The 72,089-nt window shown below is 31.7% G+C and overlaps 3 protein-coding genes and 1 non-coding gene across 13 annotated transcripts; 3 read left to right on the forward strand and 1 right to left on the reverse strand.

Annotated features, from left to right (window-relative positions):
* Nucleotides 1-7,786: 7,786 nt before the first annotated feature.
* Nucleotides 7,787-9,970, reverse strand: LOC107914902 (uncharacterized). Its single transcript, XM_016843952.2, has 5 exons — nt 9,548-9,970; nt 8,651-8,765; nt 8,437-8,526; nt 8,205-8,303; nt 7,787-8,114 (listed from the first exon to the last, which is right to left on the reverse strand). Exons 1-5 carry the CDS (start codon nt 9,613-9,615, stop codon nt 8,013-8,015), a joined length of 474 nt encoding a protein of 157 aa, XP_016699441.2. The 5' UTR covers nt 9,616-9,970; the 3' UTR covers nt 7,787-8,012.
* A 10,956-nt stretch (nt 9,971-20,926) lies between these two features.
* On the forward strand, nt 20,927-21,484 carry LOC107915825 (uncharacterized protein At4g14450, chloroplastic). The gene has a single exon (XM_016845026.2). The coding sequence runs from the start codon at nt 21,021-21,023 to the stop codon at nt 21,348-21,350; it is 330 nt and encodes a 109-aa protein (XP_016700515.2). The 5' UTR covers nt 20,927-21,020; the 3' UTR covers nt 21,351-21,484.
* Nucleotides 21,485-57,256: 35,772 nt separating this feature from the next.
* On the forward strand, nt 57,257-57,362 carry LOC121222837 (small nucleolar RNA R71). Its single transcript, XR_005920207.1, has one exon. It is a non-coding gene; the product is annotated as a small nucleolar RNA R71 (small nucleolar RNA).
* A 3,023-nt stretch (nt 57,363-60,385) lies between these two features.
* On the forward strand, nt 60,386-62,714 carry LOC107914903 (allantoate deiminase). Of its 10 annotated transcripts, none has more exons than XR_001689073.2 (6): nt 60,386-60,704; nt 60,943-60,999; nt 61,077-61,130; nt 61,222-61,316; nt 61,424-61,513; nt 62,461-62,714. XR_001689073.2 is itself a non-coding variant. In XM_041102477.1 (5 exons), exons 1-5 carry the CDS (start codon nt 60,679-60,681, stop codon nt 62,638-62,640), a joined length of 426 nt encoding a protein of 141 aa, XP_040958411.1. In that variant the 5' UTR covers nt 60,388-60,678; the 3' UTR covers nt 62,641-62,714. The 10 variants fall into 10 exon arrangements, 4 of the variants coding, with proteins under 4 accessions (XP_040958411.1, XP_040958412.1, XP_040958413.1 ...); XR_001689072.2 differs by having other exon boundaries at nt 60,389-60,704; nt 61,427-61,513; XR_005919494.1 differs by having other exon boundaries at nt 60,408-60,704; nt 60,962-60,999.
* The last annotated feature ends 9,375 nt before the right edge of the window (nt 62,715-72,089 follow it).

The raw sequence follows: 72,089 nt of genomic DNA on the forward strand, positions 1-72,089 counted from the left end.
ATAATATTTACGAACTCAATCGTTAAATTTGTGGCCCCGAAACCACTATTTCTAACACCACTGGAAAACGGGTTGTTACAAGTTTGGCTAAGATGAAAACAGTTATTTTTAAACTCATATATATAATCTTTATAGATCAATACATCCACTATTTTTAATTGATTAAGATCTCACACCTTGAATGAAAATCTCGATACCATATCTAATCCTCTACACTTCAATGTTACAAATCTAATCAAATCTCACCTTGATTTGACCATGACATAATGGTACCAACACCAAAATACACATATGTTAGTTTCGACCATAGTCCAATAAAATTCTCTTATTAAAACAATTAGGAACTACTTACACTATTGCTCTTTCGAACGAATATTCAAAGATTTCTCTTACACTAAGATAGATCCGAATGATCTAGATTGTCACATTCAATCAAAAAACAATGTATACATATAAATTATATTCGGCTCTTAATAAAGGAAAGAGAGGATTACAATTTGACTAACTAGTCATTACTTACTCTATACCAAGCTACATTGGAAATTACAATTCCATCGGAGAACTTGAGAAAAATGAATGAGGGATGGCTATGGAGAAATCAAAACAAAGTAAAAGTGAATATAAGCAATAATGTCTCAAATTAAAAATTAGATAAAAGAATAATAAAGATTCTGTTTTGATCAAAAAAATGAAGAGATGAGGAAAAAAGAATAAAAACTAGTGGCAACGGAGACAATTCGATGGTGGAGTAATGGTGGAAATGAGAGGGAGAGAGAAAGAACGACGATGTAATGGTGGTGGTTTGATGTTGCAACGGTGGCTAATGGTGGAGATGTGGTGGCAAAATGTGAAAGGTGGTGGCAAAAGTGGAAGATGAGAGAAAAAGATGAGAAGAGAGGAAAATGAAAGAGAAAACAAAAATAATTGTTTTCTTTGGTTACTAGGATGGCAAGGGTAAGTCAAAAGGGGAGAAAAATGGAAGGGAGTGAAACAAGGAGAAGAAAAGGAAATAGGGGAGCATAAGGAGTAAAAAAGGGAGTAAAAAAAGAAAGGGGGAAAGAAAAGGGAGGAAAGAATATCCTAAGAAAGGCAAGTCTTTTTGGGAAGAAAAGGGGTTGACTAAGTGGCTGCCGAAATTAAAAATAAAATGGAAGAATGGGGACTTGAACTTGGGTCACTTCGGTAGTTGTGCTTTTTCTTAATCACTAGGCTAACACACGATCTTATTCAAATACTAGCGATAATTAAATAAAAATGGGGTGTAACAATAATGTTCCTAAAATTATCAAAATAAAGAAGTACATCTCCCACTCTTCAGTTGCCACAATTGTCCTATTTTTAGTCCGCAATGATGGACTCTTATCTCTAAGATCTTTCATCTCCTCGAACCCCTATAGAGAAACACAGACATGATTAGTGGCTCCTAAATCAATGACCCAATGGTTTATTGAATCCTCCATTAAACAAGCTTCTATTATAAAAAATTTCATACCTTTGCCTTTGGTGGCCAGGTATTCCTTCCACTCAAGGACTAATCGATAAATTTTGTCATTTCTCTAATTATCTTCGATTTGATCCAATTTTCAATCTAATTTTGGCATAAATTTCAACATTCAGTAACCCTTTTTCTTTCTTTTGGTTTTGGGGAGAAGAAGATGAACATGTAATGTTTTATTTTTCTTTTATTTTTTTTAGCTTTTATACATAGTTTAGTTTATAATAATTTATAATTAATTTAATTAATATTTATTTAATTAATATTAATCACCATTAACCAATTTGGTGGATAATAGTTGTCCACCACCATCGAACAACCAATTAAAAGTGACCCAATTGCATAATCGATCCTTCAATTAATTAAAAATTCATAGCAATAAACTTTAACCACATCAAACCAAAATTAAATATAATATTATAAATTACTCGTAAATATTTATTAATAATATTAGATCATAGAGAAGTTAGATGGACGGTAAAGGACAATTAAATTGCCATTTGGTATGTTTATTAATAGGGATAAAGTTGTAAATAAGTATTAATAAGATAAAGAATAATAAAAATAAAAATGGTATCATCTTCTCTATGTTCTTCCACCTAAATTTGAAAGGGAAAACACCATTGAAGTGCTTAGAGAGGTTCAACCATAGTTCCTCTTGCATGTGAGTTCTATTTGAGTTTATTCTTAGTAATTTTTATGTTTTTGAGATCGTTGCAACTAGGTCTAGCTAGCTCATACCTTTGTTTTCTAATCTGTTAAAAATTTTAGAAGTTACCATTGATGAATCTTGAATATTCTTGATGATAATTATGTGTTTGAAGCTTTGATTGTGGTATTCGGTTGTTTTGTGAAGTAGTTTTTATTAGATTTTGATTTAAGGATTAAATTGTTAAAATGTTAAAATTTCAAGGTTTGATGGTGAATTTGAGGTATATTTGGGACTATTTAAAGGCCTAGATTATTTGGCAGTAAATTTTTACTTGAGAAAATGGCTAATTTGATTATTTTCGAGTTAGAGGACTAAATTGCAAAATCTATAAAAGTTTAGGGAAAATGTGTAATTAATGAAAAGTTAAGGATCATATACATTGAATGGAATTTGAAATGTGTATTAGATCAATATATTGTATTTAATTATTATATAGATCAAGACTTTAATAAAAAAGACAATAACCAAGGAAAGGGAAAAATATCAAAATAGTCCCTGTGTGTTGACTGGAATTAAATCATAGGTAAGTTCATAGTATTTCAATATGTAAATTAAATTCTTCTTGTAATCTTATATTATCGTTCTTTAGTCAATATGTTTATATATAATTATTGTATTGAATGCACAAACGTGCCCCTGTTTGTACTTCGGTACCTCTAAATGCACATAATTGCCCTTGATTGTACTTTGATACCCCCTGAATGCACATGCGTGCCCCTTTTTGTACTTCAGTACCCCAGAATGCATATACATGCTCCTGATCTTATTATGGTACCTCTAAGAACATTATATCGTCTCATCATTTATATTCTTGAAATTTTAGTAATTAAATAATATGTGAATCATGTCTAACTGTATGTAGATTAAACATTATACTATGTCTTTACTAAGCTATGTAAGCTTATGGGTTTTTATGGATTGTTTTGTAGATAACCGTTGCTGACTTTCTGGAAGGATCTACCAACCAGCTCACACTATCCATCTAAGTTGGCAATTTTTATATCTTTTGGGTAATGGCATGTATATATAGATAAATATATGGTTTTTAAATGTTGATAGAATTAGTTCATGAGTGAGATGTGTGTTTTGCCTAAGGTATGTTTTGTATTGATGAAATAAGAATACATATATAATGCATAGATGAAAACCTTGAAGTGTAGTGGTTGAATGAAGTGGTTATAATCGTAGTGTAATACTTTATTTCTTAATGTCCTATAAAGGAGGTCTTTTGATCATCCTTGAAACTAAATGCTTAGTATATAAGTGGTGCCTTTGAATGGCATATTGGTTAGATGAAATGGGTGGATTTATCTGGTATGTTTAGATGTGTTGGAATAGTGCTTAGCTTTATTGAATGTGTGCATAATTGGAGTGATTGAATATAAGTAGTTTGGTCTTAAAATGGCATAATTTTTGGTCAAATTTGGTGCACACAGCCTAGGACACGGGCTGTCACACGGCCGTGTGACACACACAGCCTGGCGACACGGCCGTGTGTCATTTGTAAATCCCTAGTGTTTTAAGTCAGTGAGTTACACGACCTAGCACACGACCGTGTGTGGCAAGTCACAAAGTTACACGGCTATGTGACCCTACTCAGTGAGTTACACGGGTGAGGACACGGGCAGGGACGCGGCCGTGTGTCTCCTCGTGGTCGTGTGTCCCCTGTTCGATTGTTACACGGCCGTGTGACCCCTGTTTTTACATTTTTTCATTTTTTCTTAAAACCTCTATTCTATTTGAAATTAGTCCTGAATTATTTCTAAACTATTTTTAGGGCCTCGAAGGCCCGATTTAAGGCCCAATTTGCATTTTTTTATAGTTTTTTAATGAGTTCCTTAAATACGATTGAATGACATTAAAGATATATTTTGATATAAATTGTTTGGATTTGCATGGTAATACTCTGTAACCCTAATCTGGTGACAGAGACGGATTAGAGGTGTTACATGATTTATAATGGTTCAGCCCTTATTGCCTACCTCCACTATCTTTGGTTTCCATCACTAAGGATTTCACAATTCACTACTAGAATTGATATCTTTCAATGAGAAGGTGTAACCTTTACAACTCTATCTTTTTCTTAAGCCTTAGATAGAACCTTTCCCCCTAACTTTTATGGCTAAACTAGAACCCTTCTTAGTTTTTATGGCTCAACTAAAACCCACCTAATTTATAAGTGGTGCTATGAAAGAGAGTAAACAAAGGGACCTGTACAAGATGTTTGTTTACAAAAATTAAGCTCTTAAATAAATGAAATGAATAATACTCTATTAGAGGTATGTATATGATGAAGTGAAAAAAATAAAGAATTTGATGTTTTTCTCTTGAATTTGTTGCTTTGATATGTCTCTCTTAAGTCTTGAAGTGTTCTTGATGAGTATTTATAATAAGGAATAACTTTGTGGATATTTATGGTCATTGGGGATGATTTAAAGTCATTGTAAGCATTAATTTCAAGCTAAAAAAGTGTTCATGCAACTCATGTCTCGATACTTATTAAGTAGGTATTGATACTTGGCTAAAAGAGTCGTTCATAGTAGTTGGGAGGCTAAGTCTCAAGACTTATAACCCAAGTCTCAAGACTTGCTTAGTAAATCTCAATACCTTACCCATCTAGAAAGTATCATTAGCTTCTGACTTGCAGGCATAGAAACTTATACCCCAAGTATCGATACTTGGCTACCAAAATGCCTTGAAAATTATTTTAAACACATTAAAACACTTTGATATTGAGGATGAGTTTGGATAGGCAGTGTGTTTACCTGCAGTTAGTGTAAAAACAGCGGTGGCGGTGAGATTAGATACTGTAGCGATACTGTAGCGTGAGACAAAAAGTAAGCTAAACGCACCGCACCGCACCCAATCGCCCATCCAAACCCACCCTGACTCAAAAATATTTGGTAAGGATGATAAAAAAAACATGTTTTTGAGTATTTTAAAAGTTTTGAAAATGTTTGATAAAATTTTCAACCATTTTTTCACCGAATGACTTAGGAAATATAATCTATAAATTTATATTAAATGTTGTTATATCAAAAGCTTAGGATATCAGAATTAACAATAAACTTAAGTGATCATAGGTTTCCTATAAGGGTAATACACAAATGAAGAGGGTATTAGACAAAAGCTTTCCAAATATCGCTTTTGTAATTATATATAATTTCAGTTTCAATCATGATAATTTTTTTGATTTAATTCATGATTTAATATCAAAGTAATTAATAAATGAAAAGCTAAAACTTAATTACATTTTATTGCAACCCACATTATATAAGTTCAAGCAATCCCTTTGTTTGATCATACTAACATTAAACAGTATGTATGTCAAATTATGAACTAATGGATAAATAGATATGAGAAATAGATTGTGAAAATTACTTATTAAAGTAATTGCATTTTCTCATTTTTGGGAAGAGATCTAAAAAATAATTTAATTAATCTGTATTATTTTTATTGGGCGAAGAAATTAAATAATTAAATTCAAAATAAATAATTAAATTAAAAGATCATCATTATTATTTATTTTGGAGTTCAAACAATTTATAATTATAATTTTACATGTATATATTCTAATATGATAAAAGTTGTTTTTATTTTAACAGCATAAGAATCAGATTATGTAAAATACTAATTAATGAAATTTTAATTTTAATGAATTTGAGCCTTTAATTAGTGTTTAAGTTTGATGTTTTTTAGCCAATTCAAGAGAGGAAAGACTGGACCATGAAAACAAAATTGCCATCGCACAAGGAGGCTCATGTGGCCTAGGGTGGCTGACCAAGGAGGCTCATGTGTTAGGGACTTGTGATTTGATTGTCTTGAGACTTTGAAATAAGTCAACTTTTTCATATGCTCTTTCTATAAATATGGAGGTAACTATGGATGACAAAAGGTTCAAACATAATGGGTTTTTGATCTAATCCGATTCAATAGGGTAAAAAGAATTTTCTGAAATTAAATTTCAGAGTGAATTAATTCTTCAACTAGTTGAATTGGATTGGGGTTAGATTTTGAGATAGTTAACAAAATATCCTTATACATAATATTAGTTTAAAATATATGATAATAAAATTTATGTTAATACTTGCTCTAGCATAGTAATACTTAGAAAACAATTAATAGTATCATTAAAAATAATAAAAATAAAAACGATGATATATCAGGCTAGATCGAAGTCGAGCGATTTTTTGTATTAGATTCAAGGTAAATAAATTATATTTAATTTCAGATCTAGATTGAATTTTATTGAAGATATATGAGGTGAAAGTCAGAAGGGTAAAAAAAACCACCCCACCTTTCCCCTTGTCATCTCTAGCGGCAACCTACGCAATTATATGTACTTTTCAGCTTAGAGAAGCTCATTTGAAATTTAGTAAAATATATATTATGTAATTTTATTCCGCGTAAAATAAATTTAAAGTCTTTTTGGGTTTTTTATTTATATTTGATAGAAATTATAATTGTTTGTTCAAATAAAATAAAATTTGAGATCAAAAATTGGGGAATGCCGACTTTAGAGAAGGGAAACTCAAAATCCTTAGTTTTGGAATTTTTTTTCGAGTATCATATGTTTGTGGTTTCGGTTGTGAATTCGAGGGTGAAATTAAGGCTATTGAGACATGGAATGTAGATAAGCCATTAAGGCTTGCTTTCTATTAATTGATTATTGTCCTTTTTTAATAAAATTTACATTTTGACCGAACAAAATAAAATGGTAAGATGAATTTTGTGAGGGAATTAAAACTCCATTCCACTTACTTTCTACACAATGTCAGGTTTACAACTTACAAATTAGAGAATCTCAAGTGTTGTGTGCAAACATCTCTCTTGGGCAAGTCAATTACAACTTCAACAGTCTCCATTCTTCAGCAAAAAATATTTTTCCTGCCTAAACAACTGATCCAAACTATCATTCAAGTCTGGGTTGCATGCCCTCTAGAAAGGCAAAGAATCTCAAGCAAGGCGTGCGAAAGTTGGTTTTTCATATGCCATCCAAAAAGTAAAGGCTGATTGGGTAAAAATATCATGAAAAGCCCTGAATTGAAAGTCAGATTATATTTTGACTCCTATGCTCAACAAATCATTGTATGTTAAATAAATAAAAAAAACAAACTAGTCCATTTGTTAAAAATAAAAACTGAATCCATTTTTACGGTTAAAAACTAGTCTATATACATCAACCAAAGATACATATGAAATGCCACATGTCACTATCTGGTTATTTTATTAGTCTCTAACGTACAAAGATTAATTTGCCTACATTTTTTAGTAAAGGGAATAAAATGAAATCTGACTCATTCAGGGGCTTTCAGAGATTTTACCGGCTGATTGAGGTTGAACCATTTTTAAATCCTCAAAACATCCACTCCAAATACAAATTCATGACTCCAAGTGGAACAACAACATATATAAAGAGATAATAGAGGGATGCAATTATTTGAATTGCAATAAAAAGCAAAGCTTGTGATCCTAACACTGAAATGTAATATAAATCCAACCTATATCTCGTGAATTTTGATCATATCATAAGCAATTTCTAGCTCCATTACTGAATACATAAATGGTTGCATCAAATATTAATATTCCAAACAAGGAAATAGAAGTTTTTGATTTAAACCCCTCAATTTTTTTTTGAACACAATCAAATTGTCATGGAAAATAGAGAAGGGGCAACCGATTCGATAGTACAAATGCTTCAGTTAATAAAGAACAGATAAAAACTAGAAATCGAGAAAGGATCCAATCAGATAGACCTGCAAAGTTTTACTGGAGATTGCCAAAATTTTACTTCTTTGATTACATCTAAGTAGCTTTTTGCTTCGGGGACTTCCTCCTTAGTTGCCTCTTTGGCATCGAGTTCTTCATCCCCACAAAGAAAATTAATGCACCACATTGCGCAACACACTGCAATTGATTAAAAGAGAAAGATCAATGAAGTTCAGACATTGCAATCCCTAGGAACAACACAATAGGTATGTATGCATTTCTAAATACCTGCAAGAAATCACCAAGCAGAACAGAGTATTGGGGTTCATTGGGACGATAGTTGTAGAAGTCATAGAGAAGTGGTGTGCTAACCAACAAGTAGACAAACTATGACAAAAGAAAAAGACAATTAAATGAGACATAAAAGTAGAATCAGAAGAAACTCTTAGCTGCAGTATCAAACTTTCTTTTTAGTCCAAATGTAATTGAAATAATAATCAGAATGAAATGAAATTCTAACCAGGAGTAAGGCTCCAAATCCATGGCCAAATACAAACAGAATAGCACCTAGTCCTTTCAAAACGATGACAGTTGCAACTAATTGTCTAACCTGTGTGAAAAAGTCTCCTTTTAAGAAAACAAAAGTACAACTCGAGCAAACAATACTAACACAAACTTAATATAACAAAATAATAAAGAAATTCATTACAACAAATACAAAATAAATTTCTTACTTCGATATCTGGCAAATTTACATGGAGTTGAGATGATAGATGTTTCTTAGCAAGATCAAGCTTTGGTATCAACTCCTTTGCTGCAGGCCCGCCATCAACCCCAAATTCATTGAACCTGCCAATATGTTGAACATCTACTAAAATATCTTTAGTGTTTAAAACACGGGTGCTAGCCAAGCTCTTTACACAGTCTATCTACTAATACAAATTATAATCGTACGAGAAAAGACTCAGCAACTATATAGCAACGGCAGTTAGACTCAGTACAGGGGCAGTTACTGAAATTACAACATCAAAATCAGAATTGTGACAATGGAATTTCGGCAAAGCATTGAGAAATTCAGGGTTTTGGTTATTGAATCAACTGCTTGCTTAAACAAATGACAAAAATCTATCGCCTCATATCTATTACCACTTCATGATACCCGAATTCATCTTCTTCTCAGAATATGGCATTGCCTACACAAAAATATTGTCCAGGAAGTACTTAAATGATGCTACCTTATCCACTAAAACTAACCATCCAATTCTGTATTTGGAAATATTATGTCTATTCAACAGAAAATAAAGAAAAAAAAAAAAGGTTTTTCATACTATTTCTATATCACGGCAACTAATAACATTTAAACTATTAAGTGTAAACACACTTTTTTTTAAAGAAAAAATCTCACATTGACTCCAAACTCCCCAAATTTAAAATCTTGAAAAGCGACCCAGATCCTCAACCAAATTCATCACTAACAAGAGTTACAAATTAAGGAAAATAATGCAACAGTACCCAAAAACTAACAGACTTGGCACTTTTTTTAAGGAACAGATCTGAATAATAAACATATTTCTTAAACAACCCAACAAATAGAATAAAGAGATCCAAAACAAGAAAGAAAGAGTGATTACATTTGCCAAGCGGAGAGGATGAAAATAGAAGCAAAGAAAACTCGTCCGGCAAATGAAGCAAAACCCATTGGTTTTTCCCCCTTTATCTTCTTACCACTTGGTTCCAAGCAAAAAGACAAATACAGCGAATTTCAGGGTTCTCACACTGTTTCGAGCGAAAAACAGTGTTAAGAGAGCAGATTTCAGGGTTTAGTTTCTCCCAAGAAGAAAGTAAGAAAGGGATTTTTTTTTTCGGGGGGGGGGGTGGAGGGGGGGTTTGGCTTTGTGGTCGGGATCTTGATAGGTCAATTATTCATAAATTACAAAGAAATTAAAAGGAGAAAGTAATAGAATTTAAGGAAGAAATGAATCAAGATCCGACTCTTCACGACACTATTACTATTTTAGTAGTTCCCTACTTTTGGGTTTGATTTTAGCTTTATTACTCTTTTACCATTTATAAAGGCTTAATATCATAGTTATCTTAACCAAACCGGAACCAGCTAGGGTATTGATCTTGAGAAGTACTTTAGATTAGTTGAGTTGTGAACCGATATGATCTGATTAAAGCATATTGAAAATTAACTAAACAGATTTTTTATTTTTTTAGATATATATTTTATATATTTTATGATTTTTTTATAATTTATCTAATTTCATTGAATCGATTAAACCAACGAACTAGTAGCTTGACCGGTTTGACCATTGTTCTAATTTTAAAAACCTTTCTTAATATATCATTTGATATTCAATTTTTTTTTTAATAATAAACAACTGGTGCCATTCAAATTTTAGGTAAAAGATGGTTACAATCTATTTTGATATATATAATACTTCTATTTTTTTTGTTTAATGTGATACTTGTATTTTACAAAAATCATACATTTTGATACTCAAAGATAATGATATTAATATTTTAGTGTTTAATTTATATTTTAAAGCCAATAGCATAACGGAAGAGTGATTAAGCCCTGTGTTGACATCAAATACTAGGGTGCAAACTGTGTGGTTGTTATCCCCTCTCCCCTATTTGTAATTTATACCTAAAAAATACATTTTAAGGTTGATTTAATGAAAATTCATAATTAGTTAATAACAAATAATTTTTATTAAATTAACTTAAAATTTTTTTTAAAAAAAGTCATTAGATTGCATTTAACAAATTAAACACAAAATTAAATAAATCATAATTAACACTAAATTTATTCTATTAATAAATCATGAAAATCAATCCTAATAATATTATCAATTTTCTTTCATCAAATCAATTCTAAAACTTGAATTAAGCACAATTACCATATTTAAAAAAAATAATATCAAACCATATATTAAACACTTTTATTCACTAGAAATAAGAATTTAAAATTCTTATATATTGGCCAAATGAGACTTTGGCAAAGAGTGAAGCTTTCAAATTTTGATATCTCATGTTTGACTAGTAACTTATGTGTAGATTTTAAATTGGATTCAAATATATTCGGGTTATTATTATATTGTGTTCTATAATGTTTGATTCTAATTCAATTGACTCATATCATATCATATAATAAGGCACAAAAATTATATTGCGATAAATGGTGAATCTCTAATATTTTAATTATTTATAAAATTATTTTAAATAATATATTAACTTTCCTATAATTAATATATTATTTAAATAATTAATATTGTAACACCTCTAAAATTAAGTGGTTAGAATTTTAAATTTTATATTAATTAGATCTTAACATTAGTGGTTAAGAGTTCAATAAAATTCCTAGAAGAATCAAGGTTTAAATCCCACCTTTTTCACTTTTCCCTTTTATTTTTTTGTAAATAAGGAACCAAGGTTAATATAGCTTATGTATTATTTGTGGTAAAATATGGCCATAAAATGGGTATTAGTCTAATAGCTAAGCTTTTTCCTTTTCATTCCTTTGATCTTAGGTTCAAGTCACATTGGTTTCCCTTCCTTTTCTTTATTTTTTCCTTAATTTCGGCCAAAAAGGGTTAAGTGCCATACAAACCTTATTCTTTCCAAAGTTCCATTAATAAACCACTTCCTAGCACAACTAGGATTTCTTATTTGATTTCAACCCAAATTGAAACACCCATTCTTCTTATTTATTCTCAATTTTCTTTGAAAGCCCTCTTTTGAAAAATTCTCTCAAAGTTCTTGCTGAAAATTTAGTTTTTGAAACATAACTTTGCAATCAAGTGCCAATCGAATCGTTTATCATCAATCGTTGAATTTTGTGCCATCAATTTCTAAATTTCTATCAAGACCGGTAAGATTTCCCATTCCCAATAGCTAGATCTCAACAATTCTGGAAAATCATAGTTTTTATTAGATATTTCATCTGTTACGAATCTTTTACGATCTTGTCGAAGCCCCTCTCAAATCTTGAAATCCGTAATTAATTCTTGCATTTTGTCAATCAAAAGTCTCATGTTGGTAATCTGGATCATACTTGGACGTGAGAACCACCGTACGAGATCCCGAAAGCCAGGTGTGTGTTCTTTCACGAAAAATCAAGTCAAAATTTGAAACTGCCAAGTCGCACACGACCTACCACGCGAGTGTGTGGCTAGCCCATGTGGATCACATGGCCTCTCACACAGCCATGTCCCTCAGTATTCCCTCGTATCTCCGCTTTGCATACGGCCTCGGGTGTCACACACAGTCCGGTCATACAACCGTGTGGCCCTTGAAACTCAAAAATTATAGTTTTGTCTTAACTTTTATTATTTTATTCAAATTAGTCCATGATTAGGTTTTTAATGGCATTTAGAAAACTAGATTATGCAATTAGGTCCTGGACTAGGAATAGAACAATGAGATATGGATGATTAAATTTATTGATTGGATTACTCTTGATTGATTGCCTAAATAGTGAATAATGTTACATGTATTTTATGAATACTCAATTGAATGATCTGAATGCCTAAATTGTTGACAAAATTGGATGTCTAATTTATTCATAATTGTCATTGATTGATTATGAGATAAACAGTAAACAATATATTGATTGAATGTCTTGGAATGTATTTATATTGCATTAGCACGGGTTAGGTTGATATGATCGGAGGAAGAACCGACTGTTTATCTGTATTTAATCATTCAATGTGTACTCACAGTTATAGCATATTCCAACTGCGACGGTCTCGCTGTGTACCCACAGTTACAGCAACTTCTAACTACGATGTTTTCACTGTGCTCTCACAGTCCTTCTAACAGCTCTTATTTGCGAAATGGTCGTGTTTCCACAGTTATCAACAACTTTTATTTGCAATTACCCGAATCTGAATGTGGTATTAAGTCCACAAAATTGGAGTGATGGTGGAGGGAGTTCTGGGGAACTCCCAATTTTGGAGCACTAGTGGTTGGAGGTAGGACAATTGATTTGTGTATGGCATATTTGACAATTTATGCATACATGACTGAATTTACTTGATGAAACGATTGATCTGATTTATGTGCATATATCTTTCATGAACAATAGGAAAAACTTTGAAATTGATTCAGTTGATTGTCTATATTTGAGAATATTATTATTGCTTGACTAAAGTAGCAACACTATGTAACACCCTATTTTGGCCCGGGTCTAAAAGACCCGCATTACAGACAAGCCCGCATGGCCCAACTAATAAAAACTAAGATTGGCCTATATGGCCCAAATCCAAACAAAACAGTGGCTCAAATCGGACCCTAGCCCAAAGCTCGAGGAGCAGATGGAACCCTAGGGCAGTGCCACAAGCCAAGCTTCGTCCCCGAATCTTCGTGATCTTCACCTGCAAGGAAACCAACAACATATGGAAAGAAAAATCATGTATTTGCGAATCAAAGATATGACCAGATTTTTTCTTTCTTTGATTTACTATTTCGGCTATAAAAAAGCTATAAACACACTGTACCAAGGATCCCGATTTCGAAAATAGAAAAAGGCTTGTACTTTCCCAAAACAGAATAAATGATCAAAAAAGGTTGATACTTGTTTTTTCGTTGTTATATTTATTTTTTTGTATCTTTTTATTTTACATACGTATAAACAAAAATAATAAAAGAGAGGAAAACTACCTTTTTTTGGCTTCTGAAACGCCGTAAGGTATTTCGAGGATCGTCTCCGATGATAGACGACTAGAAACCAAAAAGTTTCTAGGGTTTTTCTAGTGTTTTTTATCGATTCTGGGGATTTTAAGCCCAAATTTGGGCCTAGAGGGGTCGGAAATATTAAAAAGGGAACTTTCCCTTTTTCGGCCACCGCAAACGGCAGCGCCGGTGCTAAAAATCGGTGGCCGGTGCGGTGGTCGGTGACTGGCCGATGACCGGCCGATGGTCGGGGGACTGAGGGGCTGAGAGAGTTTTTTTTTGAAAGATTTGGTTTTTTTTAAATGTTTTGAAATGTAATTTTTGTTTTACTTTTGGCTTAAATAGCCATTTGAAAACGGCGCCGTTTTGAGGGAAGGATCCGTGTGTCGACCCGACCCGGACCCAGGATCCGCGTGTTTCTCATGCGAAGGGGCAAATTGCATTTTTGACCCCTCCGCCTTTTAATGAATTTTCAATTAGGTTTTTTTTGTATTTTTTAAATTTGTTCTTTAATTTATTTTCCATTTCAATTTAATCCTACTGGAATGGCGCCGTTTTAGAGGAGAAGGGAAAATTTCCCTTCCAGCCCCTCTATGTAATTCGCGCGTTCAATTTAGTCTTTTGATTTTTACTATTTGCGGATTTTACCCATTTTTTTAAACTGCAATTCAATTTAGTTTTTTTTTCCATCATTATTTTTTTTATTATCAACTAATAATATTTTTTCCTTATATTACCTTTTAAAAAAAACCTATATATATGTATATTTTTTATGTATACATTTATTTTTTTTGCAACTATTATTTTTCTCATGTTTATATGTATACATGTTTATTTCATTAATTAACTTCGATAATGTAGATATTATTTAATTATATTAAACCTATATATTTTTATGTGTACATGTATACATTTTTTTATTTATTTCGATCATTTGCCTATTGATTTAGGTTTACATATTTTTATTATCTTGCCCATTTATTTGATATTTTGCATATCATTATTGTATTTATTTGATTATATATTTGCATTATTTTTATGCTATCGTAATATTTATTATTGCATTATATATTTAAAGTGGCATAACATTACATTTTTTTACTCAATTTTTTTTTTAAAATCAAACTTTTCAAAATAGAGATAATACTCGTATTTAGGATTTCTCAAGGAAATTGAGCCCTAACGTATTGGGTTCAGATTTTTTTTGAAAATCTAATGATCGAGGATTGCTCTTTAAACCAACTAAAATAAGAACTCATTATTGGGAATTCAACACGTTGTGTCCTAACGTATTGGATGTGATGCATTGATTTCTCGAAATGAAGATTTTTTTTTAAAATAATAAAGGAAATATTCTGAGTTTGCGATTTTAGAGGAATCGTGCCCTAACGTATTGAGTGTGATTTTTTAAATCTTGGATAAATGGATGTTCTTTTAAAGTAAAGGAAATATTCCAAGTTTGGGATTTTAGAGGAATCGTGCCCTAATGTATTGGGTGTGATTTCTTAAATCTTGGATAAGTGGATGTTCTTTTAAAGTTTTATTGCACTAGTATTTTGGCCCAATTCATTTTGGAGGAAATTAGAATGTTGTGCCCAACACATTGGGTGTGGTATTTTTGCTTCTCTAAATTGAGAAGGGTCTTAATACGCAACGTTTCAAGTTTTTTTTAAAAGATTATATTTTTAAAATTTTCGACCTTAAGACACTAATTAATCAACTAGGTACCAAATTTTGGGCGTTACAAGGGTGCTAATCCTTCCTCGTACGTAACTAACTCCCGAACCTGTTTTTTTCTAAAACTCGTAGATCAAAATCATTTTAGGTGATCCAATCACACCTCAATAAAAGATTGGTGGCGACTCCCATTTATTTTATTTTTTAAAGTCAACAACCTAAAGTTTTTGTTTTTTTTCAAAAAAATGGTTTCGACACACTAAATTACCATATTTGAAATTGACTGATAATTATAATTGATTGATTCTTGATAATGACGTATGGTGTTATTTAATGTTTAAAAGTATAACAATATGATTTGGTTTATTGTAAAGGGACTCACATTGAGCTTCCATAGCTCACTCCCCCCTAATTTCCATCTTACAGATAATCCTCAAGCTATGACGCAAACACGACACTTGGGAGGTCTCTGCTTTTGTTCCATCTTTATTTTCGTTAATGTTGTTATTTTTAATTACTTAGGATGTTGAATTATTTTCTGTTTTCTTTTATTATGAACTGTGGTTTGGGATTTAGTTTTAATTTAATTGTTAGATGCATTTCATTTAGTATATGTTATAAAATTTAGGTTATTATTTGTTAATATTTGATTAAATTGAATTGTTTTATTAAATAAAAAGACTTATATTTTAATTCCGCTGCTATTCCTAATAAGTTAAACTAGAATATTTTAAAATCACCTATATAAACTTGAGTTTTAAAAGGAAAATTGATTTTAATAAAGATCGAGCCACTTCGATGGTTAATGTCATCTTCGAAATTAGGGTCTACCGTCTAGGCCGGGTTGGGGAGGTTACAAATATATTAATATAAGATTATTTAAATAATTTTTAAATAATTATTTAGGTTATAGACAAAATAACCAAAACTGCCAAAGTGATCAAAAGATAGTGTGATAGGGCTCCGACAAGATTCCAGCCAATCAAGCTTCTAATGATCTACAAAATAAAGGAAAAACAACTACGTAAGCAACTTATGCTTAGTAAGATCATATAAGAAAAAAAATCGAACTTACTAAATACAAAATGACAAATCATTCAATCATGCTCATTAATTCATTTAGACATTATATTTCCTATTCATCACAGTCCACATAGTTAGTAAATAACATGAAAATATAACATCTATGAAATATAACATATATTATGAAATGAATTCCATACATTTATCCTTCATCACATGATAGATTCTCTTCCTTTTCATTTAATTTACACATATCCATCTTTCCATTTCATATGATCATTAGCAACAATAAGTTTTTATACGTGTCTTTCCATTAACATTTACTTACCCGTTGAACCACTTAGAATAACATCGGATACTCGGGAATGCTCACACAAAGTGTGCCTTTTCATGTAATCGTAACCTTTTCAATAATGCTCAAACGAACTATGAAATGAGCTTTGCTTACATGAGCTATAGGTCGGGATGTTAGCTACACAATGCTATTCGCACGAGCTGTGGAGAATCCGCAACAAATGCAAGACCTCAGCCATTAGTAGGACATCTAGGACCAGCACTCGAAACCATATAATGCGTAATGACATGTCATTTATATCCTAAGCATTCTCAAGGTTCAAACAGGACTATTATACCGTCAAGTATCCAAAACACTGTAATATTACCGAATTAAGTTATATCTAATATAACATTAACTAATGTTCAATCCAAACAATAGTTAATAAGTTATTAACTCATACGAACTTACCTCAATCACCACGGTTGTTACAACAAAGTCAAAAACTAATCCAAGACAATCGCTTTCCCCTGATTCAAGTCAGGTTGATTCTTTTCTTGATCTAAATAATAATTTCATTCAATTAAATAATCCAAATAGCTAAACATCATAAATTCTTGCTTATAACCCATTTAAATGTGAATTTACGAAATTACCCCTAACATTTTAACTTTTGTGAAGTTTAATTCCTAAACCCGAAACTTACAAATTCACCATTTTTAAGTAAAAAACATGCTAGCCAGTTTTCATTAGGTTTACAAATAGCCCAAGTTTCCACCATTTCACAACATTATCAATGAATTTTACTAATTTCTCAAATAAGTCCTTAAACACAAAATCATCAAAAATCACTTAACAATCAAGCTTAATAATCTATCAATTAAATTCAAAACACATTCCAACTCAATCATGGAAAGTCCCTAAACTTTTAACAGTTTTGCAAATTGACCCCTTGGTAAGCTAGATTAAGCTAAAACGAGTTTAAAAACATAAAAATCACTAAAAATGAGGTTCAGTTCAAACACATACCATGCATTAAAGAATTGAATTGGCAGAACCTAGCTCCTCCTATTTTTGATATGGTGTTTCAATTTTGGAAGAAACATAAAGGTTGAAGATTATGGTTTTATTTTTCTTTCTTTTGTTTTAAAGTTATCATTTTCTTAATTACCTAATCAACCTTTTCAAAACATTAAAATTACAACAAAACCAAATCCAAAAACATCTAGTAATTAAAAATATGGTATTATTGCTAACTAAATCCTTTAGTTTATGTTTTCATGATCATTTTCCCTTTTTCTAATAGAAACAAAATTTTGTACCTTTTACGATTTAACCCTTTTTTTTCTAAATTAAGCATTTAGTCATTAAAATTTCTTAACGAAAATTTAATACGACCTTAATATAACCCTATAGACACCAAATAAATAATAAAATACCGACTCACTTGTCGAATTCATGGTCCCGAAACCACTGTTTCCGACACCACTAAAAACAGGCTGTTACAAGAAAGTTTAGTTTAAAACTACTTGTTATTTAGATTAACTAGAGTTTTAGTATACTTGAGAGTTTTATTTAGATGCACTTAGCTAGCTTATATAAAGGCTTCTTTATTGTACACAAGTCAACAATTCATTCAACAACTTCTCTCTTTGAGTTTGTCCAAGTTGTGGATTTAGCTTAGAGCTCTAGACAAATGAAGGGAAAACATGGAATTTGACACAACTCGAAACACAAACAAATCCAAGTCAGATCTTAAAATAAAAAAAAGTAAATAAAATAAATAATTAAGATAAAAAATAACAATTAAATAAATTAAAGATTAGAAACAATGAAACAAGAACAAAACATAATACCAAAGAAATGAAACAAGATAGATGGAAAAGATGAAAAGTGACGTGTAGAAGTCCTAATGATCCTTAGAAACCAAATGGATCCACAACCCCATTCAAACGACTCTAATTTCCCCTCCAAGAAAGAAAAATTGGCAAGAAAAAATTTGAAGATGATTCCCACAATCTGAAAAGATTGTTAAAACTCTTCTAAAAGAAACACAAGAGAAATTTTTGAAAAGAAAAACTCAAAGAGAATTTTATTAACTCAAAGAGAGAAGTTGTTGAATTAATTATTGAATTGTGTATAATGAAGGGGTCTTTATATAGGCTAGTTAAGTACATCTAAATAAAACTGTCAAGTATACTGAAACTCTAGTTAATCTAAATAACAAGTAGTTTTAAATTAAACTTTCTTGTTGACAAACTCCTAAATAAATTTAAAATACTTAAAAATTATCAAAAATTTGGAATAAATATATAATAAAATAATAAAACTTAATAAATAAAATATTGGGTTCAAATATAATAAAAATTAAACCTAAAAATCGGACACAATATAATTTAAACTCGAATTAAAAGCCTGAAACTCATAATTTATGTAATAATCCTGTCCAAAAATTCTGCTCGCGCAGTCTTCACTAAAGCAGTAATAACTTGAACTTCCGAACTCAAAATCGAGTGGTTCAAGGTGTGTTTCAAAACTAAGAGCTAGATCTCTAAACATTATGAAGACGTATTAACCCAAAAATGTCTAGATCTCATTTAAAGGGTCGTCGCAAGTTGAATGATTTTCTAAATTTGAAAATTGATAGCTTCGGTGAATGAAATTTAATAAATTTCACCACATCCATACATGTATTAGTAGGTTCTGAATTTGATGAGAAGAGTGTGACTTTAGCTTGGGAACATCGCATCGCCATTTGAACTTAAGGTTGTAGTTCATTTAATTGGATTCTACTTGTGTTTGAATATGTATACAAAGACATAATTTGGAAATTGTATTATAAATTGAGCTTCGTTTCGGTACTTAGTTTAAAAATGATTATGTACTTAGTTTAAAAATGATTATGACGTGTATTTTTTAGTCAAAATGGGTTTGATATTGTTTTATAAGGTTATGAGATTTGTTGAATGGTAAGAAATTATTTGGATATATTTTAAAGAGTTTTTTAATTGATTTTTAATTCGCTTGTGCTTTTATTCGAGTCCTAAATAACTTTAAAGTACTTTCAAAGCCCTCAAATAGTTTTAAATTTAGTTTTATGGTATAAAAATGTTTGAAGTTCAAAATGTTTAATACCTTCGAGATTTTGTTACGTTTATGTTCCGGTAACACCTCCCACTCATACCATATACTGGGGTAGGTGCGGGATGTTACAAAAACTTTAAGTATTTAAGTTCAATTTTTACCTTATAAAAATTATGTGTGAACTAATTAATTGAGTTTAATTAGTTAGTTTGAGTTGAGTTGATTTATTCAATTTAGTTTTTATAATGATTGATTCTAATTGAAATTATTAGTATAGTTAATTAATTATAAAATTTTTAAAAAAATTATAATACCTTATTTTTAAAAAAAACTAGGGATAATATCACATTTGGTACTTGTACTTTTATAAAATGTCTAATGTGATACTTGTACTTTAAAAATATCTAATATGATACCTGAGCTATCAATGTGTGTTTTATTATTGTACTTGTTCTTTCATAAAAGGTCCAATATTTATTTTATTATGGTACCTTTGAAAATATCCAATGTTTATCAATATATGTTTTATTATGGTACCTGGTGTTAATATCGTTAGTAAATTGCTAAATCAATCAATGAAAATTCAATATCTAAATTTTTTTTTCCAAATCATCAAGTCCATAAAGATAATATAGCATTACGTGAAAAACTAAATAAAAGTTCAATTAAAAATATATATAGTTAATAAAAAATAAATAAAATTAAGCTTACATGAAAATATAATAAAAAATATTATTTAAAAATAAACTAAAAATAGAATTTGAAATGAAAGTTTTTGTTTGGAGAAGATGATCTAAATGGAGAAACGATGTGTTGCTTATATAAGTTATTTAATTTAATTTAATTAATTTTTTGTTTTATTTTATTTTATTTCATAATGTTATATGTCTACGTGGCAAATTTTTTGAGTAATAATAATTCCTATCATTTTTAACACTAAATTCCACATTCAACACTTTATAAAATATAGATAACAAATGTCACATTATAAAAAACTATAATCAGTGGAAACTAGAAAGGGTATGTTAAAGAAAAATCAAACCAATAAAGCAATATTCGGTCAAAAAAAGGAAAAGAAAAACCAACAAATTTCCCAAAGCTTAAAAAAAAAAAAACCAAGGAAGGTCAAGGTCAAAAAAATGAACAAATCTGGTGTGGCTGTAAAAAGCCAAGCTCATATGTTAACTGACAGCTAAGCTAAGCCAACCTTTTCACGTGCGCTAGACAACGGTTCCCCTCCTCCCTATATAAACTCCCTACTCGCAACAGAAACTCTCATCTTTTTTGCTCTTAGAAAACAAAAAAACTAATTTTCTCACTCACATATTAAATAAATCACCAAAACCGTCAGATTTCACCTCTCATCCATGTCGACTACATCGAGGAAAACCTCCGCCATCAACGGCGGTAATCAGCGGCAGCCCAGTCGACTTCAACGGCGTGCACCGGCTTCCTTACAGATTAGTCCAGTTTCTAGCTGGAACGTTGCGATCCCTCTCTTATCACCTCTAGTTCCTTCGCCTCCCTCGATCGATCGGAGGATAGCTGAGAAACGGGAAGATCCATCGCGTCAAGAGCAACTGCGACAAAGCCAGACTAAGGAGCCTGAAAAGCTTGATCCTAAAATGTGGAAGCATCCGGCGGCTCCGTTTTGTTATGAGCCGGCGTCGTTAGTTCCGCCGTTTGTGCCGGTTTAGATGTAAAAGAAAAAAAAAGTAGTTAGATCTAACGGGGTGCGTTGAGCTATTTCTGTTCAACGTACACGTCACTAATTTTCTGTGAAATTACAACAATGTCCATCAATATGTTCATAATTTATTAGTACTTCTAACAATAGAACTGATTTGGGATACAGATTTTACATTTCCCCTTAATTTCATCAATTTCTCTTCCTGTTAGGGGAGTGAGAATAAGAGAAACCAAAAGTTAACCAACGAAATTAACAAGGAATTCGTTTGAAGGAAAAAAAAAAAAACAGAGAATAAATATTGTCGTCGTTTGGGTGCCGATTTGATTTGGGTTTATTATTACGATCCGATCTGGTCATCTTGGGAAAAGAAAAGGCGCCACATATAACAATTAGTATATAGTTGTGTTTGTGGAATGCCGAATCAATCTGTTATTTGTATTATATTAATGTTGGATTGTTTATTCAATAAGGATATGGTTGTGAATTAAAAAAATATTTTCAAAACCTAAGCTTGATATATTTTGATTATTATTTCAATCAATTAAAGATATGCAAGTTTCTTAATTTTACTTGTGATTTAAAAATTTTCAAAACCAATTAAATATGATTTTAATTGAAATAGTAAAATTGTTTTTAATTATACGTGGGTTGTATATTTATTTTTAAATTCATTCAATGAGTGTTAATTTAATTTATAATAAAATTTGATTAATTTCAATAAATTAATTAAAGTAATTAAAATAATATTTTAAAAGTAATAAAATACAAAGTGAGAAGTGGCCATTAGTGAAAAATATAAACATATAAAATTAATTAATTAAATACCTACCATTTTCTTTTTTAAAAAAAAATAAAAAAAATTATTTATTAATAATCAAGCTAATAATGTCTAACAAAAGCCAAAAGAAAATAAATAAATAAATAAATAAATTATTCTTTTTTTAAGGAGGTTTCTAACTTATGAATGTTAACAACATTTATTTAATCTGATAGACATAATATTTTAAAACACTAGTAAGAAAATTCAGAATTGTGCAAGTATATTAAAATCAAATAATAATAAAAGTATCAAAAATCAATTAATAGTAAAAACTAAACATATCAAATAATAAAGAAAACCAAACCTTTTTTAGTGATTGAACAAAACCTATAAAATAATAGGTGATTTTTTTTTACTCAGTCTGGTTAATTGATGTTTAAACTTAGAAGATGTTAGATTTTGTTATGAAGATGGAGTAGGAAAGCTTTTCCTAATAATAGACTAATGATTGTGGAATTAATGCAACAAATTGTTGTTTGTCAAGATAAACTGGGGGATGCATTATGCTGTCAAAAAGTGGAGGAATTTATAAAATAGGTTGAAAAGTTATGGCAAAGAGAAGAGAAGAGAAGTAATGATATCAAAGATTTAGATTGAAGTGGTTAAGGTATGGGGATAAAAATATATTTATATTTTTCATTTGACTACAATTCATAAGAGGCAAGTGAATAAAGTACTGAGTATTAAAGGTGAGAGCTAGAATATTAATTTTAGGGGAGTCAAGTTAAAATTAGAAGTGTTATGTAACAATTGATTTAAACATATAAATAATCAATTCAAAAGAAGCAGTATTCTAACATGACAATCGATTTAAACATATAAAATTATATTAAAAAGAAGCAGCATTCCAACAATTAAGACGAAATAATTATCATTTGACTCAGTTAACCATTTTTTATTCCGTTTTCATAGGAATGCTCATTGCTTCACAAGCTATCATTTGACATAATTTTAAACAAAGTGACCAATGTTTTCTTCCTCCCCTTCACTTTGGCCGAAATTTATTATAACATTATCTAACTATTTTTGTTTCATTTTTACACTTCTAACAAATTAGAAACCGTCTCCTAATCATTTTCCATCAAAAAACATACACATTTCACTTAATTTTATAAGCTTCCAAGTTCCATCAATATCCTTTAATGACAACTTTTAATATACTTGATAAAACAAAAAACTATTGGTACGTATATGTAAAACAAGTTTCAAATATTCAAAATCTATGAAAAGTTTGAAGAAAAACATATCTTATACTTCAAATTTGGAGGAAAAACGATAAATTTTTTTTCTCCTTTTCTTGTTAAGCACCAATATGAAGAAGAAAGATGATAAAAGTCTCTTCATCTTTTCTTTTCTTTTCATATATATATTATTATATTACTTATAAAATATTACTATGTCAAGTAAACTATTAAATAAACATTAATTTATTATTATTTAACAAAAGTATCATTCAAAAGTCGTCATGGGTAATTTAGCTTATTCAAGAAGATTTTCTCATTATTTTTATAAAGAATAAATTTTTTAATATTATTTTTAATCCTATAAAAATATTGGAGGGGCTTACTTATATTTTTGGGAGGGCTATAATATACATACAAAAGAAAAATTGCAAAAATCTTAAACCTTAGGAGGCCTGCTTATGTTTTTGGGAGGGCCATAGTGTAATTTTACAAAGGACTAAATTGAAAAAATTAAACTTTGGGGGGGCCATGGCTCCCCTGGGCCTCAACATGGCTCTGCCACTGGAAAGAAAGATTATGGGCATGTATGAGGATTTCTATAAGAAGTTGTTTATAACTACTTAGTAAAGGGAGTGGGGTTGGATATTGGATGTGGTTCCAGAGTTAGTATCAGATGAGATGAATGGTATTTTTATTGTAGCAGTGAGCAATGAAAAGGGAGCAGTGTTTGAGCTGGGAGCAGAGAAGGCACCTGGGCCAGATGGGTTCAATAGTGTGTTTTAACAACACTATTGGGACATAATTGGTGATACACTTTTTAAAGTTGTAAAGGAATTCTTTGAAAAGGGTGAAATATTGACAAGGTTGAATGAAACTAGAGCTGTCTTGGTGCCTAAGGTAAAGAAGGTTGAAAAGAGTGCATATGGGAGTGATGGTAGATATGATCAATACATATGATAAGGTGGAGTTGAATTTTTAGGAGAAGTGTTAATTATGATGATGGGGTTTGTTGTCAAATGGGTAAGATGGGCATTGGAGTGTATTTCATCAATTTCCTACAAGATAATTGTTAATGAGAAATAGAAAATATACAATTTATCCTTCTAGAGTCTTAGGTAGGGTGTAACATTCCAAAATTTCAGTTTAACACGTGAAACTATTTCAGTAGTAAATATAGTGAAATATTGAAAAAATTAAAAAAAATTGTAAAATAAGAGAATTTTCATGAAGATAAAATGATTTTGGATGTGAGATTTGATGAAAATAATCTTAGAGGCAATAATGTAATGAAATGACTAAACCACAAATTTCAAAAAATTTGAGGACTAAAATGTAAATTCTGCCAAAAGGGGTAAAAATGTAATTTTCATTATCCATGGTTTTATAATAAATGTTACAAGTGAATTATGAGAACTGAGATTGATAATTTCCTATTATTATAAAGAAATTTTACAAATAGAAGAAAATATAGTGAATTTTGAATTATGAGATTGATAATTTCCTATTTTCATGAATAAAGTGAATTGTGAATTATGAATTATGAAATTTCTTTTGCTAACCCAAGGTCGAATTAGGACCAAATTGTAAATTTTAAAAATATTGATTGATCTGCCACAATGAATTGTGGCAAATTAGGTGTTTTTTTAATACTTAAAGAGCTCGTTTTCTAACAAATACGTAGTGTTTTCATTAGTTTTCCATTTTAGTACTTAGATAATAAAATGACCATATTTGAATGTTTTATGATCTTTCGGGCCAATCTTGGCCTAAAGGAAGACTAACACATTAACTAAGTGTGCAAGACATAGGAACAAGCCAATGAGTAAGTGGATTGCCTCTGATGTTGCAACACCAACTCCAAAACCTTCAATGAAGCATACTGCCTTCGATGTTACGACACGTAACTCAAACGAAAGGAGTAGACTGCCTTTAATGTTGCAAGGCCTAAGATAAGCTCTGGCAAGGAAAGGCTTGATATTTAAGAAGTCAAATAAGACTCACTTCCCTTTCTTGAGATCTAACCTAGTGTATAGTTCACATTCACTTCTTTAATCCTATGCCTTTTTTTATATGTTTTTAAGCAATGAGGACATTGCTTCTCTTTAGTAAGGGGGCCATGTTATAATTTCTTTGATATTTTAATTTTCCTATATTTTTTGAAAATTGATTCTTCCGTAGAGGTGTGTTTAAGTGAAAATTTGCTCAAAATAATTATGCTAACTCTGGTATGCATGAAATCTTTTTATTTTAAGCATTTCTATGTTGACTAAGTTATGATAAAAATGCAGATCTTTGTCACAACCCAAATTTGGCGGATCCAAGAGAAAGGCAAATAGGTGTGAAGGTTATCTGCTTTGGCACACTTTGGTAGTTAGTTCGCCAATTTATAATCTTCTAGCAAACTAATGTTTGACGCATAGAGTACCCATCCATAGAAGCTTCTTAGGATTTAATTCTTGTAGTATTCTTCAATTGAAGAAGGAGTACGGCAAGCTAAGAATACGCATCGATAGTTCTTGTTGAGTATAAAACTTCATATATGAGTTATCGCCAATAGGTATAGTATGCTAAGTTTACTTGAACAATATGAAAAATGGATTATATAAAGTGATTGGTTGAGAGTCAACTGAATGGTTTGACTGGTCAAATAGCATCAATATTAGATTTTCTTTTATATTTCTTTCAAGTTTTGTATGACACTAAAGGGACAACTTCTATATGCATTTGACACTTGTCAAGATCAATTAAGAGGTACTCGGGAAATATTTGTTGAGAAGAGAACATCTGGATGGTTTTTTTCTTCCTTCAATATTATCCTTTGGTTATTCTTATTAAACTTAAATGTTCTCTTCTTCTTTATTAAGTTGGAAGCTAAGGATTTGAGTTAATCAGTTGATGTTCCACCTCTTAGTAAGTCTGATAACTTTGCATGTTGAGTTTTTTAATGAGTAAAAAAGTTATGAAGCATAAACTATAACATATGAATAAGAGACCCTGCATGGGGGTCGTCTATAATTGAGATGTTAGCAATCTGTCTATAAATGGGTTTTAATGGTAGTTTCATTGTAACAACCCGTTTTTCAGTGGAATCGAAACAGTGGTTTTGGGACCATAAATCCGAAGAAAAAAATTTATTTTCTTATTATTTTATGCTCTACAGCATGATAGTGCTATCGTATAAAAATTTCGTTAAGAAATTTTACTGTTCAAGTTCAATTTGTTAAAAAGGACTAAATCACTAAAGTGCAAAAGATGAGTTCTATTAGCTAAATGTATTAAATAGCTATAGAACTTTAAAATAGAGGTCCTTATATGATAATTAACCCATAATGATTTAGTGGATGATAATGACTTGGTATTTTGTGTAATTATTAAATGTTTTAAAGGTTAATTTTGGAAATTAGTAAATAAAGGTTAATTAAAATAAAACAAAATTTTATCATCTTCCATTATTATTTTCTTTTCAACCGAATGTTAAAGAACAAGAAGCCATTTTTGAAGCTTCATTCTGCCAATCTTATTCCTTCAAATTAGGTATGCATTTTTGTTCCATTTTTGATGATTTCTATGTTTCCGGGATAGTTGTAGCTTAACCTAGTTAGCCCGGGGACTAATTTGTGAAAATATTAAATTATTTGCATTTTTCCATTAATTAACATGTTAGGGTTTTGAATTTTAATGGTAGAAAATGAATGGTTGTTGTTAGATAAATAATTTTTGTAAAGGAATTTTTGATGAAATTATCAATTAGGGATTAAATTAAAAAATATGATAAATTTTGTGGTAAAATTATGAATTTGTGAAATATATGGGTTGCTATAAATATGTTTATAATTCGGATAGGCTTAGGTAGGGATAAAATTGAATGAATTTCATTTTCCGAGCCTAGAGACTAAATTGCAAAGAATTAAAAGTATAGGGGCAAAATGGTAATTTTTCCAAAAAGTGTGTTGGACTAAGTTGAATATGAATTATATTGAATTGAGTTAAATTCATTTATATAGATTCAGTTAGACCTCGTATGGATTTAGATCGAGACAGATAAAATTTCGGATTAGTCGCATCCGTATTTGTGAACACTCATCGAGGTAAGTTCGTGTAATTAAATTATATAATTATATGCTTTGTTTGAATGGGATGCATGTTATTTGCATTATTATTATATAAGAATACCGATTGCATATTGGACGACATATGACGATTACCGAGCCCCGTTTGAACCATAAGAATTCGTAAGATTCAAATGGCATGTCATTAGGGTTATCGATTTCAGCTCTTATGACCTTACCAATACTCAGCTCATATAAGCTTACCGTTATTTAGCTCGGAGGAGCTTACCGTTATTCAGATTGGAGGAGCTTATCGTTTATAGCTCGTATGAGTATACATGTACATGAATTGATGGATTACAGTTCAGTATACCTCGTGTGTACTACTCGCATATCCAACAATATCCTAAATGCTTCAACGGGCACAGTTCTATTACGAGTTTATATGAGTTCGATACAAACTAGTACATGTATTTACATGAATTATATGGAAATGGTTTGTATATGATATATGGATACATGGTATAGATGTTACATGTATACAGAGTTTGAATAGTTGTTGAGCTCATACATGATTCTTGGTTTTTATATGAATTACATGGCTAACATGGTTGATGAATATGTGATAGGATTTCTGCCAAATTGAGTTGAGATATGCTTTGGTTTACTTACCTTAAATATGACAAAATGGCAAGTTAAATTCTATGTTATACGAACTTACTAAGCTTAAATGCTTACTCTGTGTTATTTTTCGTGTTTTATAGTGATTTGGAAGCTCATTCGAATTGGAAGCTTGTCGGAGCTATATCACACTATCCATTGGCTCTTTTGGTACTTTCAGTTATTCAATTTCGGTTATAATGTCATGTATAGGTTAATTTGGCCAATGTTGGCATATAAGTGTTTTGTTGAGATTAACCACTTATATAGCTTGTGTTTGCTATATTTTGATGTGTATATATATGTGGCCTTATCATATTTGATGTGTGCTTGATATGGTAGAATGATGGAAAGTAAAATGTGGTTTGAATATGCATATAAGATATGTTATATACCTTGGTGTGATTTAGTGCTTTGTTATGGAAATCTTATAGGTATATTGATGTTAGTTAGAATGACATATTTGATACCATTTGGAAATATTGATATGTTTTGGTAAGTAAGTTAAGTGACATGAAATGATGCAAAATGATTTACCTTGTGAATTGGTATTTTGGGTACCATATGGGTGAGCTTGATAACTGACCTACATGATAAGTTTTGGTACAATCATGCATATATGTATTTGGTCACTTAGGTAAATTTGAATACATGGTTGACATGTTTGCATATTGTCATTTGAGGTGCCTAAGGGCATATTGGTTGTATGTGATGATTTACATGTTTAAGGCTTGATTTTGACTTGTTTTGGATGCCTGACATGAGTATATGCAAAATGTTGAGAATAGGTGGATGCCAAATTGGGTGAGAAATGTGGCTTGTAAAATGGCCTATTTTCGTCCACACAGGTAGAGACACGGGCGTGTGTCTCAGCCGTGTGTGACACACGACCAAGTGACACTGCCATGTATCCTCTGTTTCTTTTAAAGTTCGCAATTCAGTATGCTCACATGGCCTAGCACATGGGCATGTAGCTTGTCCATGTGACATAAGTTAGTGAGTTACATAGGCACGGACACGGGCTGGGACACAACCGTGTGTCCCTATTTCGAATGCCCACACAGCGTAAGACACGAGCGTGTCTCTTGGCTATGTGACCCCTGCAGCTTTGAAAATTTTAAATGTTTCTGAAATATTTTATGAGTTTCCAATTTAGTCCAAATTTGTTTCTAAAGTGCATTTTGGGCCTCGAAGGCTCGTATTAAGAACAACGTGCATGATTATGATTTGTTTTTGACATGAATGCTATATGTTATGAAATGTTTGAATTTTTCTATCCATTTAAATTGTAAACTTTAGTAATACTCTGTAACCCTATTTCAGCGATAGATTCGACTTAGGGGTGTTACATTTATTGGTATCAAAGTCAGGTTTAGTCAATTCTCGGATTAAACGTAGCGTATACGAGTCTAGCGATACATGCCATTATATAACCTATGATAGTGTGATATCTCCTGACAGTTTTAAAACATGTTTTTATATAGCCATAATATCCAACTGAGCTGATTCCGATAAAGTAGTGAGTAATGCTCAAGCCTCCATTCACGAAGTAGCTTCGAGTGGTACAAGGCCCATATTTGAGGGCTGAGGAAAATAGGTTAAGAAAGCCTTCTTCTAGATGATGAATGAGTGGTTCACCGAGTTCGTACAGATGAACTCGGCTGCTCGACAACCTCCACCCTCCTGTTCCCCAATCAGTTCCCGTTATTCCTTATGGTATGGAACCAATTCGAGTTAGTAAGCCTCTTATTGATAATATTCCTAAGTACGGGGCTAAAGAATTCTAAGCTACTGCTGAAGATGATCTTGAGAGAGCTGAATTCTGGTTAGAGAATACCATCAAGGTTTTTAACGAGTTATTTTGTTCACCAACTGAATGTGTGAAGTGTGTAGTATCTTACTAGTGGTGGAATAAATTGACTTCTGTAGTGTCGAGAGAGAGGATCACTTAGGATTTCTTTCAAGTTGAATTTCGAAAGAAATACATCAGTCAGAGGTTTCGCGATTAAAAACATAAAGAATTTTTGGAGCTCAAGCAGGGCCGTATGTCAGTGTTTGAATATGAACAAGAATTTGTTTGATTAAGTAAATATGCTCGAGAGTGCATTCCGACCGAGACTGCAATGTGTAGACGGTTTGAAGATGGATTAAATGAAGATATAAAGCTATTAGTCAGGATCCTTGAGTTGAAAGAATTTGTTATACTGGTTGATCGGGCACATAAAGCCGAAGAGCTGAGTAAAGAGAAAAGAAACGCTGAATTTGAAGCTAGAGATTTGAGAAAGATATTGACGAGAATGTCATATCAGTCATCATCGAAGAATCTAAAGAACATCAGTACTGTTCTACTGATCTTTGGGACATTCTAATAGAGATAGAGATGCGAGACGCTCCAGTCCTAAACCCCAGGCTACATTTATAGCGAGTGTGGGGTAGTGTTAGAAACATTAGACCTAAGTGAAAGCACTATAACAGGTTACATTATGGTGAGTGTCGAACGAAGAGCAGATAGTGCTTCAGATGTGGTTCTTTTGACCACTATCTTAGAGATTGCCTAGAGAAATTCGAGAAAGAGAAAGCTTAGACCACGAGCCGAGCAATGCTATTGCGAGAGGTAGACCACCTCGTAATCCTAGAAATGTGAGTGGTATCCGTGGTGTTACGAAAGACTCTGTTGAGAGATTTGAGGCATGAGCACCAACTAGGGCTTATGCTATTCGTACACGCAAAGATGCCTCTGCGCCAGATGTTATTACCGGTACTTTATCTCTTTATGATACTGATGTAACTACTTTGATTCATTTGGGATCGACCCATTCATATGTGTGTATGAATTTAGTGTCTAGTAAGAATTTACCTATTGAGTCAACTGAATTTGTGGTTAAAGTATCGAACCCTCTAAGCCAGTATGTGCTAGTTGATAAGGTTTGCAAGAACTGTCCGTTGATGACTCGGGGTTACAGTTTTTCAGCTGATTTGATTTTATTACCGTTCGATGAATTTGATATGATTTTGGGCATGGATTGGCTAACTCTGCATGATGCTATGGTAAATTGTAGGTGAAAGCTTATTGTATTAAAATGTCAGAACGATGAGACATTTCGTATTGAATCAGATAATCCGAGTGGGTTGCCTATTGTTATATCGGCTATGTCAGTGTAGAAATATGTAAGAAAACGTTGCAATGCTTACCTTGCATATGTATTGGATACTAAAGTGTCTGAATCGAAGCTTGAATTAGTGCTAGTGTTTTGCGAATATTCTGATGTGTTTCCAGAGGAGTTACCTGGATTACCGCCAATCAGAGAAGTCGAATTTGCTGTAGAACTTGTACCAGGAACAACACCGATATCGATAGCACCTTACAGAGTGGCTCCTACAGAGTTAAAAGAGTTGAAAGGACAATTACAAGAGTTTACTGATAGGGGTTTTGTTCGACCTATTTTTTCACCTTGGGGTGCACCAATTCTGTTTGTTAAGAAAAAGAAAGGATCGATGAGATTATGCTTTGACTACCGTCAGCTCAACAAAGTTACAATCAAGAACAAATATCCGCTACCTCGAATTGACGATTTGTTTGACTAGTTCAAAGGTGCCACAGTGTTCTCGAAGATTGATCTTCGTTCTGGTTATTATCAGCTACGAGTGAAAGATTCAGATGTGCCAAAAACTGCATTTTGAACTAGGTACGGACACTATGAATTTCTTGTGATGTCGTGTGGTTTAACTAATGCACCTGCAGCATTGATGGATTTGATGAACAGAATCTTCAGACTGTATTTAGATAAATTTGTTATGGTATTTATTGATGATATTCTGATATATTCCCGAGACGAGTCTGAGCATGCCGAGAACTTGAGAATTGTGTTACAAACTTTGCGAGATAAACAACTGTTTGCTAAATTAAGAAAATGTGAGTTTTGGCTCCGAGAAGTTGCTTTTCTGGGGCACATAGTATCGGTTGAAGGCATCAGAGTTGATCCAAGTAAAATTTCAGCGGTTGTTGACTATAAACCACCGAGAAACGTATCTGAAGTTAAAATTTCAGAGGTTGTTGACTAGAAACCACCAAGCATATGTCAAAATTACGAATACGTAATCAATTCATTTGTCATTTATTTGACTAGCAAATTAATTTTAAAATTCATAACATTCCATTACTTAAGATATGCCATAAAACACTCCTTTAATATAAACTAGCACCATAGTCGAATTTTCAGTATGCTATTTATTCCCCTTTTTTCGAATCAAATAGCAAAATATTACAAATATGTATATATTTGAATACTATAATCATGCATCAACTTACCAACACGAGTTAATTCATGAGCCACTCATGACATCATTTCATGCCAAATATACCACACGCATATGTTATGAAACTTTATTTTCTCTCATGAGCTTACCATGACCAGTAATGCACCAATATAAGCATCATTCCTATTTCAACATTTATCGATTATAATCAGACATTTAACCAATTATACACTATTCATTCATATACTTTATTGTTCTCCTCCTCCTTTCCATCCCACATCCTTTATGTATATAACATGCTTAAATAGCAATATACATAATTTCACTATTCACTTATATTTAAATTCAAAGCTGTCTAATCAAGTTATAGTCACTAAATTATTTTTATCCGGAGCTACAAAGCTCCAAATTAAGTTCTGTTAATTTTCACCAAAGCTAGACTCACATATATCCTGACCATAAAATTTTCAGAATTTTTGGCTTATCCAATTAGTACAGTTTATTCTTTAAAGTCACCCCTATTTCACTGCTCAACATCTCTAACCTCTCTTCACTAAAAATGAATTATCTTATTGTACAGAATTCAGATGATATTTCCGTTTATTTCCTTTAAAAATAGACTCATTAAGGATTCTAATAATATAAATTATACCTCATAATTATTTTTTTACAATTTTTCAATTATTTTCCAAACTCAGAACAGGGGATTCCAAAATCAATCCGACCCTGCCTGACTAAAATTCAAATATCTCAAAATATATAAATCTTTTGCTTGCTCTGTTTCTTTTATGTGAAAATAGACTCATTAGTATATCATTTCATATCTTATTAACTCTCTAATTCAATTTCTACCATTTTTGGTGATTTTTCAAAGTCACACTATTGTTACTGTCCAAAACTATTTTGTTGCTAATTTTACTTTTTCATAATTTCACTTTTTCACGTTCAATCATTATTCAATTCAATTCCACACATATATTCATCATTCAATCACACTTAATCGTTACATGATCTCATGTATTTTCACTTAGTCAATTTCCCGAAGAACACTTCGGAATAATAACAGATACACGATGGATTCTGCACACAGCAACCACCCTTTGTAATCAATGATATCCGGTGGGATCAGCACATAGCAACCACCTTATAATTAATGATATCGATTCACATAGTAGCCTGCACATAGTACCACACATGTGCCCATCACTATCCAATACACGTAGTAGCCTGCACATAGTACTAAACACGTGATCGAAGCAATTCGATACGCATAGTAGCCTTTGTAATAATAACACTTCGGAATAATAACAGATACACGGTGGATTCCGCACACAGCAACCACCCTTTGTAATCAATGATATCCGGTGGGATCAGCACATAGCAACCACCTTATAATTAATGATATCGATTCACATAGTAGCCTGCACATAGTACTACACATGTGCCCATCACTATCCAATACACGTAGTAGCCTGCACATAGTACTAAACATGTGATCGAAGCAATTCGATACGCATAGTAGCCTGCACATAGTACTACATATGCGACCTACCATTCTGGTACACGTAGTAGCCTGCACATAGTACTACACACGTGACCATCATTTTCACTTTCACATAGTGGCCTACACACAGTCCATGCCACAATGTGATCATTTCTGTCACTTCATTCGTATCCTTTTTTATTCTGAATGTTCAATCGGGAAATTTCTCACTTTTTCTCATTTTTTTCTTTTTCACTAATCAAAGTCAATTCCTTGTCTTTCTTGACTTATAATAACAAATTTAACTTATTTAACACTCACATTATTCAATCCAGTCCAAAAATCATATTTTGGTAAAATTACATTTTTGCCCCTAAAGTTTCACAAAATTACAATTTTGCCCCTAGGCTCGGAAATTAAACTTTATTCCTTTTTCTTATGTTTTATGACATGCTAAACATTTTTTCCTTCTATGGAAACATCAAATTCTCACTCTAACACTTACTTATGAACATTAGGTATTTTTACCCATTATGCTGTTTCACTTGTTTTCACTGAAAATCACTTAGCAAAAATCATTTAACATAATTCTAAGCTTCATATTATATCATAAAAATATCAAAATAAACAAATTTCACCTATGGGTATTTTTCCAAATATAAACCCTAGGTTAAATTATTGCTAAAAATAGCTAAAACAAGTTACCGGGACTAAAAACGTAAAGAACATTAAAAACGAGGCTTAGAATCACTTACCATGGAGCTTGGAAGCTTGAAAACCCTAACTATGGCTTCTCCCCTTGCTAAATTCGGCCTTAGCTTGAAGATGGACAAAATTTTGGCTATTTTGGCCTTTTTTAATTATTTTAATTACTAAATGACCAAAATGCCCCCAACTTAAAAATATCCTATTTCACTTATCTCATGTCCATTTTTGTCCAACAAGTTAACTAATGGTCTAATTTCCATTTAAGGAACTCTAATTTAAAATTTCATAACAATTGGACACTTTTAACTGTAGAACTCAACTTTTGCACTTTTTACAATTTAGTCCTTTTTACTAAATTGAGTACCCAAACGTCGAAATTTTTGAACTAAATTTTCACAAAATCATTTCATGAAACGTAGACCATAAAAATATAATAAAAATAAATTTTTTCCTCGTCGAATTTGTGGTCCCAAAACCACTATTCCGACTAGCCCAAAATTTAGGCTGTTGCAAGTTTAAAGTATCTGATGTCGTAGAAAGATTTGAATCTGAGACAGTGTAGGTGGCTCGAACTGTTGAAAGATTATGAGTTAGTTATTAATTATCATTCAGGAAAAGTAAACATAGTTGCGGATGCTTTGAGTAGAAAGTCTTTGTTTGCTTTGCGAGCGATGAATACACGATTGACATTGTCTGATGATGGCTCGGTCTTAGCTGAGTTAAAAGCTAAACCGATGTTTCTACAGCAGATCTGTGAAGCTCAAAAATGTGATAATGAGTTGCAAGCTAAACGAGTACAGTGTGAGTCAACGTCTGAGTAAGATTTTTGGATAGGGTCTGATGATTGTTTGTTATTCAGAGATAGAGTTTGTGTACCGAAGAATCCAGAGCTTATACAGAAAAACTTATATGAAGCTCATAGTGGTAGCTTGTCTGTTCATCCTGGGAGCAATAAAATGTACAATGATTTGAGACAGATGTACTGGTGGCCAGGAATGAAATGCGAGATTTTTGATTGGTGGCCAAGAATGAAATGCGAGATTTCTGACTTTGTATCCAAATATTTGATATGCGAGCAAGTTAAAGTTGAACATCAGGTACCTTCAGGACTGTTATAGCCAGTGATAATATCGGAGTGGAAATAGGATAGAGTTACTATGGATTTTGTATCGGGGTTACCCCTATCTCTGAAAAAGAAAGATGTTATTTGGGTTATTGTTGATCATTTGACAAAGTCTGCACATTTTATTCCAGTATGTACAGATTTCTCACTTGAAAAATTAGCTAAGTTATATGTTTTTGAGATTATCAGATTACACGGGGTGCCAGTATCCATTATTTTGGATAGAGATCTACGGTTTACATCACGATTCTGGAGAAAGTTATAGGAAGCTCTGGGTACGCGGTTGCATTTTAGCACTGCATTTCACCCTCAGACAATGATCAGTCCGAGAGAGTGATTCAAATTCTCGAAGATATGCTTGTTGCTGTGTTTTAGAGTTTAAAGGCAACTAGGAGAAATATTTACTGTTGGTCGAATTCGTGTATAATAATAGTTTTTAGTCGAGCATAAAGATGGCACCGTATGAGGCTCTATATGGTCATAAATGTCGACTCTATTATATTGGACTCAGCTCAGTGAGAAAAAGATACACGAGGTTGATTTGATTCGGGAGACTCAGGAAAAGTGAAAGTGATCCAAGATAGTTTGAAAGCCGCTTCAGATCATTAGAAATCGTATACATATATTAAATGTAAAGATATAAAGTTCCAAGTCGGCGACAGAGTATTTTTGAAAGTATTTCCTTGGAAGAAAATTCTTCGGTTTGGTCGCAAAGGAAAGTTGAGCCCGCGATTTATCGGACTGTATGAGATTACTGAAAGAATCGAGCCTGTTGCATACTGATTAGATTTACCATCAGAGCTTGAGAGAATTCATAATGTCTTTCACGTGTCTATGTTACGACGGTATTGATATGACCCTTCACATGTTATCTCTCTGACGGATGTTGAGATTTATCCTGATATGACATACAGTGAAAAACCGATCAGAATTCTGGCACGAGAGGTGAAATAATTGAGAAATAAAAAACATAGCTTTAGTGAAAGTTCTCTAGTAACGACACGAAATAGAGGAAGCCACTTGGGAACCTGAGGAAGCTATGAGAAAGCAATATCCGAACCTCTTTTCTAGTAAGATTTTTGGGGATGAAAATCCCTTTAAGGGGAGAGTTGTTAACAGCCAGTTTTTAGTGGAATCAGAACAGTGATTTCGGGACCATAAATTCGAAGTTTAAAAATTTATTTTATTATTATTTTATGATCTACAGCATGATAGTATTACCATATAAAAATTTTGTTAAGATATTTTACCGTTTACATGTTCAATTTGATAAGAAGGACTAAATCGCGTAAAGTGCAAAAGTTGAGTTCTATTAGCTGAAGGTATTAAATAGCTATAGAAGTTTAAAGTAGAGGTCCTTATATGGCAATTAGCTCATTAATGAGTTAGTGGCTAATAATGGCTTGCTATTTTGTGTTTTTATTAAATGTTTTAAAGGTTAATTTTGGAAATTAGTAAATAAAGGTTAATTAAAATAAAACAAAATTTTATCATCTTCCATTATTATTTTCTTTTCAACCGAATGTTAAATAAAAAGAAGCCATTGTTGATGCTTTATTCGGCCAATCCTATTCCTTCAAATTAGGTATGCATTTTTGTCCCTTTTTGATGATTTTTATATTTTTGGGATTATTATAGCTTACTCTAGCTAGCCCGGGGACTAATTTGTGAAACTGTTAAAGTATTTGAGTTTTTTCATTGATGAACATGGTAGGTTTTTGAAGTTTAATGGTATAAAATGAATGATTGTTGTTAGATAAACAACTTTTGTAAAAGAATTTTTGATGAAATTCTCAATTAAGGATTAAATTGAAAAATGTGATAAATTGTGTGGTAAAATTGTAAATTTGTGAAATATATGGGTTGCTATAAATATGTTTATAATTTTGCTAGGCTTGGGTAGGGATAAAATTTAATGAATTTTATTTTTTGAGCCTAGGGACTAAATTGTAAAGAATTAAAATTATAGGGGCAAAATGATAATTTTTCCAAAAAGTGTGTTGGACTGAATTGAATATGAATTATATTGAATTGAGTTAAATTCATTCGTATAGATCCGGTTAGAGCTCGTACGGAGTTAGATCGAGGCAAAGAGAAAATCTCGGATTAGTCGCCTCTGTATCTACGAACACTCAGTGAGGTAAGTTCGTGTAATTAAATTATGTAATTATATGATTTGTTTGAATTAAATGTATGTTATTTGCATTATTATCATATATGAATACTGATCGCATATCCGACGACATACAACGATTACCGAGCCCCGTTTGAACCTTAAGAATTTGTAGGATACAAATGACATGTAATTAGGGTTATCGATTTCAGCTCTTATGAGCTTACTGATACTCAGCTTGTATGAGCTTACCGCTATTCAGCTCGGAGGAGCTTACCGTTATTCAACTTGGAGCAGCATACATGTATATGAATTGACGGATTACAGTTCAGTGCACCTCGTGTGTACTACCCGCGTATCCAACAATATTCTAAATGGTTTAACGGGCACAGTTCTGTTACGAGTTTATAGGAGTTCGATATGAACTAGTACAAGTATTTACATGATTATATGGAAATGATTTGTATATGATATATGGATACATGTTATAGATGTTACATGTATATGGAGTTTGAATAGTTGTTGAGCTCATACACGATTCTCGATTTTTATATGAATAACATGGCTAACATGGTTGATAAATATGTGATAGACTTTTGGCCAAATTGAGTTGTGATATGCTTTGGTTTACTTACCTTAAATATGACAAAATGGTAAGTTAAATTCTATGTTATATGAACTTACTAAGCTTAAATGCTTACTCTATGTTATTTTCAGTGTTTTATAGTGATTCGGAAGCTCGTTCGGGTAGGAATTTTATCGGAGCTATATCACACTCCCCATCGACTCTTTTGGTACTTTCAGTTATTTAATTTCGGTTATAATGTCATGTATAGGTTAATTTGGCCAATGTTGGCATATAAGTGTTTTGTTGAGATTAGCCACTTATATGGCATGTGTTTGGTATATTTTAATATGTATATATATGTGGCCTTATCATATTTGATGTGTGTTTGATATTGTAGAATGATGGAAAGTAAAATGTGGTTAGAAAATGGACGTAAGATATGTTATATACCTTGGTGTGATTTAGTGCTTTGTTATGGAAAACTTATAGGTATATTGATGCTTGTTAGAATGGCATATTTGGTACCATTTGGAAATATTGGTATATTTTGGTAAGTAAGTTAAGTGACATGAAATGATACAAAATTATTTACCTTGTGAATTGGTATTTTGGTTACTAAATGGGTTAGCTTGATAAGTGACCTACATGATAGGTTTTGGTACAATCATGCATATATGTATTTGGCCACTTAGGTAAATTTGAATACATGGTTGACATGTTTGCATATTGTCATTTGAGGTGCCTAAGGGCATATTGGTTGTATATGATGATTTTACATGTTTAAGGCTTGATTTTGACTTGTTTTGGATGCCTAATTATGACTTGAGTATATGCAAAATGTTGAGTGTAGGTGGAAGCCAAATTAGGTGAGAAATGTGGCTTATAAAATGGCCAATTTTCATCCACACGGGCAGAGACACGGGCGTGTCTCTCAACCGTGTGTGACACACTGCCAAGTGATACGGCCGTTTGTCCCCTGTATCTTTTAAAAGCGCAAGTTAGTATGCTTGCACGGCCTAGCACACGGGCGTGTGGCTTGGCCATGAGACACAAGTTAGTGAGTTACACGGGCATGGACACGGGCTGGGACATGGTCGTGTGAGTCACACCATGTGACCCCTGCAACTTTAAAATTTTAAATGTTTCTGAAATATTTTTGAGTTTCCAATTTAGTCCCAATTTGTTTCTTAGGTGTATTTTGGGCCTCGAGGGATCGTATTAGGAACAATATGCATGATTATGATTGGTTTCTGACATGAATGTTATATGTTATATAATGTTTGGATTTTTTCGTCCGTTTAAATTATAAACTTTGGTAATACTTCATAACCGTGTTCCGACGACAGATTTGGGTTAGGGGTGTTACATTCATGTTCTTTAAGCAGTTATTGCTACTGGTTTGAGAAGAATGTTCGAGTTTGGGATCTCCAAGCTACATTAGGCAAGTTTCAGGTGAGTTATTATCCTGACTCATGCATGTTAAATTTACAAGGGAAGTACTTATGTTGATGTCATCTCAAATGTTTGGTAAGTGTGTGAAAAGTATCATCAAGTTGCTGCAGGTGATGAATGAAACATATTTGTTACTGAATGAATAACAAGAATGTGAATCAGTAAGATGATTGCATGAATCTGGGTAAGTATATGTGGTTTTAAGTAAATAAATCTTCCATTTGTGATGCCTCTAGTAGGGAAGGTGCATTGCTAACCGGATAGGCAGGTCACGTTGACCACAAATACCCTCATGGTGTAGCCTTGAGAGAGATGTAAATCGGACTAACATAACACAACACGAGGATGTGTAAGCCCATGAGGCTGAGACCTATGTAATTGTATGTCAATGAAAACACTCATAGTGATGCCTCTAGTGAGATATGAACTGGACTGGCAGATCATGACATGAACTTATGTATAAGACCATGTGGGAGAAATGCCATGGCAACCTTTAAGATAGTTCGATGGGACAGTAAAAATAGAATTCTCTATTATGCCTTCGTTAAGTGTTCTGTAAGGCCTTTGTGGCATATTTGATGAAGCTTATGTGGTTTATCATGTGTTATCGTGTTACGTAATCTATAATGCCCTTGTGGCGAAGTTTGGTCGAACGCTTCGGTGTCGTGATTTGGGTAAACTTTGAGACTTATTTGCTAACTAATGTGATGATAGAGAAGTGATACATCTGCTTGGTTATTTTATGGAAAAATTTGAATATGATAGAAGGAAACTTCTGGAAGAGTCTCCAACGGTATTAACTGATAGGTGTATCCCCCATATTAGTCTTTCAGTATAGGAAATTGATATATTCGTAGTTGTGAAAGGTTTAAGTGTTACCAGACCTGAATTCAACTACTTTATTTAAGGAAGTAATTTGAGTTATTTGGTATCCTCCACATCTAAATGAATTTCACATTAGGTATAGAGGCCATCTGGAATTTAAGCTGTTTTGTCAAGTTGGGCGTTCTCGTGTTTTATAGTATAGTTGTCTAGAAATCTCTTAAATGATTTAGAACATTTCATTATCAATATAAGTCATGATTTTTGGGTTGATCTAAGATACAATATGATTGGTATTCTGATATTTACCAGAACCAATATGAGAATTTGCCAAATGAAAGATCTGTTAGTAAAAGTATCCGCGAAAAATAATATCTCTGATAACATCATCCTGGGTAAAGTATTCAGTGTCCGTTTGAGTGAGAATTTGCCGAAGGAGATTCTATTTGGACATTCTTCTGAGGAGTACATTCATTTTTCAAGTAACGAAGTAAGGTCTGTATTGAGTGTTAAAGTTTGGAATCAGTTCAAAGAGTAACTTGTGAATAAATAGATCAAGCATGGAAATTGATGAATATGTATACGCCGTTATGAGAAAGTATCTGCCAAAGATAGAAATGAAATCTAAAGCCTTCAAGATGATGAATTCAACTAGAAATGCTTCAATGTAATCTGGAATTAAAGCTCACTAAGTTCATTTGAACTTATAGGTGGTTATTTATGTTTCAAGTTCCATTGTAAGAGTGGATACACCAAAAGGGACCAAGCCAGGAGTGCGCTAGGGTAGTTGCAAGTTGGAATATTATGCATGTAGAGGACATCTTAGGAATATGATGTATAGTTCTCTATGCCACTTAGAGTCTATTTGTAACAAACTTTTAACTTGTAATGGCTTATATTACTTTTAAAGGCATGATGTATTTTTAGAGATTTTCTTCATTTCCTTTTTGTTTTGAATACACTGAATAAGATATTGAAAAATATGTTTATAAAGAGTTATATGCCAATTTTTTTAAAATTTCTTAAGTGTTTTTGGGTGGTAATATCCAATATATGGACTCGACGAATCAGGTGGGTAAAGGGTGTTACTGATCTTAGTGATTGTGTATAAGGTTAACCATGAAAATTTATAATTCCTTAGAAAAACAAAGCATGCATGCAAGCTTAATTTTTTAGAAATGACTTAGCAATTTCCTTGATGCAAAATCGTAGGAGGCATAGTAGTTTAAAAGTGATTTAGGCAATTTTTTTTGATAGTTTGAGCTTTTCGAACCTACATTATTAAAATTATCCATTGAAACCCACTTTTGACCTGAATAACCTATTCTTTTTAAACCTTGCATTAGCGAACCATTCCTTGTTTAAAATTACTCATTTTTTATTTTTCTCATAAAATCTTAGACTCAACTTGTTTTTGGGCATTTTTTGTGTGTAAGTTTGAGGGAGTTAGAAAGAGGTATTGTAGCGCCCCATACCTGACCCTAGAATGGCGCATTATAACCTTACATATTTTCCAATTAAATAGATCGTGCTTGGTGAGAAACTTACATGTTTGCGGTTATCATATAATTAGCCTAACTATGGAACATTTTAAAAGAAGTTAACCAATACGCTTCAAAACCAATAAACTTCATTATAAGAGTAAAGGAAAATCATGGTTTGGTGCATACAAATTTAATTACAAAGTATAGTCAATCAAAATCTTAGGCCTTAACACCACCCGTAATGTCAAGCATAGTAAAAAAACAAGAGTCTCACAACAGTGGACATTCTCTGGCATAGTCCTTGGTGTTCCCTATTTTTCGTCACAATCCTGAGGAAGAAAGGTAAAGGGGGTAAGTTCAAAGAACTTAGCAAGTTCCAAAGCAGACACTACAATAGCTATACATAAGACAATAGTCTCTTCCCACTCAGTAAGACATATAGTTCACCTATTAGCGAATACCAAATACAAACAAACTTTTTACAGTTCGCCTTTTGGCGAATACCTGACTTATATAGACCATAGAACAAACAATGTTCCTTTGGTGCATACACAATGCTCTTGCATTCATGCATACAACCTTCTTCATGTTAGCCACAACCCTAGCCTGTGTTCAGAGTATATCATTCGTTGGTTCTTTTTTCCTTTGTCATGCTTTGCCAATTTGGTTTGCCATAACACTTGCCCTACTAGAGGCTACATAACCATTTTCATGTATTGCAATCTGCTAGTTCAATGCTCTTTTTATTGAAGGCAACACCTTGAATTCATTTCTTTTATTTTCAGACTATATGGTTCCTTTCAATGTAAGAAGGGTAATGACTTAACATGAAGCAAGGCTCTTACATTACTTACATAGACATGCTAGACCAGACTTTTCATAGTAAACGTTCGTCTCCACAGAACATGTAAACTTACCTTGAACCAGACATGAACAAAAACTTTACACACACATGGAGTATGAAGGAACTTACTAGATAGATGCATAAAAGCTTAGATAACAGGACATTTGCCTTTATCTCGGAAGCTTTCAAGAGTTCCTTAAGCTATAATTTCAAGAGTTATCTAATCAGATCATTTTACCAAAAGCTAAACAAGTTTTAATAAAGACATTAACAGGAAACCTAGAATCTGAAAGTTTCCTCTTTTCTCACTTTAAATTGACCCTAAAGCAGAAAAACCTAAGGCTCTGTAATTAACCATGAAAATAACTTAATTTTCATTGATATTTACTAAGCACTTAATGATAGAGGAGTTAACTGAATACAACGAACCCAATCCTTCAGGCAAGTCTTAGGGCTAGAGTTTTTCCGAGAAAAATGCAAAGAAGATTTGGAGAGAAATTAAGGTTTGCTAAAGAAAGCGTAAAACTTTCTAAGGAAGCATATGTTGGCTTTATACAGGTGCACACGAAAGGAAAACTTAATAGGCAAATTTTATTTCATCCACTACCTTCCTTCGATACCCATGACTAATAACTTTCTCTCTCATCTTTAATGCATGTCCTTTCAATTTAAGAAACCTTATCCTAGTCTAACTAGTCCTTTTTAGACCAACTAAATGGTTTAACCAGAACAATAATATAATAATATAACCAATAGTTCTTTCAAGCTAATGTATTAACACTAATGAATAAACATTAACATCTATTAGTTGGGGTGACGTATACCCTATAAGAGAGTCTGCCAGACCACCAAGCTTGCCTTAACAAAGACTTCGCCCAAGGGTGCATTCTATAAACTTTAAACACTTGGTCATATCTAGCACCTTATTCACTAAGAACTTATTCTAGAAGTCTTACTTCTATAAACAATACTCAAATACTAGGTTTTGTCGGGTAGGATGTTACAGGTATTGGGTGCCTACTTTAATTCTTAGAGTGTTTTTGTAGTTATATGCTCGGTAAAGTACCCTATAAAAAATTCAGTTGTTGCAAAAAAAAGGGTACTAGTGAGCACATGCTTCCAAAGTGAGAAAAAGAGAAGAATTGGGTACTTTAGGGGGAAAACTGTATTCAAGAGGCCCGAAGTAAGTTGAGTTTGAAGTTGTCTAGCTTAAAAACAATCATCTCTTTCCATAACTTGAACCAAACCCAATTACAACCTTGTTAAAGACCTATTGATTTAAATTTTTATGCCTGCTATATTAGCGGAGAGGAAATACTATGTCCAACATATGAAGACATAATTTAAATCGTAGGATTGCTGCTTAGCTTAATCAAGGAAAACAAAAATTGATTGGAAAGAACTTAGTGCACAATTATGAGGAGAAGATATTCAACTCATGATCTTTATTAGTGTCTAGATACTGTGTAGGTAAATAAGGCAGATGAGATAAGTTTCGAATAGGTATAATGTTAGAAATAGACTAAGTATGAGAGCCTTTTGAGCACGCCTGTGACGCCTTGATGTTGTTGAGCACTAGGTTGGGACATAGTTATCAAGAAGTGTGTCAAGTTAGGAAGGATTCACCCAAAAGCTTTGATGGCACAAAGAGTGGGCAAACTCCGTTATAGATAACAGAAATGATCTTTATGATGCGAGTTTACGTTAGCAGTGTGGAGTGTCCTATAAGATTAGCTTTGAGCCATTCAAGATGGAAGGAATAATAGTCAAGAACCAACCAAACAAGAGTCGAGATAGTTAATGACCAAAGGTAGGTACTCAATTAGTTTTCTTGGAAATTATATATTTGGGTAAGACCACCCAATGACCGATGTGATGTTTAACAAGTTTCAATAAAGATTTGGATTAGGTTAAGTGTCTAAGATGGGTTAAGGAGAAAACATTTTCTCTCTTCCTTTTCTTGAGATAATAGGACAAGAAGGAAGGTGAGGTCTTTCTCTAAGCTAAGTCTAAGACCATGATGTTTGAACAAGATTTTCTTAAAATTAGGGCAACACCCGGTAATTAGGCGAGCTCTAAACTTAATAGGTAAACTAAGTGTTACTTTAAAAGGGTGAAGTGTTGTCTACCCCACTGATGCTCTTGGCATGTTAAGTGGGTGCATAACAATTATTCGACTAAGGCAAGAATCTGCCTTAGAAAAGAATAAATCATTAGGAAAAAGAAGTCTAGTAAGGTATTAAGGAAACTCAGATAATAGGGTCGTCACCAAGAAGGCATGACGCACCAAGTGTGATTAGTTACGATACCAGTTACACCCTAACATAATGACTAAGGACAAAAGATGGATTAAGGCACAAGGGTATGTTATATAACTATATGTTTTCCCATACATGTCTCTTTACTCGTCTCATAGCTTAAGACAATCATTAGGTTCATTTTTCATTCCTTATAGTTATTGTTGTTCAATTTTTTCTTAGTGAGTATATTTAATAAGGGAGTAGGTGCCATTTTCAAACTGAAAATAGAACATTTATTCAATATATTTGTAGTGAGAAAATATTTGAAAAAATTTTACAACATTACGATATGCATTAAGATGATGCATGCATCTTACATTAAACCTTAAAAACATTTTTAAGTTGTTGCAACAATAATTCCTACACCCATTGAATCAAAGCCACCGTGGGGTGATCATGATCAACTAGTAAGAACATGGATTTCCATCCAATCAGTATATGAACCTAATTCCTTAGGCATTCACACGTACTAATAATCGTTTAACATTTGACCATCATTCTAACTTAAGTAAAGCTTCGTGGGAAGTTACTTAACACACCATCAACTCAACACCTATCGCATCATGTACCACAAATGGGTTATCGTTTAATAATCTTATTAACATGTTGTGACTAGTTATCCTCTTTGAAGAAAGAAATTATTGTGATAATGCATGATAATACCTACTATAGGCTCGATCCAATTATCATACAATTACAAGATAGTTCTTCTTGCTTTCAGGAAATCTTCTCTGTGAGGTCAACATGACAATCCTACCGTAGGGGTAGTTAAATTGTCATGCCATTACAAGAGACCATTGATGGAGGCCGAAGGTCTTGTTTAGAGACCTTTTCCCACTCAACATTTTAAAAACATAATGTCTAGTTTCAATAATGAATGATCAATATATGCAAAAATGTATCTGTGACATTCTTCACTAAACTATATGACATTCTTATCATACATATGCATGAACATATAGTCAAATAAATATCATCATGCTTATCACATAAATAAAAGTATAAGATTTAAATGACCCTGACCAACCAAAGTTTCCATGGTTTTATCCTAGAAAAATAAAAATAAAAAATTACAAAATTCACCCTAAAGCATACTTTGGCTCTTCTATTTTGGGACCACAGACTTCTATTATGGTACCAGTTCACATTACCATTGTCGCCATGTTTCCTCCACCTTTTTTTACATACATGTCATCGCGCATCATCATTAGGTCACAATTAGCCACCGCCAAACTATCTCGGGTCATCGTCCAATCATTGATGAACCATCGAATGTCATTGTCGAACCACTAAAAACCTCATTGTGTCAAACCACTGTCAGTGTATAGCCGATTTGGCTGGGTTGAGTTTGTGTTATTTTGATCAGCTCTGATCTGTCTCATTTCTCCGAGTTTGTAACTCCCCTAACTCATATTTGTCGCTAGAATAGAGTTACGAAACATTACCGTAAAACTGTAACATCAAAACATTCATTTCAAAACATTTCATGAATCATATCATATTCCATTCAAACACATACATATCATCCCTTATTCCAACCCTCGAGGCCTTAGAAACACTTTAGAAATGATTCAGGACTAAATCAGAAACATTTAAAACTTCATGGAAAAATATAGAAAAATTCACACTACAGGGGTCACATGGTTGAGACATGCGCCTGTGTCTCAAGTCGTGTGGGTATTCGAAGTAGGGACACACGGCCGTATCCGTGCCTGTGTAACCCTCTAACTTGGGTCACACGGTCAAGCCACACACCCGTGTTCCAGGCCGTGGAACTTTTGAAATGCAACCATTAAAACTTACAGAGGACACACGACTGTAACAACCCCGTTTTAGTTAAATCAGAACAGTGGTTTTGGAACCACAAATCTGAGGTCATAAAATTATTTTAATATTATTTTTTGGTATTTACAGCATGTGATTATATATGTGTGAAAGTTTCGTAAAGAAATTTTACTGTTTGAATGCTTAATTCCGTAAAAAGGACTAAATCGCGTAAAGCATAAAAGTTGTGTTCTATAAGCTAAAGGTGTCTAATAGCTATAGAACATTAAAGTAAAGGTCCTTAAGTGGTAAATGAACCATTTATGAGTTAGTGGAGTAAATCCAAGTATCATCTTTTATGTAAATAAAGACAAAATTTAGTAATTAAGACATAATTAAGTAATTTTAAAGGTTAAATAAGTAATTAAGTAAATAAAGACAAAATTTAGTAAAATAAAGCCAAGTATCATCTTTTATGTTCTTTCTTCAATCGAATAGCTAAGATAAAGAATATATTTTTGCTCTTTAGGGTTTGACACACACATAGCCTGATTAAGGTACGATTTGAGCTCGATTTTTGATAATTTTTACATTTCTGAGATCGTTGTTTCGTGTTCTAGCTAGCCCATGCCTTAATTTTTTGAATTGTTTGATGAATTTGTGAGTTGCCATTGATGATAGCTTGATGTTTTTGAATGTTGATGATGAAAAATGAATAATTGTTGATAGATTAATATGTTTTGTAAAGTGATTTTTGACAAAAATGTCAAATAGGGATTAAATTGTGAAATATGCAAATTGAGTGGTTGAAATGTGAAATAAATGAAATTTTTGGGCTGCTAGGGGCACTATAGTAATTTTCTAAGTTTGGGTTATATTGAATTGTGTAAATTTTGTGTATTTGTGAAATAGGGACTAAATTGAATAAATGTGAAACTTTAGGGGTTAAAGTGCAAAAATTTCCAAATAGGTAGTTTTGGATGAAATTGAATGAATAGGTGATTAAATGAGTTAAATTTGAATTCATATAGATCGAGAAAAAAAGAAATCAGATTTAGATCGGGGGAAATCGAAAGTTGACGAGTAGTTGATCCAATCCGTTCATTTCAGTACGAGGTAAGTTCATAAGTAAATAAATGTTTTTGAATTTAAATGTATATGTTTTATACATTGTTGAATTTGACTTGTTTATAGATATACATTGCCGAATTTGATTTGTATATGGTTATACATTGCCGAATTTGATTTGTATATGGTTATACATTGCCGAATTTGATTTGTGTATGGATATATATTGCCGAATTGATTTGTATATAGATATACATTGCCGAAGTTGATTTGTATATGGTTATACATTGCCGAATTTGATTTGTATATGGATATTCATTGCCGAATTGATTTTTATATAGATATACATTGCTAAATTTGATTCGTATATGGATACATATTGCTGAATTGATTTGAGCATTGGATGACTGGTTTCGTGCATGAATTGATTTAATTACGAAGCCGAAAGCTCTGAATGAACCTTAGTAAATGTATTGGATATTGATGTCATGATATTAGGACTTCCGAGGTGTGATTTCGTGTAAGACCATGTCTAGGATATTGGCATCGTATATGATTCATATAAGACCCTGTCTGGGACAGTGGCATCGATATGTGTTAACATGTAAGACTGTATCCAAGATATGGCATTGTACGAGTTTTATATGATTTTCGTATGATCTTAACAATTCCAAATGTGAATTGGAGTTGAATGGTTTAGGTATGTGTGAAGTAATATGTTCATGAAATATTAAGGTAAGTTTAGTACTTAATGTGATAATATGCAATTATATGAGTTAGTTAAATGTTTATGTGTTTGAGATTTATTTAAATTCGACCTAGTTGAATTGAATTATAAATATCATTGAGATGATTTATTTTCTTATGGCTTCCTAAGCTTCCAAAGCTTACTTTATGCATTCTTATTTAGTTTTATAGATACAAAAAGCTAGCTCGAGCTCGGGGATTGTCAAGGATTATCGTCACACTATCAATCGTCATTTCGGTATTTTGAAAGCTTGATATTGTGACATATGGCATGTATAGATTATGACAAATTTTGAATTGTATATAAGTTGTCATGCGAAATGGCTTGTTAGAGATACTAATTATTATGTATATTCAGTCATGTTATAAGCTCTTTTGGGAAGTATGTTTCGAAGTATATATGTATGATAATGTTTGGTTATAAGATTCAGCTTGAGTAATGATTTAGTTGGTTCGAAAAAAATGGTTTGTATATGAAATATTATTAGTAGACATGAATTGTGATAAATGACTGTGTTAGACTGTGTTGAGTTAGGTAGTGCCTTATAACCCTAATCTGGCGATGGATACGGGTTAGGGGTGTTACAACGGTCGTGTCGCATGGCCGTGTGTCACACACGGCTGAGACACACGCCGTGCCTTAGGCCGTGTGAACAAGAAATAGGTCAAATCCAAGCCATTTCTTTCACCCAATTCAAGCATACTTATACAAGCCATTCACACATATGACCAAGGTATCAAAACATGTTCAATCATGCATAAAATTACCAATTTCAAGTGACCAAATTCCACTCAACCAATATGCCATAAAGACACATCAAACACATACATTAAAATACCTAAACATATATATGTAATTAACACATTCCATTCATCAACACTTAATTCATTTTCCATTTCAAAACTCATCATAGATTGACAACATTTATACTATTACAATTAGTTCATATTTACCTAAAAGCGTAACTTCACTTAGACTTATATAAACATACCAAACATGGTCATTCCAAACATACCTAAACATGTGCATGTTTAAGCATACCATACTTGGCTTAATACCATGTCAATATAACCTATCATTTGAATCATTATTTTCATGCATCTCAAATACACATATACCTAACTTAAATATATATATATGACCATAACTCATCCATATATATATTTAGCTTAAATATTTTATTGAAACATTGTTGCAATTGTGATAATGGTTTCTTCAGCAACAGATGTGTTGTCTCGCATTCGAACACAACGATCGAGTCGGGTGTGAGGTGTCATAGATGATACTGCTGGCGAACTGATTCTACTTATGAATTTCTATTACTTTGGTGCATCATTTCATTACTTCATTTGATTTCTTAGTTATAATTATGGTTGGTTATTGATGTAAACATTGATGATTTATTTACTTAATTATTTTCTAAGTTAAGTTTATTTAGTTCATGGGAATATGCTGAAGGGGAGCTAAGGTTACTTGATGTTAGAGCTTCCTATGTTGTATATGTTTTGATCAACAAATTGTTAAAGCGGGAGATTACTGAAAAATTTGGAAAGGGTAATTAAGTGCCTAAGGGAGTGCCCACTCCTTAGACCACTGCAATAGGTTGAGGCAGTTTCCATATTTATGTTGTTCACAATTTTTTGAACCGTGTTTATGGGTTATGTTGATTATGTAGATGATATTTAGCTCATCAATGAAGATCATATCACTTGGGGAAACATATTTGGAGGATCAAATCGGATCACCCTTATCTAATCCCTTAGATCATGGATATTGGATTGGATTGGAGCATTGTATTCTTAGCTACGAAGAGTTCATGTTTATCTTGTTCATTATTATTATATTGTATTCAACTTATAATGTGATTTATTTATAGGGATTGTGATAGATCTTTCTATGTTAGCAAGTCTCGAAAAATATTCTATATAATTAAGAGACTTGTATAAGTTATTGTATTGAAAAATTGAGAACTTAATATGTTCTAGTGAGGAACTTTATATCGTGAGTATGTTTTAATAGTAAAAAATTTTGTGTTATGGTTTTACTTGCTAAATTCACATGGGTGAACTTAGTGGCGAGAGTTTTAGTCTTTAAGGTGCAAAAGTGAGTATCACAGGTGTGTGATAGATTAGGATAACTTGTTTTAAGTGTTGAAGATAATGAATATTTCTTACTGAGCTAGGCTTTGCAGACGTAGGGAAAGCGAATTGAAAAAACAATTTTTGTGTCACACAAGGCTTGTACAAGTACCCACTCCCTTAACCACTCATTCCAAACACATAACTTATATCTCAACAACTAATTTCGAGCTTCAAGTGTTAAAATAAACTCAAGTAATATTAGTTATTTATCAAGCTTATATCACTAAAAACGACCAAAATACCAAAAATTGCCAGATTTTTATAAAAATTACGGAAATAGACTAAATTTTTAAAATTTACTAGAATGGGCAGATTTAGGTATAATAAAAATCATTTCATGAAATCGTAGACCATAAAAATAGAATAAAAATAAATTTTTTCCACGTCAGATTTGTAGTCTCGAAACCACTGTTCCGATTTAGACCCAAAATCCGGCTGTTACAAATCTCCACCCCTTTAGGGATTTTCGTCCCCGAAAATCTTACCAGAAGAAGTCACTTTCAACTTTCATGAAATGTTTTCACTAACTTTTTAGAATCACTAATCAATTTAACTTCATAAAAAAATTTTCTGCATAAACCCCAAATTCTTAGATACACGAATTCCATTTCGGAATAATAATAACATAAATCAAGTCCAACCTAAAATTCAGAATCAAAAGTCGATCCTTATTGTACTCATTTAGCTTATCACTTACTAACACATTTATGAGTTTCTCAAACTTGCAAAGGAAACATCACTTTAGCTTTTTATTTATCTAAAATTAGAGAATCATCAAATAAAATCAATCGAATAACTAACTTGCACAAAATAAACGAGGATTTTCGATACAAGCATTTTTAACTACACTTACCTTCCCACAGGTCAATCAATAATTACTCACAATCTTTTAATAGCTCAAGTCATCAACACTGTCTTAAACTCAGATCTTTCTGTACCATTAGATACATTAAACTCTGAAATCAGGCAACATATGGTAATTCTCGTCAAACAAACAATGTCATCAAATTCTCATTATAGACATAATAGTGACCGTCTCTAATTCACTAGTCGAACAGTTCCTTTTTAATGTGACATTGACCATCTAAAAACATGAATCATCCCTTTTATTCTAGCAATAAAACTCATTCTAGTCCGTTCATTAGTGCATCACAAAAAAAAATCATAAATTCATTACTTAATTCCAACTGATTTCAAAACCAGAGTTTCGATTAATATTACCTTTAATTGCTTTAACTTTGCTAGCATGCCTAGATCATTCAAACTTTTTAAAAAAATTGGGTTAACTTTATTAACAGAACAGCTTTAATTCAGAATAACATCACCCATTTAAAACAAATATAATAAGTATTGTTCTATATTATGCTTTCAAGAATATCAATTCTTCATTCAGACTACCTGTCTATGCACTTGTGAATGCACAAAATTCATTCTCTTAGCTGAGAACATGCTTAAATACATATAACTCATAAGGAAATAAGAATGAATATCTGAATAATTTCTCAGAGATAACCAAAAGAGAACGATACTTATCGACTCTGGAATTTCATTGTAGCATAGATAATACACTTTTTAAATATGCATATAAAATAGAACAATAACCGGTCGTAAATTGACCAAACCAATAGGGCTTTCATCTGTTATCACAAACCTTACATTATTCCATTCACTAACAAAATCAATTTGGGAGAAATTTTAGCAAGCATATCTTTAGTCTTCATACTTATTTGAGTCGATTAACTGAAATTAACCTTTTCCTTAATCATGACATTGCATAAGTTGTGTAATCTTTAAAACATTCTAATATTACTTCCAAAACTATTTTCACTTTCCAAACTATTATTACCTCTGTATGCATTATTAATTATTTCACCACTGAACACTTTAGTTCACACTTTTGAACTTATTCGACATAATTCTTGTAAAATTTTGTCATAAAGCAACACTAGTAAGGGGGTGAGGTCGTAAAGCCTCTAACTTAGCTTTCATAAATACACATATGTAACTTAACATTCATCTTCAACATAATATCATTACAATCATATAATTCATTCCAAGAAAATTAACACATCTATTTATTATAAATGTTTTCTGTCACCTACAATTTCACACAATGAATCTACTTATTCAAGCTCAATATTAATATCGAATTAAATTTCAACACTTGGTTTCCATTTTACTTACCGACATTTGTCAAATTAAAGAACGTCTTACGGGATTGAGTACTTCGTTTTCACATTGCCACAGTATAACTATGGTCTTGCACATCGTCACATATCACACATCGAAGCCATAGCCCAGTTATGGTCTTACACGGAAGCACATCATCACATTTTCATATATTGCCATGGTCAAACCATGGTCTTTTCTGTCAATTCATCACATATCACTGAACGAAAGTACTCATTCCTACGTTCTACTCAATTTGATTTTTCAATTCAATTTTCATACTATTATAATATTCATGGTTCAATAGTAAAGACATAAAACAAAACATCATATTATCTCTAATTTAACAATTAAACATAAGATTCTACCATATGAACGTACTAATTTCACTTATTCAAGCAAATGTACATAAACACACATTCTGTCTATTTAAGTAAATTCGCTTACCATATTCACTTAATCAAATATGTTGAGCACATAGCATTATATGATCACCAACATACTTGGATGAGCTTATCACAACGTAAACTTTCGTTTCTTTTTCTTTCTTTTTTATATATCTCAACTTATGATCATCTCTTTTCATACATGATCACATGCATATCACGAATTTATATTCTTACCTTTCTAAATTCCAACATAACATGAGCATATTTCATTTATCTCAATATTATTTTCAGCATTATCAAAAATAGCTCGGTTGAAAATCATTTCCGTCTTAACGAAACAATTTCGTTAAAGCCTGAAGATATCACACTATCATAAATAATAACATGGAATGTATAGCTAGACTCACATATGCTACTTTCGATCCGAGAACCGACTAAACCATAGCTCTGATACCACTAAATGTAACACTCCAAACCCGGCTTAAACGTTATGGTTGAATCAGGCGATGTCACATTGTAACACCCTTTACCCGTATCGACGCCGGAATAGGGTACAAGGCATTACTATAACACATACATTTATAAACGTATTAAACTGAGTTATAAAATTTCATACAGAATAAAACTTTCAAACTATTATCTTCAAATCGCTAATTAGGGCTTACGAGGCCCAATATATACTCATTCGATCCAAGCCTTGTAGTTATCACCATTTGTTCATTTCTTAGCCATTTATGAACTTATGATTTTTCACTTTCTCGTTATATGAACTTATCAATTATCACTTACTTGTCGAATTCAGCGCGAGTATCTGAATTGATCCGTATCATTACGTATTCTCATTTTGTCATATTTTTCCTACTAAACTATTGTAATATATCAAATACTCAATATCTCGTAAACTAAGTGTCACACATGTGGTTAGACCACCTCTATTACATCACATATCCATTATCCATTTCATTACTTAATATAACATAATTAAGGCAGTTTATCATTTCATTATTGTAACTCGTAAAGATTCGCTAATCTATCCCATATTCTTTCACATAATTTAATTCACAATTCATAACTCTTATCATTTCAATACTTAAGACACATGTACATTTCTATACTAACTTGTATGAGACTCATACCCATTCATATGCTCACTATATCCGTTAAATCGTTTCAACATCGAAGAATCCACATTATGAATGAATCAATACTAATAACAATCACAAATCTTTCCATATTAATTTCATATATAACTTACCAAACTTCAAATATCCATTCACAAATATGAAATTTAAAATACATCCTGCCATATACAATATTTATTTGATGAAATCATTTAGTTTAACTCAATTTCATGATCACTACCAATTTATCTTTTAAATCCATAAATACTTTCACTTACCACACATATTCAAATAAGAGAACGTCTTTCAAAATTAAGTACTTCGTTCTCGAGCATATCACCAATTTATACATAATTCATTCATATATTTTCCTCCTCCTCCTCTCCATTCCACATTTGTAATGTATATAACACGCTTAAGGAACATTATTTCTAACTTCACTATTTACTTATATGTAAAATTCAAAGCTGTCTATCCGAGTCAAGGTTACTAAATCATTTATATCTTGAGATTTGAAACTCAAAATTACAATCTGTCAATTTTACCCAAAACTAGACTCACATATATTCTTACAATAAAATTTTTAGAATTTTTGGTTCAGCCAAATACTACATTTTATTCTTTAAAATCTCCCCTTTTTCACTGTTTGACAGTTTCGACCCCTCTTCACTAAAAATTAGTTATCCCCTTGTACAGAATTTGGATGATGTTCCCATTTATTTATTTTGAAAATAGACTCATTCAAGATTCTAAAAATATAAATTTTATCTCTTAATTATTTTTTTTACAATTTTTAATTATTTTCCAAAGTCATAATAGGGGATTCCGAAGTCATTCTAGCCCTATCTCACTAAAATTCAAATATCTCATAATATAAAACTCATTTGCTTTCTATGTCTCTTTTATGTGAAAATTGACTCATTCATATTTAATTTTATATCTTACTCACTCTCTAATTCAATTTCCACCATTTTTGGTGATTTTTCAAACTCACACAACTGTTACTGCCCAAAACTGTTTTGTTGCTAATTCTATTTTTTCATAATTTCACTTTCTAACTTTTAAACACTACTCAATTCAAAATCCATTTTTCCATTTTCAATTCAATATTCAATTAAATTCCACACATATATTCATTATTCGATTTCACTTAATCGTTACTTGATCTCATGTGTTTTCAATTAGTAAATTTCCCGTTGAACTTATCGGAGTAAAATCAGATTTCTCGGTCGCCTGTACACAGTCCGTACCACCTTTGTTAATAACAGATTCTCGGTGGCCTGCACATAGTCCGTGCCACCCTTGTATCATAACAGAATACCGGTACACATAGTAGCCTGCACTTAGTTCGTGCCACATATGTGACCTATCAGTCTGGTACACGTAGTGGCCTACACTTAGTCCGTACCACACGTGACCATCACTTTCGCTTTTACATAGTGGCCTACACACAGTTCATGCCACACATGTGATCATTTTTGTCACTTCTTTCGTATCCCTTTTATTCCAAATGTTCATTCGGGAATTTTTCTCATTTTCTCACTTTTCTATTTATCCATCAATTTCAATTTCTCGTCTTTCTTGATTTATAACAATACATTTAACTTATATAACATTCACACTATTAATTCCAGTCCAAAAAAATCATACTTTGAAAAATTACATTTTGCCCCTAAACTTTTGCATATTTACATTTTTGCCCCAAGGCTTGAAAATTAAACTTCATCTCTTATTATTATGTTTTATGACATGCTAAACATTTTCCCTTCTATGGAAACATCAAATTCTTGCTCTAGCATGCACTTACAAACATTAATAATTTTTACCGATTATGCCGTTTCACTCGTTTTCACTGAAAATCACTTAGCAAAAAATCATTTAACATAATTCTAAGCTTCATATTCTATCATAAAAACATCAAAATAAACACATTTCACCTATGATTATTTTTCCGAATATAAACCCTAGGTTAAATTATTGCTAGAAATAGCTAAAACAAGTTACCGGGACTAAAAACGTAAAGAACATTAAAAACGGGGCTTAGAATCACTTGCCATGGAGCTTGGAAGCTTGAAAACCCTAACTATGGCTTCTCCCCTTGCTAAATTCGGCCTTAGCTTGAAGATGGACAAAATTTTGGCTATTTTGGCCTTTTTAAATTATTTTAATTACTAAATGACCAAAATGCCCCCAACTTAAAAATATCCTATTTCACTTATCTCATGTCCATTTTTGTCCAACAAGTTAACCAATGGTCTAATTTCCATTTAAGGAACTCTAATTTTAAATTTCATAACAATTGGACACTTTTAACTGTAGAACTCAACTTTTGCACTTTTTACAATTTAGTCCTTTTTACTAAATTGAGTACCCAAACGTCGAAATTTTCGAACTAAATTTTCAAAAAATCATTTCATGAAACGTAGACCATAAAAATATAATAAAAATAAATTTTTTTCTCGTCGAATTTGTGGTCTCGAAACCACTGTTCCGACTAGACCCAAAATCGGGCTGTTACACTCAATGGTTTTATAAGTCATGTTATAAGACTTAGAAAGGAGAGCACCATTAGTAGAAATGTCCACTACCATCCTCGTGTGAGCATTGAAACCATTATAAAACGTCTCAAGTTAGATGCAATGAGGGATTCCGTAATGAGGGCACTTCCTAATAATTCTTTGTACCTTTCTCATGCCTCATACAAGGACTCATCATTCATTTGTTAGAAAGCAGTGATCGCATTCCTCAACTTAGCATTTTGCTAGGCGAGAAATACTTCATGAGGAATCTTTTTGTTAACTCTTGCCATGTGGAAATGGAATTTGGTGGCAATAAGTTCAACCAAGCTCGAGCTTTGTTCCTCAATGAATATAAGAACAACTTTAATCGTAGTGCATCTTTAGGTACTCTAGCTAACTTGAAAGAATTGCTCACCTCCATAAATAGTCTTAAGTGAAGGTGAGGATCTTCGGTAGGCATTCCACTGAATTGGCCCACTGTTTGAAGCATCTAGAACATGATTGGCTTCAGCTCGAATTGTTGTACCTCGATTTCGGGTCGCCTAATACCCCAATTAAGATCATAAAACACTAGCACGACATATTGTCTTAGCACTCTATCCCTATCATTAGCAATAAGGATAGGATTTTGAACAAGGTTTGCTCTGTTTCCTTGATTCAGATTTTCATAGTTCATCTCTTTGGTTCCTCTCTGACTTGCTTGTCTCTTTCGTTGTCGAAAAGTTCTTTTAATCTCAGGGTCTACGATGAGTAAATCGATAACTCGATCAATACTCATAAACACCTGAAACAAACAGAGAAAAATTAATTAAGTTAAAATTGAACAAAAACATAAACCAAAATGAAAAATTAACAAATTCACAAATAATGACTTTTAGAACAATCCTCGACAACGGCGCCAAAAAAGTGGAACGATGAAAATGTGCAAGTGTACACAATCGCAACAAGTAATAAAGTAACAAGTAAATGTCGAGTTATTGTACCCACAGGGACTATGAAAAGAATTATTTATGAATGAAATTAAAAAACACTTTGGTGAAGATAAATATTTTGATTTTGAGGAAGTGATTAAAAACTAAAATTTTAACAAGTAAAAAAAATCCAATGCACGATTTCAAAAGATGATTTTAATCAAGATGACGTAATTGTGTTAGATTAATTACATTTCTTAACATAGAATTACTAAACTCATGTTCATGTTGTTACCAATAAATTCACGGCAACTTGGTAATTTGCTAACTACTGCTCATACGTACCTATTAAATTAACTAATCTCTAGAACAATTAATCAATCTTCATATGCACATAAAAGATTAAGTGGAGTAACAATATATTCCTATATTGAAACAATTTAATCACAAAAATCTTGCAAGTTATGCAAGGCTAATGTACCATTTAATACCATCGTTAATTTAACCCACAGCTACCTTAGAAGATTAAACATGCATTGATTAAGTATTGTGCCAATTAATTACAATTTCAACACGATTAAATAAGTCATTAGTTTCCTTGCAATTATAATGCAAGAATAATTTAATCATGATTTTACTTAATCAAACAATTTACCAAGACCTATAACAACACAAACATAATTTTAATAACTTAAGTGGACGAAATGCAATCAACCTAACACGAATTAAATTTAAGTCATATTAATTAAATTAAACATATCAACATAACAAGTTTTCATAGACATTTTCATAACAACAACAATAAAAATTAAAGGATAGGGAACTAGAATCAAATCTGGTGTTTCTCCGAAGCTTAACTAGTTTGCTTCGCTCCTCCTTCTTCGCTTGTTCTTGTTGAACCAAGACTTCTACGAGCACTTGAATGCTACTACCAATGATGGTTGAAGGGCTTGTTTCCAATAGGGGAAATCGGCTAAGGAATGGAAGGGAAAAATGAAGAACAAAGGAAGGGTTTTGAAGAGAGAAAGTGAGAGAGAAGCAATGAATGAAAGGATGAGAGGTGTGTTTGAAATGAGCAGCCAATAGGGGTATTTATAGGTTGAGTAGGCTGCTAAAAATAAAAAAAATCAGTAGCCATTTACTCCCCCTATGGTTGGCCACACATGTGGCAAGTTTGAAGCTTCCAAACTTGCTAAATTTAGTTAGGGGCAAATCTACAAAATCTTGACAAGTGGAGGGGTTTGAATGTAATTTTAAGAAAGCTTCAAGGGCTGTTTTGAAAGCTAAATAATAATCTAAATAAGCTTATTGGGTCAGCATGTGGGACGATTTCTGGCAGCCAAATTGTTCAATTGGATTAGTCTCTTGGTTTAGCACAATTAAGCCTCTTTTCATAATTAATTAATAATAATTATTTAACCCAAAATAAATTAGATTAAAATTAAAATTAAAATTAATTCTATTATGAATTAATATTCATAATTTGGACCATCTTAGGCTAAAGAATTAATTCACCTCAATGCTTCAAAATTCGCTTATCAGTTTTGCACTTCTGACAGTGTCTTCCGAGCAAATTTTCGCCCTTTGTTCGAATCTGTCGAAAATAAATCAAAATTAATCAAAATTTATTATAAAATTAATTAAAATTCAACATGTTGATAATTTAAGTACAATTTAATTATTTTATAATTATTATATATTTTTCGACAAAAATTACGAAATTGCATGAATTTGAGTTAAAAAGGGCATGAAAAAGTGTATATATTTTCGTGCTTCTAGCATGCCTAATGTAACGCTTAAATAAGAGTCGGCTTTGTCCAACACTATGCTGGCATTTTCCTAAGTGTTGGGATAGACTTGCCGAGATACGCTTTGGCCAACTCTTTGTATAAGGGTTGGAATATACATGCCTAAAGTAACTTTTAAATAAGAGTCGTCTTTATCCAACACAATGTCGACTTTTATTATACGTTTCCCAATTATATAAAAACGTCTACATATGAAAAGTCAAGCATAATTTTTTTTCCTACCTAAAAATTAATTAATATTATAACCTTAAAAATATTATTTAAAAAGAAACAATTTAAGAGTAAAAACCTCTTCTCATTTTTTAATTAAAAACTATGCATTTTTTAATTAAAAAATTATTATATTACGTTACTTTTAATGACATATATTAATATTGTTAATTAAAATCAAAGTTTAGATCTTTCACTTTAAATTCTATTATACCCAACATTTATTAATATCATTTTAATATTCGTCAAATATTAAATTAAATTAAAAAGTTAAATTTACACCAAAACAAATTTAAAAGTTAAATAATAATTTTTTTAAAAAAAAGAGAAGAGAAATATTCATTGTTTGGAATTTTTTCCTTTAGTCAGCAGCCGACTCCCTTATTCACTTAACACTTCTAAATCCCTAGCCACCATCACTTCCCTACCCTCTTAATCCCTTTTCCCATTGCCACTCCAACACCCACTAGCTTCCAGTCGGCACTCGGTAGTCACCACCCTTTCCCTTTTCTCCTTTTCCTCTTCCCACTATCGCCACCAACCCACCACCATCAGAAATCAGAAATCAACCCGCAGCCGACTCCCTCTTTCCCTATTCTCTTTTTCATCTTTCCACTGTCATGTTTCAAGCAAACCCACCACTCTCGTAAGAATTCCCATTTCCCATTTTGCTTGATTGAAATACTATTATGATTTTTTGCGTAATTTCTTAGCAATCGGACTGGTTCCTTACTTTTTTTGTTGTTGATTTTTTAAGTTCTAAATTAATAGTTTATTCTTGAATTTAATTGTATTTCTAGTATTCTTTTAGCAATAAGATTTTTAAGTTTTTATTATGCAACCACTATTTTTTTAAGCACATTTCAATTTGTGTGATTAATCAGTTGAAAATTCGACCTCCAGCATTCTCCTCATAGCCTCACTAGGGGATTTCTTGTCGAGTGAGTTTCAAACCCTAATTCTTTCCAATTTTGCATGTTTATGTTATGTTATATGCTGCTGTATTCTTTCTTGGCAGTGCTGCAATAGCTGGAATTTTACATGTTACAGCATTGAAGATATTTGATAAGAGGTTTCCTTAATTAACACCTCTTTCGTTTTTACTTATTGCGCTGTTGACAATCAGTGTGTTTATGCATAATCCTTGTTTAATGGTGTGACAGTGCAAGATGCTCTCAAGGGAAATTCCATAGAAATTACAGAGGATAGCCTCTTAGGGTTGAAGTATGATCCTGCATCGATTTGGGGTTATTTTGAGGTATGTTCGCCTGCTCCGCTTTATTGTGAGAATAAACCTATACTGGTTATCTTGGGATATTCACCAAACAACTTAGCTTTGGATTTATAATACTTGCTCCATTTCAGCAGCTTCACATTGAACAAGGACCTGTACTAGAATTGGTTGGTTTTCCTCTTACTGTAGTTAAAGGCATAGCTACCCAGACAGGAATGAAGGTGAATATTTCTTTTCAAAATAGAGACATGAACTTCTCAAGACACACTCAATCTATGATTCTTTTTACTACCTTGGATTGACTATAGCTAAGGATGTACAAGGAAATATACTAATATTATGTAATGCTGTGCAATTTTTTAAGTACCTACTATCTACTCTTGAAACATGTTATATGAACATTGAAACATGGAATCTATAGATGTAGTTTAATCAAGTTAAAAGCATCATTAGGTTGAAAAGCACATGATATGAATGACAACATGATTTATTTCTTCTCATTCTTGACTAGAGGAAACATAAAAAATGTTGCTCAATCACTCTAAATAAAACACAAGATTTTGGATCTTTCAATCTTTAAGTAAAGTTCCAAGCACAAGGGTTTCACATCTAGTGAAAAAACAACAATCATTCTTGTATTTTGGTTAATGATGTTTGATTATGGATCTTTCAATCTTTTAGTCTCTGCATTTTCCTTCAATCTATCCAATTTGTTCGTTTTTACTCCCATGATCATTGAGGTTACTCATTGGGTTTATCTAGTTCCTATTGATCATAGAAATTTGAATTCTGAGATGTCATGTTAATTAACATAAATGTGTGAAATTCAATTTCATTTCTAGGGTTCAGCTGGTTGGCAAATGAAAAAGAATTTTTATTTTCTGTAATTTCAAGTCTAAAATGTTTTAAGGCTTATAATTTTTTTAGAATGATAGTATAAAATTCAGTGGAGTGGATGCTTGTGTTAAATGATGCACAAGAGTTGACAGCGTTAAGCATTTTCTAGTTTGTATTTTACATTTTCTTAGGAACCTTTGAAATAAGTCAATTAATTGCTACAGTTTTGGATATAACTTTTGTTATTTTAGCTTGGCTTTCTTGTTGATTTGCTGAATTGAAGTTGGATAAATGCAATGACTTTGTGATATGATTATGTACGATATTGCAGATGATGAAGCAAAGGCACAAAGTGGAGAGAGAAGCAAACATTTGGACTAATACAAAGCTTGTAGCCATGAACAAGAAATTTGGAATGATTCATGGGTTATCTTCACTTGCAAGAATTTTCAAATTCATTTGTTTACTTCTGTACATTGGGTTGAATGCTGGTTGCATACATTTCGGCTAAATGTTAGTGTATTTTAATTATTGGATCGATTTTTGTAGTGAATGTTCAACATTTATATTACTTTTACTTTTATATTTTTTAATTGTATTTAAAGCACAATTTCTATCATTATTCACTATAAATGTTTGTGAAAATATATTAATATTGAAATAATAAAAAATAGAAAAAAAATGCCTTAGATATGTCTATCCCAACCTTTTTAAAGTTGCTTTAGACAGGTCTATCCTAACTTTTTTTAAAGGTTGTTTTAGACGTGTCTATCCCAACTTTTTAAGGTTGCTTTAGACAAGGTCTATGTCTATCTTAACTTTTTTTAAATGTTGCTTTAGATGTGTCTATCCCAACTTTTTAAGGTTGCTTTAGATAAGGTCTATCCCAACCTTTCTGAGGTTGTTTTAGACGGGTTTATTCTAACATTTTTTAAAGGTTGCTTTAGGGTCTATTTCAATTTTTTTTAAGGTTGTTTCAAAAGAGTTTATCTCAACCTTTTTTAAATGTCGTCATTTACTAGGTTTTTGCCAACCCTTCAATAAAGGTTGGCTTATGTTGAATTATGTCGACGCTTTTTCAAAAGTATCGCGGGACCTATGCCAATTGCACTGTAGACGATGTTCTTGGAAGTGACGGGTGAAGCATCGCTGACACCTATGCCAACCTTTTTTGCGTCGTCTTAAGTAAAAAGAAAGTGTCACAGTAGGCCTGTTTTGTTGTAGTGTTTAAGGGTTAGTGTTAATCAATCCTAATTTCTTTAAGGATTTGCATTAATCATCTTTTAATAATTAATACCCATTCACAAAGTTAGGAATCTCATACAAAATCAATAATCCTAAAATCATTCAATAAAGAAAAAAAAACTAAATCTTGCATAAAAATCCTAATCCATCATAAGTCACAATCCTAATTTTTTTTAAAGATTAATCAATAAATCATGAAAAAGAAAAGAAGAATTGTTATCAAATTGGGAGACCAACATGAAAGTATTGAAATATTGAACACCTATTTTGTAAAAAATTCTAGAGAGTAAGAGAACAAAAGAAATTTGAGAAAGAAGTGATGAGTGTAGGAACAAAATAAAATATTTATGGATTTTATGGTTTTAGTGATTAGGGGTGTAACACCCCGAAATTTGGGGTTAGAAATTTTGAGGTTTGTAGGTAGGGTCAATGGGTAGGTTGAATAGTTGAGTTTATTTTACCATTTTAGTGTTAGAATAAGCCTGCTGGTTCACTAGTTGTAAATGTGGTAGCTTATCTTTGAGCCTTGTGTTCGAACCCTTGCTAGTGTTTAATGGAATTAATTTTAATCTAGTTTTGCTTTTAAGTTTTAACTACTTATTTATTTTTATTTTATTTTTTATTTGAAAGAGGAGGTTATTTCAAAAGATTTCTCACGTTCTTCCTCTCTCATGTATGTTCCTCTCCCTGACTCCCAAATTTCTTATTTTGGATTCTTTTGGGGTTCCTTATACTTTTCTTTTCCTTCGTTCTTTAATTATTTTCTTTTTTCTTTAATTTACTTCTTTCGCTCCAATACCGTTGTTGATTTCTGTCTCGTTGGAGGTTAGTGTGTTTTTCTGTTCTCATTTCAAATCGGATTCGAGTAGAAATGTTGTTTTGTTTTTCGAAATCAAGTTTCAGAACGATAGTTGAGGCATGTCAGTCGATTGATTAGTGCATAGGAAGCATATATTAGGTGTGTTTCTGAAACTGTTTAAATTTGGTAGCGAAATGCTGTTGGAATTTGGGGAAATCTACAAAATTTTGGTGTGGTCTAAATTGTTAGTGACTGGGGTTCATTTTGCTGTCGTAAAACCTCAATTTCAGCCTATTTCGATGTGGTTTTGTGACCACACGGGTGGGCACACAGGTGGTCCACACGGCCGTGAGACTTTGGGAAATTAGGGTTTTTGACAATTTCTAGTGCCACACAACCGTGTGGCTATTGTTTAGGTATTTTTGTCGATTTCCACATGGTCGTGTCCCTTAGCCACACGAGCATGTGAATTTTTCACATGGTCGTGTCTACTCTACTCCTTAATTTTGTTAAATTTTAGCACTTTTGCACAGTGAGTTACACGAGCTACTCACACGGCCATGTAACTCGGTCACACGGGCGTGTGCTCACTTCACATGGGCGTGTGCCTCTTTCATACAGGCGTGTGCCTCCTTTACACAGCCTAAACCCTCCCATATAGTCAGGACACACGGCCATACGGCCCTGTTTCGCAGACTTTTGTTGTGTCATAAATTGACCGTTTTATGTTCTATGTAATCCGACCCTCGATTAAACCTTTTTAACTGTGTTTGGGACTCTGCTACAACTTAGACTCGTGTGTGTAGTTGAGTTTATAGGATGAAGTTTAACTGTATGTTTAAATGTTAATATGATGTTACCTAATAATTGAATACAAGCACAACCGATTCTGAATTTGATCGACTGAATATGTGTATTTCTATTTCTGTATGATTGTCTGCATGTAGCATGCATTTTGCATTTGCATGAAAATTCTAATATTTTGGTTGTGAAGAGAATGAAGACTGATTTGGCAGTTCAACTGCAGTATTTTTGTATAGCCGATTACCGCATGATTCTATACATATGTCAGCTCAGCTGCATATTACTATTTGAGTGGCTTAGTTCTATAATCGTGGTATGTAAGGTGGATGGGCCTATTATGGTACTATGTTGTGTATAGGGTGGTTGGGTCTTTCATGGCTCTATTGTGGTGTGCAGGGTGGTCGAAGTGGTGTCCAGACGGTTGAGGTAGGTTTTTGACTCGTTACATTCGTTATGCATATGAATATAGATTATGTGGGCATTGGGATATTGGCGATATGGTTAATATAATATGATGTATTTTAATTAATATGTTTTTTGGTATGCTTTGGAAGCACCTTGTTTATTGGATTGCCGGTTGTGATTTTCTTTTGTGATTTGTGTACATATACTTTTCTGGAATATTTGTTATGTTACTCCATCTTTTACCATCTGTTTATGTTTCGGACTCACACTGAGCTCGCGTAGCTCATCCCTTAGTTTTTCTCCCTTTCAGGTAATTCACGTGGCTAGGTCTCGGATTCAGCAAAGCGAAGGTCTCGAAGTTTCTCTGATTGGTTTGATTTCAAATAAATCTGGTTATACATTATAAATATTAGGCCTTTTCATTTTTGCAATCAAGTCTAAGTGCACTGTGGTATGAGGATTTTTGTGATAATTTGACTTAAAGTTCTGAATGTGGTTTACGAGATAAATTTTGGTACAACATTTCCGTACGTGATTTTGATTACTAGAAGCATTGGTTTTACTTCGTTACAATGTAAATTGTTCAAATACTCGGTACTAGTTTATATTTTGCGCTTATATGTATAATACTATATTTTTCACTGCAAACAACTTTCGTAACGCCAGTCTTTCATTAATAGATCCGATTTGATTACAAATTTGGCGTGTAAACTGTTAAACGATTTAGCTCAATTTAAGCAAACCGTATTCGGATTAAGTTTTAAACAATTCTTTTGTAAATTGTTCTAGGATCACTTCGGTGGTCAATGTAACGTCCAAGATTCGGTCGAAACTTTTAGGCCGGGTTTTGAGGTGTTACAAAAGGGAATTCATTTATTTTTATATAAATAATTTATTTTATAAAATAATTATTTTCTTAAAAAAAGTTTGTGGCATCAATTTTTTTATGAGATATTTTAAAATTTTTTTACCAATTAATACATCAATTATATAAAAAATTAAAAATTTAGAAGTTATTTTTATTTTGTTTATATATGCTCATATTTCTATTTTTAATTAATTTATGCTCATTAAATTTAATATTTAATAATTTTATATGTTTTTCTTTTATTAATTTTTATTATTATAGATAACTTTAACATATTTTTGAATGTTTATATTATCATATTATATACTATTACAGATTTAATTTATGTGATATAAATTACATAATATATAAAAATGAAATAAAATAATATATTACAATATTTAATAACTTGATGTTTAAATAAATTTAGTTAATTATAAAATTATTTCATTGAAATTAATATACAACAAATTTAAAATTCCAAATTCAATACTGTAATATTCTTCTGTTGTTTTTAAATATAAAAAGAACACTATTGCAATAAATTCTCCTTTTTGTATTCTTCAATTTGCCTTCCTAATTGTTGGTACCCTTCCACTAGGTTGCCTTGGACACAAACCCAGCTTTCTTTTAGATGCTAAAAGAATTAATTAGTCATTTTAGCTTACAATAATTGCAATAAAGATGATTAGTTAATATTTTAATTGAGTGGCTATATAAATTTATAAGTGGGGCCAAGAAAAAATCCCTTAAAACATGCTTTTTAACTTTTTCTGTAGTTAATCAAAACACGCAATCATTTTCAAAATTTTTAAGTAAAATCAATGTATATTTTATATTTGTTTTGTAGTTTATAAAGATTAATTCGTTTGAGATCAATGATTACCTTTCTACTATGTATAAATTTGAATTTTTTTTTTGAAAATGAAATGTATTTTATCGGTGTATTTAACACTTATTAATATTTTTTTTTCAAGTTGATATTTGATGCTAAAATTCAACGGCACCCATGCCCTTTAGTGGTGGACTACACATCGAGTCAAAGAGCTTTTTTTTTTTGGGGTTTGTACATTACAAATTGAGCAAAGAGATTACACTAATAAGGTTTAAACCCTGCCCGTTACAGTGTCAAACAATAAATTTATTCATTGATTTCTTATGTTGTTGGCATGAATCGTAAAGTTTTAATTTAATTTAGTTTAATTTTTAAGAACTAATTTTTTTTGAGATGAGAAACTAGCTAAATCTAGATATTAGCAATCATTTTATAAGGTTAAAAATTTTATATTTGTAAAGCTATAATTTTTTAAAGGCTTAACACGTGATTTGACATTTAGTTTGACTTTTTTTAATGCAATATATTGTTGTAAACATTTAACTTTGTTCAGGTTTAATGGGCCCTGATTTTATTCAAATAGAGGTTATAAAAATTAATTATATACTTTAAATGATAATTATATATATATTTATATTAAATTACTAATCTAATAATAATTAAACTCAAAATTAAAAAAAATCTTATCCAACCAAATAAACCTAACCTAAAATATAAAATTTTAAAAATTATATTCAATAAAATAAAATATTTATTATATTTATTAGTATTTTTAATATAATAAAACAATATTATATTTATTTTAGTGTTTTTACTATAAATGTTTTTTAATGTGCTAGAAAAATTTTATTTTAGTGTTTTTAGTGCATTTAGTGTGCTATATTTTTAAAAAATTAAATAAAAAATTCTAAAAAAAATCAAATATGGATGAACCTGGTTTACTTTTCTTAAATTTGGTCGAGTTTGAGAAAAAAGTAAACTAATTCTTTTAATTGGGCCAAGTCCACGTTTGAGAAATTAGTCTAAATACCTTCCATGGGCTTACCCTGGCCTAGCTTATGAGCATCTTTAGTTGTGCACCATACACTTTTACAATATTTTAATTAATTTTAATTTGTTATTTCGAAAATACATAAAAAAATAAAGAAAATCCAAAACAAAAAGTGGTGAGTTCATGATATAATCCTTTGTTTTGACTAGATTATGTTTTTAGTTTTCTTTTAAACCATATGTATGTATTATTTTATTAATAAAAAAAGGAGATAACCATCAAAATATCAAAATAAAAGAAGAAAACTTTGATTATAAAAAAAATTAAATTAGGAGTGAATAACCATTATTAGATAACATATAAATCTAAATAAAATATATGTATATAAAAGAGAAAAGAAAAATGCAGTAGAGGAGATAGCAAATATACGACATAAAACATACATGTAAGCATTTTTAAGGAACCTTTTTACAGTTTTTGTTATTCATTGTGAAGCATGCATGTATTTGATTATATAGGAAGAAAATATAATTTCATTTTAAAAATAAAGGTTTTGTTTCTTTAAAGTTTTCTTTTTTATGTGATTTTGAAAGAGAAAGTTGAGAAGAGGGTTCCGATGAATGTGGTTTCACTTCACCTTTGGTTCTAAGCCATCAGGAAATCCCTATGAACCCCGATCGGCGTAAAAAAAAGTTTCTTTGTCTTTATTATGTTCGAAAAATCTTTTTAGAAAAAGAAAAAGAAATCAAAGGTTCTTTGGTCTCAAACAGAGAGGAAGGTGGGAAGGTTTCTTTGATGAGGTGAAATCATTAAGTCGATACTTTCATTCTAGCTGATACTTTGGATGTTTGTCAGTCGATCTTTGATATCCAAACTACACACAACAACATATCTTGGATATTGGTTTGGATTTGGATCGATGCAATCAAATATTCAATTTTGGTGGATTGGATTGAATCGGGCAAAACTTGAAAGTATATGTTTAAGGTTCAAGACTTATCTTAAGCTGACTGAAGATATTCTTTATGTTGCTTGTTTCATGGGAAATTGATTGTGATTGATATGGTATGTTAACAAGTCTCAACTCTAAGAGGAGACATATAAATCCCAATAAATTCAATTAATGGCTCTAATCAACGTTTCAATAAATAATCATTGGTAAATTAAAGAATGAAAAATAGATTCTCATGACTCTTTCAAGAAAATTGATAAGAAAAACTGCTTCTAAAAATTACAAGAAAGCAATCTGGTACAAAAGAAATTAACTCCAAGAGTTTGAAAATTTTATTAATGAATGAATCAATCTATTAATGAACAATGAAGATGTAACGACCCGATTTCCAATGGTGTAGGAAAATGCAGTTTTGAAATCTCATTTTCGTAAATCAAGTCCATGAGGACGAAATATAAAGATTTATTAAGTTATTATAAAAATATATTGATGTTCAGTTAAGTAATTCAACCGAAAAATTAGTTAATTAAAGCTCAGGGACTAAACTGTAAAAGTCCAATAGATTTTGACTTTCAATTTAGAAAATGCCTGCGAACCTAGATAACAATTATCTAAAGGACCAAAATAGTTAATTAACCAACTTTAAATAGTAGACAGTGGATGGTGACAATGATAATAATTAAGTTAATATAATTATAGTTATAGTAAATAAATAAAGTTAATTAAAACATAAACATGATTAATTATTTTAATCCTTTCTTTATCTAACTATATATACAAATTGATAGTGAAAATATGAAAGAAAATCATCATCTTCTCCAAGCCACCACTATCCTCCATTAGAGAAAAAGGAAAGAAAACCTTTAACCTTGTTTATACATTCGACCATTATTTCAAGTCCCTAAGTTATTTTCCTTTGTTTTTTTTATTATAGATTTATGATCATGATAACTTGATTTAGCTAACCCATGTATCAATTTGTTCAATTATTAAGTTTTTAGCTACTTGCCATTATAGAGAAATTGATGAATTAGGCTTGAATTTGATAGTTAATAAGCTTAGATCATGATAAGGACTAAATTGTAAAGTTGAACAAACTTGTTAGTCAACTTTGTAACATTAGGGAATACATTTAATAAATGAAATCATGAAATTATATTATGAATAGAAAGTATAGGGTCCCTAATGAAAGAATGTGAAATCAGATTTTGATCCGATGTTAGATATTGAAAAATATGCCTATCTCGAGTATATGGACTAAATTGAATAAAATGAAAAATATGAGTGGCTATGTGTTTTGATATGAATTAATGCAAACTGATATTATTTTTATTATTGAATTATTGAACGTAGTTAAAGGCGACATCAGACCGTCGAGAGGGAAGGGAAATGTGAGAGTTGTTGACGAGTAATGACGATTTTGATTTGTACTTTTATAATTTGAAATCATTATATTTATATGCATATGCATATTGAAATTCATCATTAACTATCAAAGTAAGCTTAAGCTAGTTGTATGAATTAGTTCGTGTTGATGATATTGTGTTGAGAATTGAATCAAGATGTGCACGACATAAAGGAACTTGATATGAAATTGATAATGTTATATTATGTGAATTAATGATGAAATGAAATGAGATATGATATGTGACTTGGTTGTAACATGTAATTGGATATTGAGCATCCTATTAACTATTTGGGTAAGTCGAATATAATTGGCATGCCATAAGATTAGATTGTATACAGGTTAGTTCAATTATATGTCGATAAGCTCTGGGTGCATATTTCTTGGGACGTTTCGATGAGTGCTGGGCTTACATTTCACTTCAATATATCGATGAGTGTTGGGCGCAATTTATATACTTCAGACATTCCGATAAGGCACTGAGTGTCAAATTAGTGTGTTGGTCGGATAATCCGTGTACCCGTTCGAGTCTAAGTTAGGTTAATAGGGAATATAAAGTATGAATTGGATAAATGATGTTTGAATTGAATATGTGATATGAATTGGTATTATACGAGCCCTAAGGGATGACATGGAACAAAATCAATCAATAGATTCGATACGGGAATGAAATATTGATATGGTTAATTGGTGAGAATTGAAATGGGAATATATGCATTATTGGTGATAGAATGTTTACATATTATGTATATATTAGATTGCAAATTGTCGCATTGTATGAATTGAAACACTTGACATGATATGGTTGTAATTTGATCTTGTAATAGTTTACACCTATCTTGTTACCGCTTTGTTTATATGACGTGAACCATGAAAGTACCATTGAGCTTTATCGCTCAGCAGACGGTTTGTTTATTCTGTGCATAGGTATAGGTGGATCTCGAAGTTATGAGAAGTTATTCAACATCCAACCCACAATCCTCAACTCAACAATGTTTGTATAGCTCATTTTACTTTCGATAAATGGCATGTACCTAAGGTTTGAGTCAGTTTTGTATCTTGAATGGTCAATAGGAAGGATTTGGTTAGTTTATGTCAATTTGAACTTAAGGACATTAACTACTTAAGTTATCAAGATTATTATATAATTTTTAAATGGTTAATTGATCTATATGATCATATAAGTAATGAAATATAGTATTTTGGTAATTTGGTATCATGGATGAAATGTTGTAATGCTTATAACATATATGTTTATTGGTTTCAAATTGTTAATTGGTATGTTGGATGAAGTTTAGGTGTTGATTGGTTGAGAGTTCAGTTTAGGTTTAATGAATTTTGTTAAAATAGAATGTGACGTGGCAATAGCATATTCTCAACATCACGATGAGGAATCGACAGTGAATGGCATCACAACCACAGACCCCTCAATGTCACGATGATACTGACCGTCACCAAACGTGCTAACGTTTGATTGGAAAATACTACACCAAAAATATAAGAAATAAAGTAGCAATGTAACACCCATAACCCATTTCCATCATCGAATTAAGGTTATAAAGTATTACCGAATGATTCAAAATAATCAATAACAGATAGCATTAAGTTACCAAATTAATTAACGAAATTCATAAGTAATTCAGATCAGAGTAGAACCTATACTTATGAGACTTAAAT

The sequence above is a fragment of the Gossypium hirsutum genome, chromosome D10 (assembly GCF_007990345.1).
Source record: "Gossypium hirsutum isolate 1008001.06 chromosome D10, Gossypium_hirsutum_v2.1, whole genome shotgun sequence".
In the NCBI taxonomy this organism is placed as follows: Eukaryota; Viridiplantae; Streptophyta; class Magnoliopsida; order Malvales; family Malvaceae; genus Gossypium; species Gossypium hirsutum.

What these genes read in the sequence shown, in the direction of transcription:
- LOC107914903 (XM_041102476.1), top strand. Translation starts at nt 60,679, where the DNA reads ATGTTTCAAGCAAACCCACCACTCTC. An exon ending in ACTAGGGGATTTCTTGTCGA is followed by an intron (nt 61,000 to 61,221) that starts GTGAGTTTCAAA and finishes ATGGTGTGACAG; the next exon opens with TGCAAGATGCTCTCAAGGGA. An exon ending in CTACCCAGACAGGAATGAAG is followed by an intron (nt 61,514 to 62,460) that starts GTGAATATTTCT and finishes ACGATATTGCAG; the next exon opens with ATGATGAAGCAAAGGCACAA.
- LOC107915825 (XM_016845026.2), top strand. Translation starts at nt 21,021, where the DNA reads ATGTCGACTACATCGAGGAAAACCTCCGCCATCAACGGCGGTAATCAG.
- LOC107914902 (XM_016843952.2), bottom strand. Translation starts at nt 9,615, where the DNA reads ATGGGTTTTGCTTCATTTGCCGGACGAGTTTTCTTTGCTTCTATTTTC. An exon ending in ATCCTCTCCGCTTGGCAAAT is followed by an intron (nt 8,766 to 9,547) that starts GTAATCACTCTT and finishes ACATATTGGCAG; the next exon opens with GTTCAATGAATTTGGGGTTG. An exon ending in TGCTTGGTGATTTCTTGCAG is followed by an intron (nt 8,115 to 8,204) that starts GTATTTAGAAAT and finishes AATCAATTGCAG; the next exon opens with TGTGTTGCGCAATGTGGTGC.